Source organism: Morus notabilis, unplaced genomic scaffold (assembly GCF_000414095.1).
Source record: "Morus notabilis unplaced genomic scaffold, ASM41409v2 Scaffold165, whole genome shotgun sequence".
Lineage (NCBI taxonomy): Eukaryota > Viridiplantae > Streptophyta > Magnoliopsida > Rosales > Moraceae > Morus > Morus notabilis.
Genome location: NW_010363979.1, coordinates 639,510 through 700,833, shown reverse-complemented (window position 1 = coordinate 700,833; position 61,324 = coordinate 639,510). Strand labels below are relative to the sequence as shown.

Sequence of the window (61,324 nt, the reverse complement as noted above, 5' to 3'; positions counted from 1 at the left end):
ATAAAATAATTTGACAATTATGAACATTAAAAGTGTAAATTCGTGCACTTATCAGTGTTTTAGGTATTATTCCCGGCATATTTCATTAGAAAACACTAATCGGTTCTCATTTTCCCAACTCCAGAGTACACTCCACATACGTGTAAAGCAATTAAAGAAGCAATTTTACTTTTTTCCAATTAAATAAGTATGGGTCCACTTGAAACTTAAGCCACTTTTTATCTTTTGTACACATGCATTGCAGAGTTGTGCGGAGCCAGTAAAATCCGGTGCCTAATAGCAGAACTCTATTTCATTAGTTTATGGACTAAGTTTTGCACAAATTTAAATATTAACATTTTCTATTCATTTATTTAATAGATGGACTAAAAATAACTTTCAAAAACAAAAACATTTAAGTAATGTTGGCATTTTTTTTTTAATTTAAGGACAACTTAATCTAGTACTACTTTCAACACAATGACTATTTCAAAAAGAAAAAAAAATAGGGATCTTTAAGAATTTAAATTATTTTCTAATAATTTTTATTTATTTATTTATTTTGCTAAAGTTATTTATTAATTAATAGGGATCTTTTTTGGTATGCCAACATATCAGTAAGTAGGGTTGTCAATGGGGCAGGGCGGGGCGGGGTAGGATTTTAGCTGACCCACATCGCATTGCGCTTAGACCCGCCTTGCAATGACCCACATTGCTTAGCAGGGCAGTGCGGTGTGGGTCAATAACCAGCGGGGCTACAGGCAGGGTGGTGCCCACGACCCGCTTTTTTTTGTGGGGAATAAGGAAGGATAACTTGACATTTTGTTGTTGGGACCAAGACTAGTAAATTTCATTTCTATAAGGAAAAAAATAAAAAAAGAAATTAAAGACTAGATTTCAAAGAGCATCGGTAGAAATTAAAAAAAAAAAAGCCTAGAAACAAAACTTGCAAATTAACTAATGCCCATAAACGAACTGATAATAACTGAAAAAAAAAGTGTCGGCCAAAGAAATAAAACCACTAGATTGACATAAAAAGAAGAAAAAATAGGGCTCACATTTCAGGACCCTCTTTGCCATTCTTTGTAATCCTCAAACAAACAGTAAGGTAATGTTTGGTAGCTTATATTGTATTACATTGTGTTGTTTTATCATGGTACAATACGGTATTTGGTGTCATAACATATTGTATAATGGGTCAAAATGTAAAATTTTAATGATTTTGAGGTCAAAATGTAATTTTTTAAAAATTTTGAGGTCAAAATATAATTTTTTTAAAGTTTTGGGCTCAAAATAAAAGTTTTAAAGAATTTAAGTCAAAATGTAATTTTTTAAAAAGTTTTGGAGTCAAAATATAATTTTGTCAAAAATTTGAGGTCAAAATATAATTTTCTTAAAAATATAATGAGGCGAGTTTGGTTCGACCCGTCCCGAACCGTACCCACACCGCAACTTTATGGATCTTGACCCGCACTGTCCCGCAAACCAATATATGTTTGTCAGAACCGCCCTATTAGGGGCGGAGCGTGGCATCCATTGATATTCTTACCGGTAGGCTTAGTTTTTGTCCGTCGAATTTATAACATACTTGTACACTAGATATAATAGAAAATCTTCTTAATTAATAATTAAGGGTCCTTTAGATGTGACTTTATGTGAGAATTTTTTATTATAGTAAAAAAGTTAAATGTGATTATTTTTAAAAAAATTTTACCGTAATAAATTTTAAATTTTAAATTTAAATCAGTAAAATAAACAATACCTAAATAAAGAAATAATACTTCTCGTGGCATCAACTGGTATCCCAACCAACCAACAAGTGTTGAGTAACATAACAGCAAAAGGGTCCATAATCATAACAATGGCCTTATCTTCTTCCTCTCCGCTAGCTTTCACCACCGTCCATTCCTCTTCATTTTCCTCTCCAAAATCTCACCCCCACCCTGTAATTCCATTTCATTTCCCAACAAAACCCACCACTCCCCTGATCCTCCAAACGTCAATAACCACTCGTACTACTGAGAAGCAATGGAGACTCTGCGTCTCCTTCTTCTCTTCCTTTTTGAGCAAAAAAGGCAAAGACGCCACCGCTCTCAAGGAGGAGCTTCTCGACGCCATTGCTCCGCTTGATCGCGGCGCTGACGCCACCCCCGAAGACCAGCAGACGGTTGATCAGGTTGGTTGGTTGGTTTTTTTCAGTTGATCTGGTTGATGAAATGTACTGTAGTGTCTGTTTGTTGGTATGCTTTATAAGATTAGTACTGTAATGGGAAGTTGATCAGGTTGAGCTTTTTATTTGTTCCACTTTTCCTACTTGCACTGCCCGTTTCTTTTCAATTTTGATTTCTGGGTTCTTTTTTTCCTCTACCTGAATCTGAATTTGAGTCTTGAATTGACAAAATTTTGGAATGTACGGTGTGTCTGAGGACTAAGAAGTGATTAGGTGCGGGGGAGGAGCCAACGCCTTGTTAAGAATTAGCCGCCCTAATTCTACCTAACCGACAGTAATAAAACGTGGAAAAATAAATCAAGTGAAAATCGACACACAGAATTTATATAGGTTCGATTTTTCACTATGATAAAGAAGAAGTTACTAGAGAAAATTGCACGCCTCTCAACTCTCTATGATTTTCTCTACATCTCTAATAAACTCCCAAAAACGGAGCTCCTTTTATAATAAACACTAGGACAATTGAATTTTACAAGTGTGAAATTTCTAAACCATTCTTGATAAAATTTTAGGGGATGTTTGTTTCCTGTATTCGTCTTTGATTTTGAATTATGATTCATGGTTCTCTACAGTATTTCTCTCTCAAAAAAAAAAGTTCTGAATCATGATTTTGAATCTATAAACCAAACGTCCACTTAGATCGAGAGCTCTGCTCTTGTACCCTTGGGAGGGGGTGGGAAGCGGAGAGGGGTGGGAGAAGGGAGCATCCTGCCCTCCTCCCAACCCTCACGGGTGGCCTTACCACGAAATGCAATTCGCGGAATCCTTTGCGTAAGACAAGAAATCGTCGCGATTATTAATTAGGCTCCGCAACTTAACACGCTTTATTGTGGGTAGGCGACCGCCCCACGTGATTTTAATTCCTCTTAATTTTATATGTATATTTTGTTGAAATTTTTAATTTTCCCACCTAAAAAAATATGAAATTATATAGTCTGCTCTCTCTTAAACTCTGAAATTTTATATCTGCCCTTGTCACTTATTTTTCTAGCTCCATCCCATTTAGGTGAATTGACTTGGAAATGGGAGTCCTTGGTTACATTGTGTTCTAACACCATTGGACAGAGCATTGAGCAATCTATTGTCATTGTACTTGGAAATAAAGTGATAAGATTTATACCATTCTAGTGGTACAATTTGATGGGCGTGCAATTAGTTTCACAAGCTTGACTTTGATTGTATAGGGCAAAGAAGTCAGGTTTATGCGTCTTGCACAAACTTGGTGAACTCTGAGATTCTTATGTTCCTTCATATCAAGTGTTAGTAAGGGCCAGTTTGGCATTTTGAAAATTTTTATTGTTGTTGTGCTTTTAGTCAAAAGTTGTTATGATCATAAGCATATAAGTGTTTGGTAAATTTTTTTTTTTTAAAATTTGTTGTGAATACCAAAAGTAGAAATGTAGGTGTTTGATAAACTATGTACAAAATTATGTAAAGATGTATAATAACTGAAATAGGCATACTTTAAGAACGTACTTATAATTAGTTTTATTTCTATTTTTCTACTCAATATTGATTGTGGTATCCTTAATCCTCTCAAAATAGTGATCACATCTAGCATGTCTTCTTAATAATATATTATTTTTATTAATTATAATATATCATTTAAGCATTTTGATAATTATAATATATTATTTTTTATTATTAAAAATTAGCATAGGATATTTGTTAAAGATTTTTAATTTTCAACTAAACATTTAAAATAAAATACATTCTTCAATTTGATATGGAATATCAAGAAATAATGAGTAGATTGGAAATTAATTTTATTATTAGGGTTATTTTAGTAAATTTAGACAATGACAGCAGAAGCTGCTGTGTAAAAGCAACTCGTGACCTGCTTCTCAAATTCTATTGTATTAGAAGCTGCTGATCAAAAGTATGTTTTATTAAATACCCTGACATGCTGTAACTTCTTAAAAAAACAGTTAAAAACAACCTCTAAAAATAATGTCAAATGGCCCAAAATACCTCCATAGTTGTTTCAGAGGTCAGAAATCTTATGCCATTTTAATGCCTCATAATTATCTTCTGTTTTTAGATATCTTGGAAGATGTGAGCTAATATTGGTATCGATTATGTTCTGTCTATATGCATATTTTGTAGTTGATTCTTGGACTTATTTCTAAATAGATTGCACGCAAACTTGAAGCAGTTAATCCAATAAAGGAACCACTTAAATCCGATTTACTGAACGGGAAATGGGAGCTCATATACACCACTTCAAGATCAATTTTGCAAATTGAGGTAAATCAAAATCCTAACTTTATGTTCTTTTTCACTTAACCGGTTAGTTCCTTTAGAGGTCATCTAGTTTTATACTTTGGTTGAAAACTTATTAGCAGTACGAATTATTTCCTACCCTTTCCTGTAAATAGTTGGCTACTTGTCATAATTATATAAGTTAAGGCCTCGTTCATTTCACTGATTCGAGTTTTCAGTTTTAAATTTTTACAGTAAAAAAACTCTCAGAAAATATCACATCTAACTTTTTCTGCTACAGTGAAAAGCTTTCAGAAAATGTCACATTTCAGTTCGAATTGAAAACTCAAATCCGCGAAGTAAATGAGGCCTTAAATATAGGTGACTTATATGTGTTATTATAATACGGATGTCCTCTTAATCAAAACGGTATTAGGGGACGGCCAATGAGATAGGAAAATAGAATAACAGATCTCAACTTGACTTGACGGTAAGACCCATTTGATTCTTGGCACTAGAACAAAATGCTGAATATTTAAAAACGGTAAGACCCATTTGATTCTTGGCACTAGAACAAAATGCTGAATATTTTTTTAAAAAAAAAATCTTTACATTTATGTCATATTATCGTGGCAGAGACCCAAATTTTTGAGATCCAGAACTAACTTCCAAGCTATCAATGTGGACACACTTAGGGCCCAAAATATGGAATCTTTTCCGTTCTTCAATCAGGTAAGACTGAAATTGTTCTTTTACTTCTCATTTTTGGACCTTCCTTTTTAGGAGTAGGTTTTTTTTTTTTTTTTTATGCGTATTTGTCTTGTTTATTTTTTTATGAGTTCTCTAATGGGCTCAATGTGGGCAAGATAAACAGACAGACAATAGTTTATTTCATCATTCGCGTTTAAAATTTAAATTTTATTACAGTAAAAAGCTCTCAGAAATAGTCACATCTAATTTTTTTTGTTACAATAAAAAACTCTTATATAAAATCACATCTCAACTCGAATTAAAAATTCGAATTAGCGAACTAAACGGGTCATTAATTTATAGTCTCATGACAAAATTTTACTGTTCATCTAACACAAATATTGTTCATCAACAACACCTGCCTTAGCACTATGATGAATTCACTTAAAATTGGCTCTATAACACCTGTGCTTCATCCGTCATAACTGATGGATTCAATATATATTTAGGGTCGAATTCTCTTGTAAATCGTGGTCATTTATGACTATTATTATCAATTTGTTAATTCCGGAATGAAATTTTCCCTTAAAAGAAAAAAGGTGGTAGAACACATGCAACTTCTAAAAACTGAAGACAAAACGTCTCTGCCCTCTCTTTATTTCTCATCCTAAAATCAGAGCCAACCATGGGCAAATTTTCAATATCACTGTTCTAATTTGTTCTCAAACTTGACTTCAAAAGATAGTGAAATTCACTGTAAAACCTTAGATCACTCTCATAAGGCTAATATGGTATCAGACTAGTACCAACTACCAACCATAATTTGTTCTCTGCTTAATATTCCACGCTTAATAGTTTTAGAGCTTGTTTAGTTCGCTGATTCGAGTTTTTAATTCGAGTTGAGATGTGACTTTATGTGAGAGCTTTTTATTGTAGCAAAAAAATAAAATGTGACTGTTTCTGAAAATTTTTTACTGTAAAAAAACTCGAATCGGTAAAATGAACAAAGCCTTAACTACTGGCCTGACCTCTTCTTTATTCGACATTTGTGTCAATGTTTTATAGGTTACAGCTAATTTAACACCCTTGAATGCAAGAAAAGTGGCTGTGAAGTTTGATGTTTTCAAAATTGGTGGTCTGGTAAGTATTCTCATTCTTCTTGTTGTGTCTGAACATATTTTCACACATCTGTTTTTCCCTCAGCTAAAAAATGTCAAACATTAAAAGAAGTATGATTTGTTTTTTACTTACTAATACTAAATTGGTGCCATTTAGTTCAATACTAAACTAATCCTCATAAATTAAGTCTAGAAGGGGAATTATTAGCTTATTTTACTTTGAAAACTTAAATAATGTGTCCCATTAATCAAATGCTTATGATTTACAAAATCATTGTATTCAGATAACTATTAAGGCGCCTGGAAGAGCTCGGGGAGAATTAGAAATTACATATTTGGATGAAGAATTACGGTAAGTTGATTTCTTGAAACTTTATATTTAAATAATTAAGTACTTATTTATTTCACCGATTCAAATTTTGCTGTAATAAAAAATTCTCAGAAATAATAACATTTATTTTTTTACTATAATAAAAAGCTTTTATATAAAGTTAAATTTTTTCTCATCTAACAAGGAACAGATGTACTTTTTTTCACGTTGTAGGGGTTAGTTATTTTTTTTTTAATATAATTTATTTCGTTTTTCTACTTTTTAGTGAACTTCAAAAGAGCTAATGAGAAGTGTGATATTTCTTGTTTTGTTTGCAGCGTGTCAAGAGGTGACAAAGGAAACGTGTTCGTCTTGAAAATGATTGATCCATCTTACCGAGTTCCTGTCTGACTGGTTCAAATAGCTGCATTTTAAGATTTCCCTCCCATCAAATGTTTTAGGGGGTATTTGATATACGGTAATCAGTAAAAATTATATTATTAGAAAAATGATCGAGAATAATATTAATTTTTAAGAATCATGCATGATCATGCTTAGTTATACATAGAAATTTTTCTATTGATTCTCAGAATTCACTTTCTTATATTTAGTTGTGTACAATAATGTAATCGTTTTTATAAAAGTAATAGTTTTTAAATTTTTTGAAAGGAATAATTTTAAAATTTTTGAAACATAAATCGTAACTATCATTTTAATAACACTAGATTAATACTCTTATTAAATATTTTCCTTGATATAGATATTACAAGAAAAATTATTATTAAATCTTATCGGATCTTTTTATAATTATTATAAAAATATAAAAAAATAAACTTTTAAAAAATTAATTACGAGTAAAAATAATAACAAAAGAAAAAAATGAAAAAAACAAAAACCCAAAACAAAATATTCTTTCTTTCTCAGTTTCTCGTGTGTAGATCTCTCGTCCCTCTCAATCTCTCCCATATTCTTCTCGATCTCTCTCTCTCTCCTTCCAGATCGGTGCTAGGCTTGGAGTTTGCAAGGCGTGGATAGTGCGGCGGTCACGGGAGGCGGATGGAGGTGATGGCTTCACAGGGGAAGGAGTAACGACGCGGCTACAGGGACGTTGAGGGAAGTGGCTGCGCAGCTTTCCGATGAGGAGACTTGGCGGCCGCTGATGGAGATGAGATTGGCGGTGATGCAAGGCTGCGGTCACCGTGGAGTAGCGACGGAGAACGGTGGTTGAGCTTTGACGGTGGGGTGGGGTGCGACAATGGGCCTGTGACTGCGGTGGCGACGACGGCGACAGCGGGCTGTGACAGTGGGTTGCGACAGGGGTAAGTAATGGTCGAGATTTGGGGTGGTGGGTTGGAATATTGGGGTGATTTGCTTATTGGTCTCTAAAATTCTTGGGAATTTGAATAACGTGGTGTTGAGATTATCCCATATTAAGGGAAAGTGAATCCTATAAGATTCACATTTTTCTTGTATTAAATGTGAAAATGTAAAAAGATTTTTATTTTTATTTAAAGATTACCCCTAACGCATTGAATTTTGATAAATGTACTACAATTTTGGCCCAAAAAAGGAAAAAAAAAAGTGCGACTACAAGTTTTACCAAGAAGAAGGTCCAATCAAATTGTTTTATCAACTCATAATAGAATGCTAGTGGTACTTGGAAGTTAGGAATTTTCACATTAGTGGCCTAGCTACCAATATATATTAATGACCTTTTACTTGTATTATTTACATACATGTCATCAAATAAGTTAATAATATTGGATTATTTTTTTTGGTGGGATACTTGTATTGTGATGTTGTAACTTGTAACGAGTATTATGATATTATCACAATGGTGTCCTTTTACGTTTTTGTCTTTCTTCCTCTAGAATGTACTTGGCTTAATATGGGAATTGGGAAGGGTCAGATTTGGATTCACGTATAAAGCAGTTTTGTCGGTGAAATGATGAACGGGTAGACTTTGCAAGTGATTTATCTTGGTGGATTCGTACCCTGATTTGAATAATGATTTATAATTTATTAGAGTATTTTCTCTCACAAAAAACACACGTAAATTGAGAATAATTATGAATCCATAAATCAAACGTTTCAACAGTATCAAAGATTTATTTGGGTAGGTTATCCTTATCCCTATAATCTTTTCTCTTAAAAATAATAAAAGTCGAGGACATTTGGTTCATGGATTTAGAACTATGATTCAGAATTATTCTCATTTTACGTGTATTTTTTGTGAGAAAAAATACTGTAGCGAGCCACAAACCATGATTCGAATCATGGCACGAATTTCCTTTTTAAACGTCCAGAAAAAGATTGAAGTAGAGAGTTGTGTTCCAACTATGACAATAATGAAAACTAGCATAAAAAACTATGACACAAATGATGTATCTTGCTCTTGGTGTAAGAGTAATTGAAAAAAAATACAAAAATACCCTTTTATATTAGTTTCATTATTGTTATTATTAACTTCTTACTTATTATGACTCTTTTATTAGAACAAATCAACTTAAATAAATTAAAAACACACTTGAGCAATATTGATTTTACATTAATTTTAAACTTTTTTTACAGACATTCTATCAACTTTACCAGTTTGACAAATTAGTTCCTCAACTTTTACTTTTGGCAATTTGTCTATTAAAATTTAAAATTCATTACAATGTTAGTCAAATTAAAAATAAAGTTAAAATTTTAAACAATTTTTTTTACGTAAACGTTTAGTGGGACTAATTATAGTCTTTTGGCATCATATTGACCACGATATGCACATCATGAACACAAAAATTTTTAAAATTAAGGAACTCTCAAGTTTTCTCCCAAAACCATTAGAGAACCAATTCAATGTAAAAGGATCAAAATTAGTCTGACTATATGTTTATGTGGAAGAAACTGTCTAACATTTTAACTTCATTTTCAATTTGACTAACATTATAACTAATTTCAAAATCTAAGGGTAAACAGACAATATTTTAAAAGTTGAGATCAATTTACTAAACACGTAAATTAAAAGTTCCGTAACAAAACTCTAATTTTAAGGGTCAATTATCAAAAAATTTCATAAATTTTAGAGTTAAAAAATAATTCTTAAAAAGTGCTTAAATTTCAAGCTATCCACCTCAATCGGAGCTAAGAGTATCTTTCATGCAATGTTATAATTAATGTATCAATTGTAAATTTAACATTTGAGAGTAAAAAAATACTCTGCAATGCAATGTTATTTGTTGTGCCAAATTTTCTATATGTTATACTTTGTGTCAAATTTCTCACTAAGTATAGCATATGAGAAATTTGACATTTAATTTCTATTAGTTGAAATATTTACTTTTTCATGTAATCATTGCAACTTTTATTTTTTCTAATTATTTTAATAATAAAAATTTACTTCTATAATTTTTAAAGCTTAATAATAATAATAATAGGAAAATGTAGATTTAACATTTCGAATACCATTGTTCAGAGCAAAAAAAAAAAAAAAAAGCATTGTGTATTTGAGTAAAGATGAAAATAATATATCATATCATACATTTTAATATTAAATATACAATTAACATTAACATTTACATTGAAGATGGTCTAACTTTTTTCTTCACTTTTAAAATTTTTTTTTTTTTCACTTTCTTCCTTATAATGGACATGTACTTTTAACTTTAACAAAATTTTAGGGTTAATAGCAATCGAAGAGAATTACTAACAAACATCATCAAATTGACAGTTTAAATGGTAATTACTTTTCAAACCATGTCACTTATAAATCTCGTGTCTCGAATAGTAAATTTGATAACGTAATTAGCTATTGGATTCAATTGTTATTTATTTTAAAATTTAAGGCATATTTTACAATATTGAAAGCTCAATGTCTATTATACATAACGCCGTTTGATAGACAGATTCAAAATGTGGCGGTTTAAAATTTGTTGGTTGGAATATATAAAGTTTGAAAAAAATGGTTCAAACCATTTGAAAATAAGGGGATTAAGCTCAAATGTCTTTGATTTTTATAGTTTAAAATATTAAATCAATAATTTAAACTAATAGCCCGTTTAATACACACATTTAACTCAATAATTTTAATTTTAAATTTAAATTTGTAAACAGATTATATAAATTTTGAAAAAATGGTTCAAACCACTTGAAAATAAGGGGATTAAGCTCAAATGTCTTTGATTATTATAGTTTAAAATATCAAATTAATAGTTTAAACTGATGACCCATTTAGTACATGCATTTAAGTTAATGATTTTAATTTTAAATTTATATTTATGAGAAAACTTATTGATGAAATTTTTTTTAAATTTAAATTTTTTAAGAGAAAAAAAATACTCTATTTTAAACTCGTAAATAACTGGTCTTAAGAATCAAAAAGATTTATCAAACATTAATTTAAAAAATATATTTTTGTTCAAACCACTTGAAATTGTTTAGCAAAGGGACCGATAAAAAAGGGAATAATTTAGGGTACAACAGTTTTTTTTTTTTTAAATCACAACTCTGAACATACAAACAAACAAAAAGTTGTTTGGTTGGGAACGAGGGAAACGTTGGTTAAAAATGTTGTTCAACATGAAACCAAACAGAGCCTCAGCTTCTGCATTAATGGCTCCTCCCTCTCTCTCCTCTCTCCTTCACCCTCACCCTCACCATCCTTTCTCTTCCCCAAACCCTAACCTCGCCCGCAGGTATACCCTTCCTTCCCGAACACCGCCAAGCACCGTAACCCCCCTCTCCTCCAGCCCCAGCCCCGGCGCCGACCAGCCCTCACCCTCTCCGGCGCCGCCCAAGAAGTCATTCGCCATCGCGACCGGCGAGCTCTTCCTGGGCCTGGCGTCGCGGCTCGTCAAGAGGCCCAGCCGTGGCCCGAACGGCGAGAAGGCGGCGGCGGACGCGGTCGCCATGTTCGAAAACTATGGTGGCGACGGCGGTGGGAATTATAGAGAGAGAATTGGGAAGGTAATGGAGGACGAGATTGAGCCGGAGGTGGTGTGGGAGCAGCGCGTGAAAGACGTCGAGGCCGAGCGGCAGCGGCGCGTCGTCACCAGCCCCGGCTTCAGCTTCTCCGCCGCCGGTCTTCTCTTCCCTTACCATCTCGGCGTCGCTCGGTTTCTTATCCAAAACGGCTATATCAAGGTTATTATTTGTTTTCTGTATCTTGCGTTTAACGAAATTAGTTCATGTAGTTTAGCATTACTGATTATTCAATGGTGTTGAATATTATTAGGGATTCCTAGTTGCTTACGGGATTTTGGTATGATGTACCAATTGATTTGTGATATTATGAGTAAAGGAATATCTTGAATTTACCGATAGAACGAGACAATTGCCTCATTAGTTGATGGTCTAAACAAGTTAAGTTTGTAGCATTGTTTGTTTGTTTGTTTATTTATTTATTTATTGATAAAGAGGGGATCATTTTGCCATCCCAATACACATTCTCTTTGTCTATAGCGAAAATCTTGGGGACCCACCAATAGAGCAAAAGTGATAATTTTGCGGAAGTGGCTTGCATTTTATGTTCCACTTGAGGTTTTCTATGCCTACTGAGTATGCGAAATCTTGTTCGCTGCTTTCAGCAGCTTTCCTGATAATATTAATATCTGATTTTCATTCCTGTTTGTGTTATCTGTGGTTCTAGTCAATGCATGTCTAGTGCAAAGTTGGAAATGGCTGAACCATATTTGACTGCGTTTTGGCATTTTAAGTCGTAGAATGTACCGGTGATTTCTTGATGCTTGTGAGTGATCTTTGTAGAATATTTGACTGCATTTTGTTCTTCGGACTAATTGAATCCGGGGAAATGTTATGGTATTTAGTTAGTGATTACCTTAATCGTCAACCTATTTTCTGATAACAAATGAGACCCGCACACTGTTCTCTCACGGTAATGTGTGATCGACTAATAAGCAGTGGTGATGAGTAGTTGAATTAGCGGTTTGGCGGATTAGGAACAAGAATCGACTATGGGGAAAATATATTATTTAGTTTCATTTCCTAATTCCAAGGTTATTAGAGTTTGAAAAATTATCCCAAACCTTGTTCAGTAAGTTTGCTTAACTGATAGTTCGGTACTTTTCACTATTGGTTCAGTTACTTTCCTGTTTGTATTAGTTTCCTTTTCTTGTTATTTACTTCTCTATAAATGAGTCTGAAGATTGTGATTGCAATTTGCAGTTCAGACAAAGGGCTTGACTAATGATATTGATTTATTGAATATTCATACTGCCTCTCTATTGTTCATATTCTTCTCTCTAATGTTTACACTCTCTTTTTCGCTATTCTTCTATTTCTCTATCCTTCATTGGTGATACTTAGAACTGATTCATAACCATAGCCGTAATTTGTCCTAATTTCCTCATCCCCCAATCAGTTTATAAAGAATAGAGGACCAAAAGGACTGCTCATTATTCAGAGGTGAATCATAGAACTCCAAAAGCTGTGATTCTTGGATATGACTAATACAAGTCTAAGTTATAAAAGAGTTTATAATATATTGTTGTGTACACATCTTTCTGTAACTCTGTACTTTCATTTTTGCTAATTTTAGTGATCTTGTTAATCAAATGGATGAATATAGCATTTTGGTTATCTTTGTTTTCAAACTGTAATATCTATTTGGATGCAGGACACAACTCCATTAGCTGGTTCATCAGCAGGTGCCATAGTCTGCGCTGCGATTGCTTCTGGAGCCAGCATGGAAGACGCCTTGAAAGCTACTAAAGTACTGGCTGAAGATTGCCGGACCAAAGGGACCGCATTTCGGCTTGGGGTATTTCTCTACTATAGTGAACCAAACTAGCTTCCCATATTGATAATAATAACTAAGTGACCTTGTCTTTGTTAGATGAATGTGGGGCCCTGGCCTTGATATCATTGCCAGTGAGTGATACAAAATATTTAGCTATTGAATTATATTTTCTGATATTTGAATAGGTGTCTTTCTTGCACCGACTGGTTTTCCTGGTAATTTTGAACCGTGCCATATAATGGTGCATGTTATAGGTGCCTGTACTTTGTATGCATTGACTAGTTGAAGATACTCTGGATAAATATTAGCTGACACTTGTAGAAGCTTGTCATCTGAAATAAACGGGTTATCAGAAATACCCCATTGTAGAAGCTTGTCATATAATGGTGCATTGTAGAATCTAACACTTGTAGCTAACATATATGTACCATTGTGTTCTCCTCTTCCTCCTCTCTCTCTATGTTGAAATGCTGCTTCTTCGTGTATTTGAATATGTCTATAATATGCATATGCATAATGTTAAATTGACCAGTAACGTGAATATGCCAAGTGATAATTTTTTTAAATTGAGCACGTATATGTTTCTATGCATGTGTGTATATGTAGGTGTTGTAAATTATTATACACCAATGCGTGCGGTGAATTATTATATACAACATACGAATGCGTGTATCTGAGTAAATTATTATAGATGAGTGCGCGCGCGCGTATTCAATTTCTTATGCTAATAGTAAAATCAGGGTACCTTAAAGCTCTTCTTCTTCATCTTCTTTTAGAATTAGAATTTTCCCCCTTACCTGTGGAATGTGGAAACTACAGTTTAGAAACACATTGCCAGTGACATCAATTCAGATGGGAGGCTAATTTAGAGCCATCAAAATTCTGGTATTGTAATTTTCTTAGCAGGGCTTATTGAAATGTGTAAGTCCACATTTGGACGTCATTTTGTATCTGCTTACGCAATATAATTATAATGGATTTAAGCTTGTGATTGATTGACATGGTGGATAGTCTGGTATAGTTCTTTTAATATCTTCATCATGCAAGAAATAGAGACAACTTTCATAAAATGATATAGTTAGTGAAATTTCAAATTGGGTTATGAAATTAAATGACTGTCTCTGAGTTAAATGTTTGAGTTATTGTTCTGCGTTTTGTTTTGTTTAGATTGTTGTACTCTTTCTCTGATGGATCCCTCATCCATCCTTCAGTAAATTCACTTCAGTAATAAAATTTTTAGTTTCTTATCCAAAAAAAAAAAAAAAAGACTTGCGCCAGCTTTGCTTGTTTTGTTTTGTGTCTGTGAAAAGTAACCTTCATTTAAGGAAACAAGTATTTTCTTAAAAAATATTCATTCTCAAGTTGTCCAATCTTCACCTGTACAGGCTGTTCTTCGAGATATCCTAGACAAGTTTTTGCCAGATGATGTACATAGTAGATCAAATGGTCGCGTTCGTGGTAAGTGGGTCTTCTACTCTATTCTGTGGCTCTGTTTTAAACAGTGCAGTCGGAACATTATGCTAATTCAATGTTGGAATAACCAAGGTTTTAAATTGCAATTGTGGCGTTCTTTCTTTATGAGGTGAGGCATAAGCCTCAGATTAAAACTATAAAATAATTGCAAAAAATATTAAAATTCAGGCATTTAATTTAAAAGGAAAATTCATAAATCATAACTTGACGTCATAAATGTCATATTACTCAATAAAAAGTCTCAAGTCGATAATTATTCTTTATTTTTTTCTCCCGCTTATTTTCCATAACTTCAGATTTTAGGGTTTCCTTTCTTATTGCACTGCCACTTTGATCACAAGCAACATTATTCTCCTATTCACAATTTAGGCCTATCTAGCTTTTGTTTTTGTTTTTGTTTTGTTTTTTTTAGCAGCATTTTATTTATTTATTTATTATTATTATTATTAATATTTTGAGTTTTATGGGCTGTTTTTGGATAAATAATGAGTCTGGGCTGGGGCTTTTTATTAATTTCAGACCAAAGTAACATAACAGTTAAAAAGTGAGGTCAATGCCTCATAAATTGAGGCCTCAAAGCCCACCTTAGAATTGAGAGGTGTACACCTCTTTCTTACTATATGAGGCTTGAGCCTCGAATCCATCTTCCAGCACCTCATGGTGAAACACACCTCCTATTGCGCAATTGTTGGACAACACTGAGAATAACAAATTCTGGTACACGTCTATTTTATAATAGGAATAAGTTTATTTTCAATAATTCATTATCGAAAACACACTTATGTAGATTTAATTAATACACAGATTTAAAAAATGTGAATGTCATACTTTTATCATTGGATGCGCAGAAGTATATATTCGAGTGTATTATTCTCAACATTTGAACGTGTATACTCTTGTGCATTTGTTGGTAACCTGCCAAAATTCAGAGTATTATGTTGAATTCATAAGTAATGATTAAAGTTGTCACGGCTATGTCAATGGCTGATAACCAATTTGAACAAGAAATTCAAGCCGTCCTAATTAAATTTTACATAAGAAATTAATCGACCAAATCTCCTCCATGTGGGGGAAAAAAAAAACATTGTTATAAAAAAAAGACAAGTATCCAGTTGTTTTTAGTTTCGTTTATGCTGAAATGTTATATCATTTTTATTTCTATCCAAGCCACATAACTCTGGTTGGCTGTTGTTAGTCAAGATCAACCAACTTTTCTTTTCATATGTCGATGAATTTCTTAATAATTTCCCTTTATTTGTAGAACAATTAGGCAGATGTTCTTCATGGAAAGAAATCTTTAATTTGTGCCTTATGGTCATATTTCTTACGGCGATGGAACTTGGCATACTCTTCCCCCATCTATTCTGAGATGTGGATGTTAAAATGCCTTTAATGCTGCTCTGGCTTATGGCTGTTTCTTCTTTTTGCAGTTGCTGTTACTCAGATTCTGTGGAGGCCTAGGGGACTATTGGTAGACAATTTTGACTCCAAAGAAGATCTAATTAATGCAGTTTTCACTTCTTCCTTCATTCCGGGGTATTGTTTATTATACCGTTCCATTTTTTAGTACTTGCGGTTGTGTTGTTTTATATGTTGCAATACTGAGAGTGTACTTCATTGCAGCTATCTTGCACCAAGACCAGCAACGTTTTTCCGGAATCAGCTTTGCATTGATGGGGGTTTAACGTTGTTTATGCCACCAACATCTGCTCCACAGACGGTATTTTCCTGATATGCTTTTAGTACGATAACTTGTGATGTAATATATTCCTATTCTATTTTGACGTTGTGAAACGTGAAGTTGATGATTCGCTTGTATGTTGTTTTCCTTGCTTATATGCATTCGTTAGTGAAGTTCACGTGGACATTTTAGTTTATTTATTTATTTTAATTTTAATTTTTTTACTTTTGCTCTATTTATTTTCATTTTTTTTAGTAGACGTAATTTAAGATGCAAAATTTTATGTTCCTGTTGAAAGAACGTGAATAATCTTTAATTTGGATTTCTTGATAAAAAAGTGCCTCTCTGCAAAAGGATAAATTAATAGAGCTATATGAATAGAGGCTAAGGTGTATTATAAGAAAATAGTACAAGAGCCATAGCTTTATTATACTTCTTATTTAAGTTGTGCTCTTTTGCATGCAATTGTTTGAATCTATTTTTGCTACCACTATCTTGTCGTGTGAGTAATTTTCATGATTTCTGTTCAAGAATGAATATAGCAGTAACTCTGATTGTTGCACATTTTAACTAGTCTCTTTGCAGGTTCGTGTTTGTGCTTTTCCAGCTAGTCGATTGGGATTGGATGGGATTGGGATCAGTCCCGACTGCAACCCGGAGAATAGGGCCAGTCCTCGTGAGGTAATCTTCTTGCTCTGTCCGAGTGATACTGACACTTTTCGAAGATAAGCTGACAAACCTATCACTCTTCAAAGACAAGCTGACAAACCTGCTTTTTCCTGACAATTCAGCTTTTTAATTGGGCCCTTGAGCCAGCAGAAGATTATATTCTTGACCGGCTTTTTGAGCTTGGATATCAAGATGCAGCTGTATGGGCTAAGGAGAACCCAGTTAGCGAATTAGTTGAAGATGGCGGCCCCTTAGTTGGGAATGGCTTAGCACAGTAGTTCAACTTCATACTTGTATAGTGAAGGAAATTCATCCCAATTTGACCTTGAAGATGCAAGAAATTACAGAATAGTCGGCAAACCACTGATTGCTGCAATGGTCTTCAAAATCAGGTCAGACAAGCAAATTTTCATATTGTCCTATATTGATTGTAAATGGCAGAAACCAAGTTGACTTGCTAAAGTACTGTATATTGTATTTAAGGTTCGGTAATTCTTTGTAAGATATATTACGTGATAGAAAAAGAAAAGGAAAAACAAAATGATAAGACTCTTTACCTAATCTTTCTTTATCGAGAAATGGCATCTCACTCTACAGAGTCCCACTAGCCACTAGGGGCAGAAATATAACAGTATTTTTTTTGTAAAAGGTGGATTCAAGTTCATCCATGCCTATTTCATATGGACTGAAGTTTTGATCCTTTCAAAATGGTACGCTAAAATTAGGTTAAGATCTAGTGCGCTGCACAACAGGTCCAATGTATCAGCTTGTCTTTGTTTGTTGTGAGGCTTAGTCTTCATATTTTTGGTGTTTTCAGCGTTAACAGATTTGTGTGCGTGCGCGCACGCGCGCTTTTATTCCCCTCCACCTCCCCCAAAATAACTAGTCCTCTGGTTAGAAGCATGAGAATTTATCTACTACAGTTCAAATGAAATTAATAAATTTATGGCTCCAATGAATAATTAAATTTGAAGTTTGAGTTAGCTTTGTCGTAGCTTTGGATGGTCTTGCGAGAGGCTCCTTCTCTTTAGAATTCTAAACGTAGTCTTACAAAATGAGTTCATCAAAGATTAATCGTTTAATCAAGAATTTAGGTTTGGTTCCGAATTTTTTAGAATTTCTTTGGGATCAGATGGGGGTTTAATCAAGTTCGAGGAGAGCAGGTTTAGTCGGAAATTTCTTCGCACTTGTTCAATTGATGCAGCGTTCTGGTTAAGTGATTATGTTGGAGATGTCTGTTTATGATATGAGACAGGGTTTCAAACACAAGTTCTGCAACAACTCGACACTCTTAACGTAAGTTCTAAGGAATAAGGGGGGTGAGTTTTTGAAGATAATGAGAGTGCAAGGAGTGATAAGAAATTTGTTTATACCGGGAGACCAAGTGAAAGTTGGTTGGAAGATTTTGAAGAACAGATTGGCTATAGTATTTGGAAGGGGTGGCAGTATTCCCTTAAAACATCAAACAAGGTGGAGACAAGGGAGATTATAAACGAGTTTAAAGGAAAGGAGATGACATGGACGGGTTCATGGAACATCAAAGATTGTTTTAACCAAGGCAAGAAGACGAAGCATTGACGAAAACGAAGAGAACAATGACGCGAGGAGGGAATTCATGGATAAATGGTAGGGATACAGGAGGTGGAGGTCAAAAGGAAGAGAACAATGACGTGAGGAGACCTGGAATTGCCGGCGGCGGCGGCGTTTCGACACTGTTTCGAAAAGAGTTGGTTGGACGTAAACAACGGTTTGAGCACAATCCTTAAATGACAAACCAAAGCTCGATATTGGCAAATTGAATAGAGCAATCTTATGGTGTAGCAGTCAGGATGAAAAAACAAGGGGTCCTTTTTGTCAAGGTAGTTGAAGTTGCCATGAAGTTTCTTGATCACAGTGGAAGAGTGGAGCCCATATATCCACCGGAAAGATTCGGTGATAGGAGTTCGTTCTGGTTGGACAGGTCTGGAAGGAATACCACTAAATATGCGCAACAGACATGTCTACAAGGTAATTGGAGATCATCTCGTGATCAACATTCCTAGGGACTGCTGTAGTGGGTGTTTTGGTCAGGGCATAAATTTTAAATTATTTGATTGTGGTAAAAATTGTAAGAGTTTTTGTCCTCAATCACAAGTCAATCCACAACAAATATCCGTGGCATCCTCCCTAATTATTTAAAAAAAAAAAAAATAGATACAAATTGGCTAGCTGGCCAAGTCTGTTGTGTTTGAAGGCATGCTTCATTAAGTAGAGGTGTGGGATGTGCAATTACCCCAAAAAAAGGGAAAAAAGGGGCCCGTTTAGAATTTGTTTTAAAATGATTTTATATTTTGTATGAAAATAAAAATGTAAATATTTTTAATCTAAGATAAATTATTTTTAAAAATGCGTTTAGTAATTTTATTAAGAGATTATTTTTAGTGTAAAAAAACTTATTAATGTCTCTCTTTCTCTCTCTGCTTGAGAGAGGAGAAAACGAAAACAAAAAATGAAAAACGATTAAAGTCGTTTTTTTTTCATTTCTCTCTCATTTTACACTAAACAAAAAAATTGTTTTCATTTACATTTTTTGTCTTTATTACACCAAACGTCGTTTTGAAAACGTTTTTATATATATATATTTTTAAAAATATAAAAAATAAAAACGGAATTAATTCCAAACATGTTTTGTATGGACGTGCATTCTATCACCAAGTACTTCATTTTTATTAGGCATGCATATCATTAGAGTGTGAGTTTGACTAAAAACCAAAATGTGAAAAAAGATAGGATCTAATCACTATGATGGCCTATTGAGGTCAATCATCGGTTGGTTGGTAACTGCTGAATGGTCAACTGTTTAAAAGAAGACTCTAATAATGTCCTATTTGGATCTGTTGAGAACTTGCAAAGCCGAATCCCACGAAATCAGGGATAGCTGTGTCCCTTTGTAAGAAAGGATGATATTGTTGAAGTTGACCATAATGAACTTTTAGTTTAGTTTTAACAAAATGACCAACCCGACCAAATGCTAAAGTAAAACTTAACTGACCTACAAAGGGTAGAATGGTAATTTTATGAACATGGATAAAATTGAAAACACAATGTTCAACACTGTTGTATGAACAGTAAAACCAGTCTCCTCCTATAGTATATGTATAATGTAGACACGATATATATTGTCAACCCAAACAATGGCGGCTGACATTCCATTCTTTGTGGTCAATTACATAAACTTTAGGGTAAAAATCTCAAAGTATTTACACGCATGCATACTTTTTTTCCTGTTTTTTTTTTTTTGGATGAAACAGGAGATAACCATCATTGAGTATTTTTCAAGTCATCCCAATAAGATAGATTCTTTAAAAAAAAAAAAAAAAAAAAAAAAAAAAAAAACCTATCCTATAGCGAACCACCGACTAAATTAGAAAAAGAAAAATAAAGACAAAGTTGATGAAAAAAATCAAGCCGAAGCCAAATGAAGCGCGCAACAAAAAGAAAAACCAAGAAGAGTAACAAATGGAGCAACAGCAACAGTATTGCAATGAAAATCAAGCCTAAATCAAGAGTATGGAAGAACCACAAAAAAGTCTTACGATTGGAAAAAGGCCTTATTTAACCCTTGTAATGATAAAACCCCATCAAAAAAAAAAAAAAAAGCGTGCATAATTGGAGCCTGAGCAGAGCTTCCCCTAATACCCGCATTATCAGATAACATATATATGCATACGAATTTACATGTAGTGGACACTTGTCAAGATTATGAAAGAAGAAAAGTTCAAATTTTCTTCTAAGTAGACACTTGTCAGGATTAAAAAAGAAGAAAAGTTCAAAATTTTTTTTTAAGTGGACACTTGTTAAGATTATGAAAGAAAAAAAGTTCAAATTGTCTTTTGTTAGACACTTGTCAAGTAGATGGACACTTGAAATTTCGTCAATGACCAAGATTTAGCCAAAACACTTATGATTCAATTGTAGATATTATATATGAAATTAATGGCTAGGATCTATCCACATATGCTTTGATCCAAGGGCTAGAATATAAGATGGCAAGCTATAAATAGGTGATGGATTCATTTCATCCTTCATATGGAGGAAGCTAGAGAGAGAAAGTTAGAGAGAGAGAGAGAGAAAAGAGACAAAAGAGAAAATAGAGGAAGAGAGAAAGAAAAAGAAAGAGAAAACGGAAAGACAGAAAGAGAGAAAACAGAGAGAAAGATTTTTCTCTTGACTAGAGAATTTGTAAGTATACTTTCCACTACATCACTTGAACAATAGTATGCTTTTAATGAATGTTTCCAATTTATATATGTTATTGTTAGAATACTTTCGAGAGATTGAGATTTAAAAAATATTTTCAGAGTATGATATTAATCTTGTGTTTATTATGAACTGATTAAAGTATGATAAAGTAAAGGGCTAAATACTTGAGGAACAAAATATTCCAAGATAGGGGCCATAGGAAAAGGGGTTCTAATAACACAAGATGAAAATTATACAAAAAGGGCCCTAAATGTTGAAGAGAAGTATTTTCAAAGTGGAAATTATTATATAGTTTACTTACTGAGTTTGAGCTCATATAGTTCTCGTGATGCAAGTAAATGCTAAAGTAGAAGTTCTAGTTGACTGAGCAAGCACGGTTCAAAGTCCATGACGAGTTAAGAGATCTTAAGATATGAAATTTGTAATCTTAAGGTTTTATTCGAGGATTGTAATTGTGATATATGTACTATTAAGAATTCTGCTCAAGGATTATATTTCCATCTTAAGCAGTAAGTTAACGTTTCTCTCGAGTTGACGCAGTTTTTAACTGCTGACTCGGGAGGAGCGTTACATAAATAGCTCAGAGGTAGCAGTCCAGTGCCAAGAGAAAACCACAAACCCATAAAAAACCAAGCAGTAACTATTCAAAATCTATATGCAGGAAAATCTAACATGACTCGATCCACTTCGCACCTGCAAAACCTGGGAGAAGAATGCCACCAACAAATAAAATTGAGCCTTTTTCCTTCCCAAAAAAAATGTAAAATGTATAATAAGTGAATTCAGAGAGAAAGAATTAAAGCCTTTTTCCTTCTAGCATTGAGTTCTCATGGCATAATAAGAGACTTAGTCACCAAGAGATCTACAACATAAGTAGAATCAACTTCAAATCGAACCAAAAAAATCCAAGTTTTGTATGTTTGTCGTAACTAAAGTCACCTAATACCAAGTGTAAGAGCAAAAAAAAAAAAACCGTTGGGAAAACCCTATTGGTTATAAAAATGCCACGATATCTTTTGCAATGTACCACTTCACTTAAGAGGGAGATTGGTCTTAAGTTAGAGTTTATAATAAGGAGGAAGGCATTACATATATAGGCACATTCTGAAAAAAATAAAAAAATAAAAAAAATAAAAAGACTGAAAACAATGCAGCCAAAGTAGATAGAACCACAAGAATTATCATTTTTAGTTACGAACTTTTAGCGACAAGACTAATTGTCACTCTTTAAAGATAAATTGTTATCACTGAAAAAATGTGTATCAGCTTATGGGATTTGGCTGTTAGGAAAGAGTTTTAGCAACAACAAAAAGCTAAATAATCCATGAATCCTTTAGCAATGACGTCACGGCAAAATAGGTAGAAAATAATGGGCGCGTTTGGTACTCGTTTTAAAATGATTTTATTTTTTATATGAAAATAAAAATAAAAACGTTTTCTATCTCAGACAGAAATCATCTTTGAAAATGCGTTTGGTAGTTTTATCAAGAGATTATTTTTAGTGTTAAAAAACCCATTAATGTCTCTCTTTCTCTCTCTTTATGCTTGAGAGAAAAAGAGAAAACAAAAACAAAAAATGAAAAACGACTAAAAGTCATTTTTTATTTTTCTCTCATTTTACACTAAATTAAAAAATTGTTTTCATTTCTATTTTTTTGTTTTTATTGCGTTAAATGTCGTTTTGAAAACGTTTTTATTTTCTCTTTCTCGAAAGATGTGAAAAATAAAAACGGGATCAATTCTAAACACAGCCAATAAATTCCAAAAACATCTCGCCCATTTGAGCGTCAAATTTTTCAGCAACAACGATTGTTGTCGCTAAAAAATATAGTTAGGATATCAAAGTATCCCATTAATTTTACAATCAGACTATTGTCACATTCTTTAGCACCGACGTATGTTGTCGTTAAAATATTGGAAATTGTTTCCGTGGTTTCTACTTGTGTCATCAGTTAAAGAGTTTGTGGTGTCCAGCTCATTGTAGCCTTTGCAATGGCGCAAACCTATTTAGGAACAACAAAAGACATTTAGCGACCACAATGTTGACGTTTGGTTGGAGGATTCAAACTGTAATTTGAATTATAGTTCATAGTTCATTACAGCATTTTCTCTCACAAAAAATACACGTAAATTAAAAATGGTTCCAATCACATGTTTCTAATCCATGAACCAAACGTCTCTAAGTTTTAATTTGCCATGATAATTGGCAAAAGTATCATGATCCCCTCAATAGGTACATGAGTCAATGAGGCTGTGAAATCCAGATATACAGGCCGTGTTTAGAATTGATTTCATATTTTTACGTTTTTTGAGAAAGAAAAAATGAAAACGTTTTTAAAATGACGTTTGGCGCAATAAAGACAAAAAACAGAAATAAAATGATTTTTTAGTTTAGTATAAAATGAGAGAGAAATGAAAAATGACTTTTAGTCATTTTTCATTTTTTGTTTTCATTTTCTCCTTCCTCAAGCAAAGAGAAAGAAATAAAGACATTAATGAGTTTTTTTTATACTGAAAATAATTTCTTAATAAAACTATTAAACATATTTTTAAAAATGATTTCTGTCTGAGATTGAAAACGTTTTTATTTTTATTTTCATATAAAAAATAAAATTATTTTAAAACGAGTTTTAAACGCGCCCGTAAGTACAAACGTTAACATACCATCTTCTTAAATAGTTGAAAGTCGAGCTCAAGAGACACAAGCTTCTGATCCTGTTTCAGGCTCATCCCAGACGCTGCAACCCATGAAAGTGAAGAGGAAATTGTGAAGTGTGTTTGGATCCTATCAAAGCTAATGAAATAAGTGGGGCCGAGGCTAGAAAAAAGAAGTCCTCAACTATGCTAAGACCGGACCGTTATATATGTAAGATTTTGTTTATTAATTTGTTGTATCGCATGTGGTATATGATTTTGTTTATTTGTTGTATTTAAATTTTATTTATTCTTAAGAAATATTAAATATGGTAACTAAAACTCAAAAACCAGTTTGCAAGAAACGGTCTAACCGGGGTTAAACCAGACTATATCATTGTTAGAGAAGGAAGATAAATACTTTCTACTTTTTAGAGTGCATGTCCCTTATTCTTAATTAATATCATTTTTTTAAATAATTATATTACTTAAAAGGGTATTAATTAAGAGTAAAAAATAAAAATTTAAATTCATACCCTCTAAGAGTAAGTCAACAATTTTCTCATGATTTATAATATATATATATATATAATGAAACGGACTAATTTAGTCCAATCACATTGCTAGAGAAACGATCAGGTTGGGTCCAGTTTATAATTTTTAGGATTAATTACAAAATTTCCCCTTGAATTATATTATTTATAACACTTTACTTCTCAATTTTTGAAATGTAACATTTCTTCTTCCAAAACAATGAGATATTAACAGAAAAGTCCAATCCGTTTGGTTTTTTTAACTTTTAGTAGCTCTAAAATTTTAAACTAATTTAAATTTAAACTGTTAATTATGGTACATTCATTATTGATTAAATGTAAGTTAAAAATTTTATGAATCTTAACAAAATTTATGAGGTTTTTTTTAATATTTAAATTAGTTTAAATACAAATTAAATTTTAAACCATAAACTTTCTAAAATATTCTTAAAATAACAAATTAAATGTCAATTTCAGTAAAGGATGAGGCTTTTTTTGTTAATATTTCATTATGCAGGAATACCGACTTTTTAAAGATTAAAGGTAAAATGTTACAAGGGATATAATTTAAGAAAAAATTTTTGTAATTAATTCTAATTTTTAGAAAGTGTCAAAATGGTCTGGTTTAAAAAACCTGACAATTTGAGACAGAACCTGACCGTGCACAACCTATATGTTACCACCTAGTTTGCCCAAACTGCCTATTGATTAGTTTGTTTCTGTTTCAATGTTATTTATTTTATAAGTCCTATTTTGCTAATATGATACTTATATTGTCTTGTTTAATCACAAAATTTGCTCCGTTACTGAATTGGTGCTTTATTTTATTATATATCAGTAACATTATTAGATTTAGTTAGTATAAATATTACATAAATAGAATTAAATTATATAAAATATTTAATTAAATAATTAATACTTTTAATTTAATTTGTTATTATTTATAATTATTTCAATTGTTTTTGTCAATTTAACGAAATTGAGCTGAATCTTAATATTAAAGTTTTTATTAAATACAAAAAAAAGTAATATAAATTTTAAAAAATGAAAAAAAAATCATCAGTAAAACTCGTTGCATGGCGTTACTTATACCAAGTAGTCAGTGACCATACAACAGCTGTTGTATTGATTAACGTGGTTTTATTTAGTGATGACATTTAGCGACGATAAAAAGCCGTCTGTTAGAAGAGAGAATCTCAAGAAAGTGACAGAAAAGGGAAGAAAACGACTGAGAATAATTTGGAAATTCTCGTATTCTGAAGAAATGATACAGTAACAAGCTTATATACTAGTATGCAAGTTGTGAAGATAAGTTATAACTAACTAACAACTTGTACAGCTAATCTCAACTAATTAGAACTAAAACTAACTAATTACAAGCTGACTCAGCTATTTACAAGCTATTCTAATACTCCCCCTCAAGATGGACTGTAAACATTCTTGACAGCCTGCATCTTAGAAAGAAGAGGAAAAAGAGTGGAAGTAGGCAGTGGTTTGGTGAAGACATCAGCCAGCTGAAGATGTGTTCTGATGGGCAGTAGCTTGATAGAACCATCAACAACTCGGTCACGAACAAAGTGACAATCTATTTCAATGTGTTTGGTGCGTTCATGGAATGTGGGGTTGTTAGTAATATGAACAACAGCTTGATTATCACAGAATAAGAGAACATGACTAGAGGAAATAACACCGAAATCCTGGAGCAATTGTTGTAACCAAACAAGTTCACTGGTGGTAGCTGCTAATGCTCGATACTCTGCCTCAGCTGATGAACGCGACACAGTGGATTGCTTCTTGGACTTCCAGGAGATCAACGAATCCCCCAAGAAAATACAAAATCCAGTAGTAGACTTCTATGTATCAAGGCATGAACCCCAGTCAGCATCTGCAAACGCTTTAAGCTGAATAGAAGAGGATGCTGAGAAAAACAAGCCCTGACCAGGACATGACTTCAGGTAACTGAGAAGATGATGAGTAGCCTGTAGATGGGGTTCGCGTGGTTGAGCTAAAAACTAACTCAACCTGTGTACGGCGAACGTGATGCCAGGCCGAGTGAGTGTCAAATACAATAACCTGCCAATTAAACGTCTATACTGGGTTATATCAGTTAAGAGAGCACCATCAGAAGCAGAAAGTTTGGCAGTGGGATCAATGGGAACAATGACTGGTTTGGCAGCCAAAAGACCAGAGTCCTCGAGTAATTGTAGAGTATAGTGCCTCTGTGTGAGAAGAATTCCCTTGGAAGAATGAGCAATCTCTAAGCCAAGGAAATACTTAGCAGACCAAGATCCTTAAGTTTGAATTGGCTACTCAAGTACTGTTTGGTAGAAGCAATAACATCAGAGATGGACCAGTGATCATTATATCATCAACATAGAGTAAGAGAGCAACAAATGAGGCACCCGAGCCCTTGGTAGACAAAGAATAATCATACTTGGATTGTTTAAAACCAAAGGTGATAAGGGACTGAGAAAACTTTGAATGCCATTGTCTTGAAGCTTGTTTAATACCATATAAGGATTTATGGAGATTACAAGCTAGTTTAGTGGACGAGCTGGAAGGCTCCCCCTTACTGTGATATCCTAACGGCAGGTCTATATAGACTTCCTCAAACAAATCTCCATTGATGAAAGCATTATTCACGTCCAACTGAACCATTGTCCAGTTTTTACATGCAGCTAAAGACAAAAGCACTTTAACAGTGACCAACTTTGCTGCAGGAGAGAAAGTATCCATGTAGTCCACCCCTTCTTGTTATGTGTATCCTTTGGCCACAAGCCGAGCTTTGTAACGCTCAATGGACCCATCAGCCTTATACTTGATCTTATAAATCCATTTACATCCAATAGTGTGTTTTCCCGCAGGCAGAGAGACAACAGACCATGTGTTGTTGAGTTCCAATGCAGCAAGTTCATCTTTCATGGCATCTTGTCAGTGAGAATACTTGACTGCTTGATGGTAGAATTGAGGTTCAAAATGAGTAGAAACAATGAGGACAAAGTGTTTATAAGAGGATGATAAGGAATCATAGGTCAAGTAATTATAAATGGGATATTTGCTAGATGTGGAAGAAGGACTGCCATTAAGAAGATTACAATGATAATCAGAAAGGTAGGAGGGTGGTTTTATGGTTCTGGTAGACCTTCGAGGAGCGGAGATATCTGCAGAAGCATGGGAGGGAGCAAAATAAGATAATGTGTCAGGGTGAAGGTTATAAACAAGAGTGGTGGGAATGGTAGTGGGCTCAACTTGAGGTGTGGGCAGGACAAGATCATGGAATAGATTTGGAAGGGTGTCTGCTGAAGTGATGGAATGAAAAGGGAATTTTGTCTCATGGAAAACCATATTACGAGAAACAAACACTTGTTTACTATGAACATCAAGTAGTTTATGGCCTTTCATACCAACAGGATAACCGAGGAAAACGCACATACAAGCCCGGGGCTGAAATTTAAGACAATGAGACTCTAATGTGGATGCAAAAGCCAAGCAACCAAAAACACGCAGGCAAGAGTAATCAAAGGAGGAATGATGAAGAGTCTCATATGGTGTCTTATTGAAAAGAAGACGTGAAGGAGTCCTGTTAATCAAAAATGTTGTAGCAAGGATACAATCAGTCCAATACACCAATGGTACTCTAGACTGGAAATATAGAGCACGAGCCACATTCAACAAATGCTGGTGCTTCCTCTCAACAATAGAGTTTTGTTGAGGTGTCTCAATACAAGAAAATTGATGTAGAACTCCCTTATCAACAAGAAAATCAGTAAAGTGCAATTCTCTAGCATTGTCAGAACGAAAAAGTTTTATTCGAGTATTGAATTGAGTCTCTACAAGATTGAAAAATCTAGGAATAACAGTAGCAACATTTGATTTATTCTTGAGGAGAAAAACCCAAGTAAATCGACTACAATCATCAACAAGAGTAACAAAGAATCTATGTCCAGTATGAGAGGTAATATGATAGGGCCCCAAATGTCATAGTGGATGAGATCAAAAGGTGAAGAGGACCTATTATTGTGAGGAACAAAAGATAATCTTATCTGCTTTGCCAAAGGACAAATAGAGCAAACATCTGAACATTTAATCTGACCAAGTTGTAAACAATCTTTTAAGGACTCCAACTTCTGCCGAGAGGGGTACTAAGTCTGTCGTGCCACAACTGAGCAGTTTTTGTAGTAGACACAGAATTGACCAAACACTGATTGGAGGAAAGAACATTGCTGGAATCAAGAACATATAAACCAGCCACTTTATTACCCTTGCCAATCATCATCTGTTTGTGGGTGTCCTGAATGAGAAAATGATGGGTAAAGAAACTCATTGTAATCTCAGTATTACAAATGAGGGCACTGACAGAGAGCAGATTGAACTTGAACTTTGGTAAATATAACACATCTTTAAGAACCAAAGTGGATGATAACCGCACATCACCAGAAAATTTCACATGGACATTGGTATTATTAGGCAAGGTAACTGTAGAGTGAGAAATAGGTTTTAAAGAGACAAAACTATCAACACAGCAACATATGTGTCTAGACGCGCCTGAGTCAACAATCCAGTATCGAGAAGAAGATAAAGAAGGATCAAACGATATGGAAAAACATGTACCTGTTGAACAAGAACCCGTGAGTGGAGGTTGTTGATCAGTGCTGACAAAGTCAGTCTTGTGGTTGGACAACATGGTCATTAATTGCTGATATTGGCTGGCATTAAGATTTTGAACAAAATTCCCAACAGGTTCAGGTGCTTTGCCATCAGAATTATCAGCAACCTGATTAACAGAACCAGTCTGAGGGGCATGTTGATGCGGCTTCTGTTTATATCCAGGAGGATATCCATGAAGTTTATAACATATGTCAATGGTGTGCCCATGGAAATTACAATGTGTACAAAATGACCTGTCCTTCTTATGAATTTTGTTGTTGCCAGCATTGGGATTTTGACGAGCAGAATCAATTTTGGTAGCAAACGCCATTGTGGAGTTGGAATTTTCACCAGAAAGATGGAGATTAATCTTTCTCTGTTGCCCCTCCTGAGCAATGAGAGAGAAGACCTTATTGATTGGATGAAGAGGATCAAGAAGCAGAATTGACTGTGAACTTGAAAGAACTGATCATTCAGGCCCATCAAAAACGCCATAACATACTCCATTTGGTAAAAATCCTGTAAGGCTTTCACGCCTCCACAAGAGCATTTTCCACATGAACAGCCGGGGCAAAAATTGCTCAATTCTTCCTATAAGGTTTTCAGCTTGGTGAAATAAGCACCAACAGAATGCTGATCCTGTTTGTGATTAACCAATTCCCGACGCAGCTGAAAAATGCGAGGGTCGTTACTTTGCTGGAAATGATCTCGGAGATCAATCCAGATCTCATGAGCAGAGTCAGAGAAGATAACACTCAGAAATTTCTTTTGAAACAGAATTGAGAATCCAAGAGATAACAACATTGTTGTTACGAATCCAGGAGTGAAGAAGAAGAGAATCAGTACCATCAGGTTTCGCAACTGAACCATTAACAAATCCAAGCTTGTTCTTCACATATAGCGCAATCGTCATGGCACAGCTCCAAGAGGCATGATTGTCACTCGTCAATTGCTGCGAAAAAAGCACCAAGCTTGGATTATCCGAGTGATGAAGAAAACAGACACTTGAAGGATCATTAATGGCGAACCGTCCAGAGGAAAAATCAGAAGCATATGAATTCATCGTGAAACAGACGAGATTCACCAAGATCAGAAACCAAATGGATTGAAATCGCGAAATAGAGGATCGGAAGCGAAGAAGAAGAATTAGATCACTGATACCATGTTAGAAGAGAGAATCTCAAGAAAGCGACAGAAAAGGGAAGAAAACGACTGAGAATAATCTGGAAATTCTCGTATTCTGAAGAAATGATACAGTAACAAGCTTATATACTACTATGCAAGTTGTGAAGATAAGTTATAACTAACTAACAACTTGTACAACTAATCTCAACTAATTGGAACTAAAACTAACTAATTACAAGCTGACTCAGCTATTTACAAGCTATTCTAATACCGTCCGTTGAAAAATTTTAGCGATAACTGATCTATCGTAAACAAATAATTCGTATACATCAACTTAAGACCACTAGCAATCTTCTATTAAATTCCCAACTCGATTATATTAATAAGAAAAAATAATTACCATAATTTAACAATACATGAAAGAGCTAAAGCACTTGCGTGGTAGCCCCTCCACTCACCTTTTTTTTTCTTTTTATTTTTTTGTGAATTTTTTTACATTTTAATTTTTTGTGTGTTTTTTGAAAATATATTGTTTCTCACTTTATTCCTATGAGAGTAACTTTTTTGCATGTGTTCCTATTTATTTTTGGTTGGTTAAAATAATTTTCTTCAAATGTGTCCCTACTTTATTTTTTATTTTAATCAATTGCTAGTTTTACATATATTTCTTTTTAAAATAAGTACAAAAATCCTTAAATGGTTGTATAAATGAGTTTATCATTATTCAGTATATAATAAACTATTCAGGTGTTTTCAACGAGACAATATGTGTGGATCACGTTATAAAACTAGTATCAAAGAAAAGACGGAAAAGAAAACATGAAGACAAACAACCATGACCAAAGGAAACCAAAATACTATAAACAATACTACAATAGGATTGTGGAAAGAGTCGTATAAGTATAATTATCTCCTTTTTTTTTCTTTTTTTGCTTACTATATATTTTGATGAAATAATTTTGTTGGAATTTTCAGATTGGCATTATTTTACAAATTGAAGTATCGGGTCATGGGTTTTATTTTGAGATTGATTTGCTAGTTGGAATTGATTTGTTGCAGGAAACCTTGTTTGGAAAGATACAGATTTGATGGTTTTGTTCTTATTTGGTTTCCTATTTTTATGAGTCTAATTGTGATTATTTTGGGTTTGATATGTTGATTGATTCGATTGAAGTTTGATTGGCAGCACGAAAGTTGTTTTGGAAAGTATCTACTAATTTGGAAATCGTTTAAAGTCACTTATCCTGATATGATTTGGTGAAGTCAACTTTTACTCTTTTTTGGTAAGTTGGAAATTGATGGAATAATTAATTTGTGGATGAGATTTTCTAGGGGTGGACGAATTACTCATGTTTTAGAGGAATACGTCCAAGTTCATGTGCTTTTACATGGAAAGATTTTAAGAATTAGAAATGTTGACTTTCAGATTAAGATTTACAGCTATGTTGCAGATTATGTATTGCAACAAAGTCTGCAACAAACTGTGTGCAGTAGATTATTTTGAAGATTTTGACAGCTGGATTATTTGACTATATATTTGGAGTCTCACAATGATCTCGATAGGCCTTTAGAGTCTCAGAATTACAGATAGTCAATTCATTTTGTGAGTCTTTATTTTTCATGTTCTTCGAGAGAAGAATTTGTAATCTTAAGGAGAAGACGATTTGAAGTATTGAAAGAATTTAACCAACATTCTTCGAGAGAAGAATTTGAAACTTTTAGGAGAGAGTGTACTATCAGCCGAAGGGAATTTTCCGTATTGTTTTTTAAGTCGAGTGATACTTGTTGAACAAATCTATTAGGTAATTATAAGTTTATAGGCGTCATACTTAAAGAAAAAATCTCGAGTGATTAAATCCATTTGAGTTGTAACATTGTTCATTACTTAAAGACGATACCAATTTTCTTGTGTTCCTTTTATTATTTCACGTGTTTCTTATATTTATTATAATAAATTTAACAACAAACATGGTAAAGAGACTGAACTGGTACTTCTAAACTTTATTATATATTACAACCGTATGATTTCAATCATGACGAGATTAAGGAGACGTTTGGTTCATGGATTAAAATTATTTTTGATTTACGTGTATTTTTTGTGAGAGAAAATACTGTAGCGAATCATGAATCATGATTCGAATCAGGATACGGATCCCCTTACCAAACACACAGTAAGTGGTTTATAAGTTAAAAAATTACCATACCAAGATTACGGACAAAACGTGGCAAAACAATGGTGCCTTAAGGTATACTTCCTTTTGTTTTTTTGTTTTTTAAAAGTGAAAAAGAAAACCTAAAGCATCCGTGACATTATTACGTACGAAGTTGAATTAAAGTTTGAACACAAAAAAAGGGTTGAGAATTTGACAAAAGTAAATTACAATCTTAGTGGGAGACACTGACAGCCCATTCTGCATACCCCTTTTTCAGCAAGTCAAAAGGGATAATGAGAGCACAAGACAGATTCACATGACTTCCATAGTCAAACAAATATCTTATGCAAATGTTAAAAAAAAAAAAAAAAAAAATCTTAATCAATTGAAGCTTCCCACAGTTGTACTCAAACGACTCTAGATTTTTCTTGGTGATGTCAAATGGTAATTTTGGGAAAAAGGTACTACCATTGAAGCAACAACTCTTCTTCTTTGCATGTTATCATGTTCAGCAGAAGAAAAGAATTAAACGCCCCACGCTCATGCACCCTCTTTTCACTAAAAGCCAATTTCATTGCAAAAGCCATTTTCTTATTTTCCATTACTGTGCTCTCTCTCTCTCTCTCTCTCTCTTTCTGTTGGAAAAAAGAAAAAAGAAAAAAAAAACCTATACCTATAGTACAACTTAATACGTTACATATATCTTTAAACGACATGAGATCTATACCGGTATTCTCTCTCTGCTTTCCTTTTATCTCTAGGGTTTCTCAGGGGCATTGTTGCAGAGCCAATTTGGCATTCTGTCCACCTCCCTAACCGAGATTTCCTCGATCGTTATGCCTTCTGAATCAGTCTTTTGGAGGCGGCCAGCATGTCAAACTGGCTCTGTAAATTTCTCTCTGAGAAGACTTGTAGAAGCTATGTATACTACTCTTATATTTTCATTCTTGCGTGGTGATATTTCGTTTTGCATTGTTGTATGTTATTTTCTATTCATCTTTTGTCCAAGGTTTTCTAATATTCCTTAGGGCCTGTTTGTTAAACAGGATTAGAAAGGATATAAGGGATTGGATTAGGATGAGAATTTAATCCTATGTTTGGAGAAACTTTTAAATGACTGGACTGAGTATTTTTAATCCAGAACTGGGGGAGTTCGTGATCTATCCCAGAGCTTACTGGAGGCTCGTGATTGAGTAAATGCATTGATAAATGTAGTTTTACAAGTTCTCATGTTTCCTCCTGGGCTTGGTTGTGCAGTAATTTCAACCATGGTTTTGAAATTTCTTTTAATTGTCGTTTATGAACAGGTGAGAAAGATGATTATGTGTGAGTTGTTGATGCAGTTTGTATGGCTGCAAACGAAGATCCCTTCGGCGAAGTTGACTTCATGGATGATGTTTTTGCTCCTCTTCAAGCAGAAGAAAGACCAGTTTTTGATATTGGAGAAGACAATTTAGAAGTCGAATTTGGTTTGATTTTTTGATGAGATTGACGGGGAAGAGGAATATAAAATATAATTTTTGATCCCGTCTTTGACGAGACGTACGGAAAACATGATGACCAAGAAATAAAATTTTCTCCAATATTTAACTACAAAGGAAGATCACGAAGGAGAAGAGATCTCAACTCAGACTTCAGCGCAACCAATATTGGAAGAAAATTTTATGAGGCAATTCCTTAAGCACTCATGTTTAAATGTGTCATGATTGACTTTATTTTACTTTTTTTTTTTTTTTTTTTTTTTTTTTTTTTTTTTTAAAGAATCGTTTCAGCAAGTTCTTTAAGTTATTAACAACATTAATATTGGGTCCTTTAGAATTTGTGAAGAAGGTTGATCTCTACCCATATCAATTGAGCAAATTCAGATTTGAGATCGAGTCTTTTCATCAATGTTTGCGGTCAACAACGAAGACTATTCAGATTCGAGGATGGATCTCGTCCTACCTGAAGGGATTTGACGCAACGTGTATGGCTGCAGATGAAGATCAACCGGTTAACTGGTTGGACACGTCTGGTTAACCATAACTACGGAACCCAGCCACCTCAGAGTTGTTATTTTTTATCTTTTCAATTCAAGTCTTATGATGATTTGTTATTTGTTATTTCTTTTTTCAGATTAGATTTGATTTCAAATTTGGAATAGAATTGTTTCCTACAATTTGAATTCCAATTTTAGATAGAGCAAGTAATTTCCTTTTATTTCAATTTTGAATCCTCTATTAAAGGGGGGAATGAGTTGTACTTTTATTTTCAGTTGATTAATTATTAAAAAAAAAGAGAATTCTTCTCTAAATTTCTTGTTTTTCGTTTTCTCTAAAACTCGTATTACTTGCATTTGTTTTTACGGTGTTCCGCTCCATTAGGTGTGAATGTAATTTGGAATGGGTAGAGAGGAGACAGATAGATACGGGTGTGTCTTGTTTTTTGTTTTTTTTTTTGGTTTTTTTTTTTGTTTTTAAGTTAACTTGTTTAATAAATTTAAAAGTTAAACTAGTCATATGTCTTTTTTTTCTGCTTTATTTAATTAAAATGTAAAGTCTAAGGTTATCCAATAAGTAACACTAAACATAAGATAGGATTAACTAAAATCTAATCCTATCCAATGCTATACACTCCAATACAATTCTCTAATATTATCCGATTCAATGTTATACTATCATGCGTTCCAAACAGACTCCAGAAGTAATTACTACTACAGCAATAGTGATAGGCAACTATAGAGTGTGATTATACAGAGTATTATATAATTTAATTATTGTTGTTTTTATGAAGTATTAGCTAGATTGATATGTTTAATTAACATTTTATAGTAGTGCATTGTTCATCTAATCATATGTGTGCTATATATATCATGGCAATACAGTTCTTTAATATTGATGTTTGGTGCATGTGTGCGTATACATCTCTTCAATATGTTAATTAGCATCCATTAATTTAGTTTACTGCTTTGTTATTTGGGAAAGAAATAAGTTTATATTGTTACGGATGAAAATAATTATGTTTTGAAGTTACTTTTTAAGAGTTAATTAGCATGCGAAGGTAATCTGTTAAGCTCCTGTACATGGTCATCATAAGTCCTATTCACCGTGTTTGAAATTGATCTTGTTTTTATTTTTCACGTTTTTTGAGAAAAAAAAATAAAAACGTTTACAAAACGGCGTTTAGCATAATAAAGATAAAAAACGGAAATGAAAACGATTTTTTAATTTAGTGTAAAATGAGGGAGAAATGAAAAACGACTTTTAGTCATTTTTTATTTTTTGTTTTTATTTTCTCCTCTCTCGAGCAGAGAGAGAGACATTAATGTGTTTTTTTTATACTGAAAATAATCTCTTGATAAAATTACCAAATACATTTTTAAAAATAATTTCTATCTGAGATTGAAAACGTCTTCATTTTTATTTTCATATAAAAAAATAAAATCATTTTAAAACGAGTTCTATACACGTCCGTCATTATGTTGATTTTTCCCCCTCTATATATATTATTTTTAGGTACACGTATATGTAAACCAAATCCAGTTCATTATGTAATATTTTGTCGTATTCTAATTAGTGCAGGTCAAACCAAGATCTAAACGGAACTGAGAGCAGCATAAATACACGTAATGCATTTAGATCAGGACCCTTTTTTTTTTTTTTTTTTGGGGTCCCGCCGCTTAACTTCTTTTAGCTTTTCTCACTATGCCAGGATGATGAGATGTTGACCCATTACAAGTATAAAGCACCGTCAATGATTACAACTTTCAGTGCTTTGACGCCATTGGCTGGAATTACTGTTTGGTCATTGGATTCCGAGAAGCATTAGTATGCTCGGAAATGGTGGTGTATGATGGATAAACGTTGGTGTTAGTGTATCAATACATTGAAAAGAAGTTGAGTCCAAATCAATCAAGATTTTTGTCCGACGACATTTCACAAAAACGACATTGAAAGTTGGGTGTCGATTATAATAGATCTAAATTTTCTGTTTAATTTTTGGTGTCTTAATTAGTGTTTAATTAATCAAATCATACCGCATCATTTTATGATAAACACAATAGAGTTAGTTAAAAAGTATTTTTAATTTTTTTACACGACGTGACATGGTATAATTGATTAGACAACAATTGAGATACTTGAACAAGATATTTGAGTCCGAATCTAATAAGGACACAATATCGATTCAAATTTTGGGTAGGAACAAACTTAAGCATAGCGCTAAGTGCGACGTTCAAATAAGTACAAATTACAAACCTCACATGCAATACCACTCAGCTTTCCTATATATGATTGTTGTGCAGCGTGATTCGACTATTAACATGCTTTTAATGCCTCTGTTTTATGAAATGCAATTCTTGCTATTTGAATATCATCGTAAATGCATGTTCATCTAAGTAAACATGAGGCTAATTAAATGCAATTAATCCGTGTAGTACCAAACTTCACATGGGTAATAAGAATAATATGAACGACTTGACTCCCCACTGGTCGCGCATATCCGATACAAACACAAGGCCTTAAAGATAATAAACATAAAAAGTAAATTCATAATATGTCGTGCATAATTATTGAATATGCATTGTGAGAATAAAGTTTGTACTTCTCTAACGTTAGCTCACCATGTTTGGTCATGTTGTAGGTAGCTTAGATAAGAATTCTACTACTAAATTTTTATATAATAGATTGACTGAAGCTCAAATTCCGCAGAGTTTTTTAAGTTTATTAAAAATGTTATTCTGCACTAAAAAAAAAAAAAAACATTTATTTCTAATTTCATGTCTTTAGAATTTTCAAGTTAAGTGTTAGTATATGATAAGTTTTCTTTTTTTTTTTTTCCTAAACAAAAAATTCACTTAAATATTAGTAACTAGGGAATTAATTAAGTTAAGAAAAGCAAATTTAATTACAGCTCAGAAAGTAGGGTTATCACCAAATATACAAACCGTCATTGAACTTGGTGCGTGCCGATTGGAAGTTTATGGCTTGAAAATGGAAGAGCTTGGTGCAATGAATGACGTCGACGTTGCAATTGCAGTGGAAGATTTTGGTGTGATGGACGATATCAGCGTCAAGATTAGAGAAAGCAAGAGAGAAAAGGGATTAGGGTTTGAGGGAAACCGATCGAATAATACAAACTAACTGATTTTTTCGCCATTATAAAATATTAGCCCACACCCTTTTTACTCTCCACACTATCTTCTAAACACACACCTCACATAATTTTAAAATGGTTAAATTTACTTCTTACACACCCCTATTATTCTAAAATCACCCCAAACTATTTTCGTAGGATTATTAATCCTTCATTATTTGATTTTTCTTTTCACGTTGATTGTCTTATTTTAATTTTTTATTTTAATATTATCATTTCTATATTTGTCTATTTTTTTTAGTTGAACATTTAGGCATGGCACCCTTTTTTAAGGAAGAAAATTTATTAAAATATTTTTTTAGAAAACACACTTAAAAATATAAAATAGAAAGCAATATAATTTAAGAAATAAAAAACAAGTAAAACATACGGCAACAAAATTAGTATATTATTGAGGTATGATTAAAAATACAAAATGAAAAAAGAACGAAAAATAAATAAACGAGCATAATAAGCATTAAAAAGAACAAAATAGAAAAAAAATCAATTCTACTTTATAAAAAATGAAAAAGAAAATAAATTAAAATAATTTGCCCTTTCAAAAATGAAATTATTAGAAAAATAAAAAATGAAAAAGGCAAAAAGAACAATCACTATAGAATAAATTGCAAAGAAAATTTTGCATATCTTTATGTAATTTTTTAGAATAGCTATTGAATGGTAAAAATTAAAGTTCAATCATAAATTTCAAAATAACAATTGTTTGTAATTCGAGAATATGACATGTGGGGTGTGTGAAAGAAAAAAAAGTATCATTATTTTTATACTAAAATTTAATAATCTAATTAAGTTTATTATAATCGTCATATTTTGTCATTTTACATGAGAGTCTTTTCTAATAAGAAATTATATTTAAAAATGCGGTGTGGAAAGTAAAGTGGGGTGTGTGAATTGAACTATCCTTAGACAATTTATCGTTGTTTTATCACCTTCTCTCTCTTGAGGCTAATAAAGTATACATATATAACTATTGAAAATTCCTCTATATATATGTAGGTTATTTCATTATTTATCCATTGGTGGTTATTATTGTTTTAACCGTAAAATATTGCTCTAACAGTTGTAATAAATTAGACAGTTGACAAAAAAAAAAATTGTGATAATTAATGAGCATTGAATTTGAAAATCTCATTAAATGTGACTTTGGATGAGTAACCTGTTATTGACCAGCTGATGTGACATTTTAGATTTTTTAAAAAATAAATTTTAAATTAAAATTCCTTCTTAACTCTGGAATCCTGTGTGTGATTGTTTCCTATCTGTTGGGAATTGCTTCACCCGAAATAACACATACAAACTATTAGAAAATTTGAAATCCAAAACAAGTTCCACTCTTAATTTGCGTTCTCCAAAATCACTCATATCCCTTATCACAAGCTCCATTGCGGTTTTGGCCATGACATTTTACAGTTTCAGGAAAATGTTTGCTCCTCCTCCATTCGTCCTTTAGGCTATAATCTTGTTTAAGTTCCCTTGGCTTAGAGACTTCCCTAAATGGAAAATATGTATGCATAAAAATATGGTTATATTTTTATCAACTTAAATGGAAAATATGTATGCATAAAAAAATGGTTATATTTTTATCAACTTAAATGGAAAATATGTATGCATAAAGGTTATATATGATGTCAATGGCGATTGTTGCCCAAAAGATGATATGCTACCGGATTCAAATTTTTTTTTTTCAATTTATAATTTCTTGTTAAAAACACTTCATAATTATGTCTATTTGAAAAAAAAAAAAAATCTTAGTTATGATATCAAATCAAATATCATATTTTCGTAGAGAAACATATAAACCGTGGAAATACTAGCCAATAAACAAACCAGCCACTAATAGATTATTACCTCAACAGGTTGAATCATGGGAATAAGAAACGTTGAATTTGTAGTTCATACTTGAAGACATTGGTTTACTTCATAAATTCGTATATTTTATATGTATAGAGATTTGTTAGTCTATATTTAAGAGGTGCAAAAGGGATAAAAGGTAAGGACAAGGATCTCTTGTCTAAATTAGTGTCTTAATTGATGTCTAACCTATCATATCATGTCACGTCGTGTTAAAAGTTTGAATTTATTTAAAATTTTTTTTTTTACTTATTATGGGATGATGTGCTGTCATTAATTAGTTAGACACCAATTAAGACATTAAAAATTGAATAGAAAATCTAGATCCAAAAGGAAATAAGTTAATCTTTAAAAATATAATGTAATAGAAAAGAAAAAAGAAAGTCTTTTTCTTATAACTGAAAAAAAGCCTTCTTACTGATTTAGTATCCTTTGGTTTAAAATGTAATTACATTTTTTCATCGAGGGTAAATTTGTAGATACTCCATTTTTTTTTTTGGTTTTAATACGTAATTGCCATTTTTTCATGGAGAAGAAATTTGGTAAATCTTGCTCAAGTTTTGGTAAATGGCATGTGCTTCCTTATATTCCGTGCGGTACTTTCTTTCTTCTTCTTTTCTTCTTTTCTTCTTTTTCTTTTTTCTTTTTTCAATGTAATTAAAGCCTAGCAGTACTTTCCTAGTTCGCCATATTTTACAGTTAAATTCATGAATACTTCTTGAATTTTTTTTCTCTTTTTATAATTAATGAATATTTCTTATATTTTTCTCTTTTTTATAATTAGTCTTTATAGTCAATTTATCCCGTGAATAATATTTGAACTCAAAAAGTTTCTCATATATTATCCATCTGCTAAATTTTAGATAAAAACCATTAATTTTACCTCATAAAAATCTCTAAACTATTTTCTTTCTACTAAATTTAATCCCTAAACTTAAAAAAAATATATATGTCAAAATTATTTCATTTTTAAATAAATAGATGTAAAAAAAACATTAAATATGAAAGTTGTACCAAACTTAGTCTCTAAACTAACGCATAGTGATTCTATTCACCGCATTGAATTTCTAAATGACCCAATATAAACAATAAAATATTTTTTTAAAACTTTTTTTGTTATAGTAGATAAAACAATGTTATGAAATAATCGTGTAATGCACTTTGTTATATTGTGAATTGTCGTTTGCAGTTAATTGCTTTTACTTTTTTTTTTTAAGAAACCTTTTCCTCTTAATTTGGTGTGAAAGATTATAATGAATGGTTAAGATATATATGGATTTTGTCTTCTTAGTTGACTTTTGTATGTGTTTAGGTTCATCTTTTTGCTTTGTTTTGAATTAAATTAGTTTGTAATTGTATTTTTTATGTAAATTTTCTTTAACAAAAAAATAAGAAAAATTAAAGTGAGAGATTGAGAGATAAAAAGGTTAAAATGGATATAATACAAAGATATTTATGAAAATATTCATCTTTAAAGTTATATTATCAGATAATAATTAAATGAGAACATCTATTAATATGGTAGGGTAAATATAATCACTCAAAAAATATCAAAATTACACATGTAAATAACTAGATAAAAAATACAAATATGTGTAGAAAAAAACTAATTTTGGTTTTTTTTTTTAAATTTTAGAAACTAAATTTCTTATAACTTCTTGTATTTAATGTTTTTTTATCTTATTATTTAAAAAATGAACTAGTTTTGGTATTTTTTTAAGTTTAGAGATTAAATTTAGTACAACTTTTAACATAAAGACTATTTTTAAAGAGAAAAAATAGTTTAAGAGTTTCTTATGAGACAAAATTAAATATTTCTAAGATTTAACAGATGGACTATTTATGAAACTCTTTTTGAATTCAGTGACTATTAATAAAATAAATTGACTATAAAGATTAATTGTAAATAGAAAAAAAAATTCAGGGACTACTCATAAATTTAACTCTTACTGTTTTGATTCCTTATTTAATTCGCAGATTTATTTAGAACTTAAATGGTAAAATACCTAGTAACGTGTCATATATATTGACTTATATAACGTTCCATTACATATATACATATATAACGTCATTGATTGCCCATTTTCCCTTACTAACTAATTTAAAGAACTTCTCCAATTCGGCATTTACGTGGTCATTTATAGGAGAATATTTCCATCACATTTCTGTCACCATTTATTCCTCTTTGTTTCCCACTCTAATTGTTCTACAAATATAGACATTTTTGCATATATTGTGATCAAAAAACAAACAAAGATGTCTAAATTCAGAGCAAAAACTTGGTTTTTTGCCTTCTTGTTTGCTTCTTCCCTACATGGCGCTAGAACAAGCCAAGATGCGAAAACTGAGGAATATCATGAGAACGGCTGGTTTCGGAATCCAACGACGACGGTCTCCATTGCTAATAGCTTACCGGATCATCAAAACGTGACGAGTCATTGCGCGTCTAAGGACGATGATTTAGGAATCCATGTTTTACCAACTAATGGCACATTTCAGTGGTCATTCCGGCCAAATTTCTTCATGACGTCTTTCTTGCTCTGCAGTTTCTCTTGGCGAGATGCGCAAGGCGGGTTTAAGATATATGAAGCCAAGAGGGATTTTCCCAGGTGTCGCCATTGCTCATGGGTTGTTCGTCAAGATGGTGTTTATGGCTACACGGACACCAAACAAGATTATATATTTTTTGACTGGCCAAAGCCACCAAGTTTTTAGAGGGTTATAGAATGTTGAATTGCGAATAAATGTACGTAGTACTTTTCTAGCTAGTTACTAATTTTTTATATATTAATTTCCTGCTTTTTAATTAACCAGTTGTACGAATGTTCTCACGTATTGTCGTGTGAAAGACATTTAAAAAATTTAATTTTTTATTTGATAATAAAAAATTTATTTGTATAATTATTTAAAAGTTTTTGTATTTATTTATTAATAAGTTTTCTTAAAAAAATCGTTAAAACAATACTCGCATTTAAATTTATACCATCTAAAAAATTTAATTTTTTATTTGATAATGAGAATATTATTTATACAATTATTTAAAAGTTTTTGTATTTATTTTAAAAATAAGTTTTCTTAAAAAAATCATTAAAATAATACTCAGCTTTTAAATTTATACACTTAGTAACAAAAATAATATGTATAATTGTAAATTAAACGAACACAGTTTAGTATAAAAAAATAGTGTAAAGATAACTTTTAGAGGAATATTAAATACAGACTCTTTTACAGATTAGTTTAATCTTTCGATACATGTCATCTCTATTTTCTTAAACAAACTAACTTAATAATAAGTCACTTTCTTTACACTTAATTACAAGAGTCCAATTCCTCTCTTTTTGGCTCCCAAATCAACCAGTTTATACAATCCCGAAGAAGAAAAAATAAAAATGTGAGAGAGGCTTGCGTAATAGGGGGAGATCTTTTTTCAATGGAATATTGGTGTGCAATTCACTTAAAAAGAAGACGAAAACAACTCTAAAGTACATATATTTTACTCCAGCTTTGTTTTCATTTTTATTGTTGATAGTTTTTTTCGTTTATTTTTTATTTTTTTTTCCTTTGAAGCCGTTGATATGTTTTAGTCCTAATGTATAAAATTTACTCCAGATTTTTTTTAAAAATTCTTTGTTATTTATGGTTTTTTCTTTTCTGTTCTTTTTTTTTTTTTTCGTTTTGAAGCCGTCAATTGTTCTTTTGGTTTTTCTTTCGTTTTTCTTAATGTGTATATATTTTATGCTTCACTCTCAATGTGTATAATTTGCTCCAACTTTTTTTAAAATTTTTTGTTGTTTATGGTTTTTTTTTTTTTTTTTTCCCGTTTTGAAGCCTTTGATTGTTTTTTCCGTTTTTCTTTTCTTTTTTCTAATCTATACATGTTATGCGTCGTTCCTAACTTATCTTCTTATAACTTATATATTCTCAGGTAAAAAATTATCTAACTTGTATTCATAATTACTTTGTAATGTATAATCGGTATCTTCTTTTTTTTTTTTTTTTTTGAGGTAAAATGTGACTTTATTCAAGAACATTTTCTTCTTTTTTTTTTCTTTTTTTTTTGCTTTTGAGGTAAAATATGACTTTATTCAAGAACATTACATCTCAAGTTGGTCCTTCAAATATTAAGATATATAAGTTGAAGAGAAGGATATGTCCTCGGAAGATTGGAAGAAAGAAAACCTGTTTTTGTCATTAAGTTTTTAGAATAGTTATTTTGCAAGTTTCATGACCATAAGAAGACTTGATTTGACGGAGTGTTGTTTTTATTTAGATTATACTATTTTGCAATTCAACTATATTGAAGTTTTTCATGATTCACAGTTTTAAGATTTCCATCCCTTGTTCTTTGATAAATTATGCAAGGCTCTGTCAAAAGACTCAAAACAAAGGAAAATGAATATGCAACGTTTTTTTTTTTTTTTTTTTTTTTTAATAATTAAGGAATATGCAACCTTATCTCTGCAAAGGTGTCCCTTGTTTTTTTTTTTTCCTTCTATTACAATGTGTAAATGATTATATTTTTGGGTTTCTTTTCTTTTCTCTTATTAAAAAAAAAAAAAAAAAACTTATTAAAAAAGAGACTATTTTATAGTAATGGGTAGCATGTAACCTTTAAAGCAATATGAGATTCGTAATTAACGCATTACAACAACCAGTAGTGTAGAGGCTTCGTAATTAACGCATTACAACAACCAGTAGTAAAATCGCTATATTTAAATGTTGAAGTCGTTATATTTGGGAGCCAAAAAGTAAAAATGACATACTTATAAATAAGTATAAAGAGAGTGAATTGTAATTAAGTTAGTTTGTTTGAAGAAATAGAGATGATACGTGTTAAAAAATTAAACTAATATCTGTAAAAGACTCTGTATTTAGTATTTCTCATCGAAAAGAGTATTAACTCTGTTAAGTGTCAAGCATTGCCTCTTTTAAGCATAGAGAGATTTCCTCTTCTTTCCTTCCTTTCATTCATTCCTTTGTTTTTGTTTGTTTGTTTTGTGTTTTTAAGAAGAAATTTTATCCATATTTATAACTACCGTTCTGTAACTTCATTAAAAAAAAAAAAAAAAAAAAAATTAACTACTAAAAACTGATACAGCCACGTTCTATTTAAAACAAAATATGAGCCACATTAAAATTTTCATTGAAGTGTAAAAAAAAAAAAAAGAAAAACAAATGATTTTTGAAGAAAAGAGGTTATGTCTGTATTTTTGTTTTTTTATATATAATTTTTCTTTTATTTTTGGAAGGAATTTATTTCTTAATTTTTTAATTTTTTAGGAAACCTCTCATATTCATTATTACTTGTGAAAATTTTACATACATTTTATAGACTTAACTCAATTTATTATCTATTTACTTATTAATCAATCGAGAACTACTTGGTTCTAAAATAGTGTCAATTATTAAGTAGCGTTATCAAATTTTTTTTGATAAAATCATTTTAATATTCTCTATTATAGAAAAATATCTCGCTGAAATGATGTGTTTTTAATAATATTAAAATGATATTTTTTCTTTAAAAAAACGTTCTATACTTTAAGATTGATTTTAACCTACAATGTTCAAATTCGCCTTTTTATAATTAACTAGAAACTAATAACTTCTACAGTTTAGCTTATTTTGACTGGCCAAAGCCACCGAATTTGTACACCAACGAATATATACTGCAGTGTGTCATCGAATATTGAATTGCGAATAAATGTACTTAGTAACTTTTCTAGCTAGTTATTAATTTCCCTTTTTTTTTAATTCATTCCTTCTTCTTTCCTTTCTTTTCTTCACACACTCACTCTCTCTCTCTCTCTCTCTCTCTCTTTAAAAACAATAAAATATATTCATTAAAAAGCCACTAAAAAATTAGGATATAAGAAAAAAAAGAAAAAAATTAACTACTAAAAACTGATATGGGCCACGTCCTATTCAAAACAAAATACGTGCCACGTTAAGACTTTATTTATTTCACCGATTTGAATTTAGAATTCAAGTTTTATTACAGTAAAAAACTCTCAGAAACAGTCACATCTAATTTTTTTTATTGCAGTAAAAAGCTCTCACATAAAATTACATTTCAACTCGAATCAGCGCACTAATCGGACCTTAAATTTCATGTAAATATTTTTTTAAAAAAGTGTTCGAAGAAAACAGTGTAGAAAAGAGGATATGTATACACTCTGTTTATATATATATATATATATATATAACTTTTCTTTTATTTCTGGAAGGAATTTATTTCTTATATATATATTTTTTAGGAAACCTCTCATATTCATCATTAAAACTTTTACAGACATTTTATAGACTTAACTCAATCTATTATATATTTACTTATTGTTAGAAAAATAGTTTGGAAATCTTTTTTTGAGGTATCATTTTGAGGCTCAATTTTAAGCGGGACTTACTTTGTATTAGTGATGGCTCAATTTAGATTTGTATTTTCCATCACGAAGAGACCAAAATAATATATTCATATGTTCAAAATAGTAAAATAGTGAATAAGAAATTAACTCTTAAAATGTTCCTATAAAACTGGATAAAACTAAAGGAAAAACTTCAAAGAAGTTGAGAGTTTCTTGTCCTATATCGAAAAGTGATGGGGCCATTGTCCCATCGAAACCCTATAAAATAAAGAACCCACACTCCTCTGTTGAGACACATCTCCTCTCAGAAACCATCTCTCCCTGTTGTCTATTAAAAGTTAGCAAAAGTTAGTGTAAAATTAGCAAAAGTTTTGTTTATATGACCTGTTCATTAAAGAATTCCTTAGTACGATGATCCGTTTACAGTATCAACAAAATAAAGACTCTTTATTTACTTAGAAGTCTACTTTTAAGACAAATGAAGTATCAACAAAATAAAGACTCTTTCGTTACGAAGATTTATATTTTTAAGACAAATGGGGAACACTATAAGCTTGGCTCGGTTACTTTCTCTCCACAGTTTTTATCTGCAATTTTTGGTTTCCTGTTTTGATTGGTTGCTTGCTTTGCATACCTTAACCTGGTTAATTGTTTATTTAATAATTACTCTTACTAATCAAGTTCGATTAAGAAAGAAGAAATAACATTTAGAATCAACTTATTGAAGCTTGTAGCCTGTATATAAAGGATTATAATTAATTACTGATCTGACATCATTACTAGAGGGGATATAACTTTGATTAGAATGGCATCATTTGATCTAAACCTAAAGAGTAGGAAAAGAAAATTGTGAAGATTTTTATGTCCTTTGCTTTTTCTTTTTTTTTTTAATCCTCTTACTTTTGTTAATAGGTTAACAATCACCTGATCTGCACATGCACGCATGATGAATAACAAAGTAATAATTCGCGCCATGAAAACCCATGATGAGAAGTAAAAAGGTCACAAACACCAAACTCTTGTCTTTTTTTTTTTTTTTTTTTTTTTTTTTTTTCAATTTACTCAAAGTGTTATTATGTGATACAAATATAAAGTATATTATATGACATAAAGAAACTATTTTATTCCATTCCAAACAACACTTCAAAACATGGTTTTTTAATACATGATAATGCTCTACTATAGAGTGACAATCACGTCTAATAAATACATAGTTTCCCCTTTAATTAGGCTGCAGTTACGGCAATTTTCATTCCAGATTCGCAGTGCCCGGGAAAATTGCATATGAAAAAGTTCTGGCCCTTCACTAGCTTGATCTGGTCCTTTCCACTTGTATAGACTTTGGCTCCCTTTGGTACTGTCCTGCACGTCTGGTAACCGGCCTTGTTAACAGCCACCACATTGTGAGCACCTCGGCCGTAGTTGAACACTGCACGAAAAGTTCATGAGCCTCCATAGTTGGGTATTAAAACAAATTAAAAACGTACAATCCTTTGCACAAAAGCATGTTGAAAAGAAGGATTAATTTCATGAATACCCGTAAACTATATGTCGGTTACGCTTTCTAAATTTTAAAAATGGTTCATTTATTTTATTATACGTGAATTACTCGAAATGATCACGTGACACTATTTATAACTTTATAAAAATATTATCCAAAAACTAATGATTAAATTTGAGATAAGTTGACCAAAAAAAAAGTTTATTCCATAAGAAAAAAAATAGTTTAGTGAGTATTTTTAAAATTACATGACTTCAAGGGGTGTTTTGAAGGATATTATATAGTTTAGTGAGTAAAATGAATAGTTTTTCAAAATTTAAACTATATATAAAATTAGAATGCAAAGTTCAGTTCAGGAGGCATATTTAATAAAAATTAATTTTAACAAAAAAATATAGTGCTCGCAGCTAGAACGTTAAACACCAAATTCCGCTGTTAATTTTGGAGCCTTTTGATCCTAAAATCTTGATATAACCGTTGTGTTTTCAGCGGAAAAATAAAACAGAGAGAGAGATCCTCATGGATTCCCCTAACTTGAAAGAATATTGGACCGACAATTTCATCCAAACTAGTTTTTTTTTTCTTTTTTTTAAATAAAAGAAAAAATAATAATAGAGTAGTGCTAGTGTTAATCCATAATTTTGGAGCCTTTTGATCCTAAAATCTTGATATAACCGTTGTGTTTTCAGCGGAAAAATAAAACAGAGAGAGAGATCCTCATGGATTCCCCTAACTTGAAAGAATATTGGACCGACAATTTCATCCAAACTAGTTTTTTTTTTCTTTTTTTTAAATAAAAGAAAAAATAATAATAGAGTAGTGCTAGTGTTAATCCAAACTAGTTTTTTTTTTTTTTTTTTTTTTTTTTTAAAAGAAAAAAACAAGAGAGTAGTGACTACTAAAATGTGAGTATCGCAAAATGAGCTCCTTCAATTAATAGTGGTGCTTAACATCCGTAATATTTTCTTTTTATTAACCCCTTAAAAGAGGCTTCAAAGATAACCCTTAAAAAATTTTATTTAAACACGAGCAAAAAAATATATACTTACCAAGTGTGTCACCAGCACGGAAGCGCTTTCCTTTAGGCCAACCGGCAACGTTAAAGGTCCAGCCGCCGGCGCCGCCGACCGTGTAGGTTGCCGCACGAGCCAACTCAGTTTGGCTAAGCACCAACAACAACAGCAAAGCCGCCGCGACCATTGCACTGACTCTTCCCTGGCCCATTTTTCTTGTGTGCTTTCAAAGGAGCTAAACAAAACAAAGAGAAAACAATGCACAAACGATGACACTACTACGAGATGTGGATGATATCAGTTTAATTAGCTGAGGAAGTGAGCCCCTTTAAATAATGGCGGATTACTTCCATTTGTACAGAGCCTGTAGGGCCCACCAGTCGAGTAAAAAGTCGTCTTATGGCCCGCCAGCACTTGATCGGCCTTAACTGCTTTCAGACGGGTCAGAACTCAGTTTCGACTCTCGAGTTTCAAAACCTTCTAGCGGGTCATCTTGCGGTCATCAAATCCCAAATACGGTGTCAGAATTCAGATCTATGAGGAATTAAATACCATACAGGCTTTTTGCCACTTGTGTCTAATTTGTGGCTAAAATGTATCGTACAAAGTTGACCATTTTTATAATTTTACAATTACAATAGGAGAAATATTCAGGTGACGTTTGGTTCATAAATTTAAATTATGTGATTAAAATTATTTTTAATTTATGTATATTTTTTATGAGAAAAAATACTGTAGTGAATTATGAATCATGATTCAAATCAGAGAACGAATCTAGGTACCAAACAGACTCTTAAAGTCTTATTCATTTCACCGATTTAAGTCTCGTTCTTTTCGTTGATTCGAGTTTAGAATTCGAGTTTTGCTACAGTAAAAAGCTCTTAAAAATAATCACATCTAACTTTTTTGCTACAGTAAAAAATTCTCACACAACATCACATCTCAATTCAAATTAAAAACTCGAATTAGCGAACTGAACAGCCCAAAAGGAAGTTCTTTGCAAGGTATTGTTGAATAGGTTCGAGATGGCAGCACTGTTCGGGTCTATTTGCTTCCAGTCTTTCAGTTTGTTGTTCGTAGCGGGAATTCAAGTATGTACTTTTTCCAGCTGTATGTGATTGTTATATCACACTTTCTCTGTGGTATATGTTTGCACATTTAGACTGTTTAGTTTGTTAATTTAAGTTTTTAATTTGAATTAAAATGTGATTTTATGTAATAATTTTTTACTGTAATAAAAAAATTAAATGTGATTATTTTTAAGAATTTTTTACTGTAATAAAATTTAAACTTTAAATTCGAATCAATAAAATCAATGAGAACTTATTTTATTAATGTCTTCTGACACCTCTGTATGTGATTTCTACATCCATATGCATATAATTTAAAACTTTTTCTGTTTGATTTAGTGGCTCTTCTTCAGTGGGAAGAAGAGCCACAGTGGACGCTGTTGTTGAAGCAGAGAGGAACTCTGAAGCAAATGGAGATGCTTTTTCTGAACCTCGAGCTCCTCTAATTAACTTCTGCACAAAGAGTTGCAGCTTCAACAGCGGCATCGAATGATGTTGGTGATCCGTTTTCAGCAGAAGGCAAACATTTTACAGAGATTCGTACTTTGAACAGATATGTAAATAACGGTAAATTACTTATTTACTCTTGAAATGAGAGTCACGTACTATTAATGTGACACTTAACGTTTAAAATTTTACTGATGAACGGAAAAGAATGATGCGTGCTAACGGCTAATTATTCAGAAAAAAAATTTATTATTTTTAAAATTTTAGAGATATTTTGTTACAAAATCAATCGTTTAAAGGAAAAAGTGTAATTTATCCTATGATTTTTATAGACATTTTAAATAAGAAAAATACTTAAAATACCTAAATATATTTTTTCTGAATATCATTGTTGTCCTTTTATGTTTTCAAATGCCAAGACACCCTCTTCTGTGTTTATAAACAACTAGGCTCAAAATGCCCCCTCAAACAATCAAATCTTTAAAATATCAAGGTTACTCTTCTCAATCTATATTAACTGTTATTTTATATGATTTAACTAGAAAGTAAACAAAAATTAATCCAAAATCATTTTTAAACAAAACACTTAATCCTTGTTATAGCGTGATATATTCCCCTATTTCCAGAAGTCATGTTCTTTATTAGTTAGTATTCTTAACAAATTTACATATCATAACCATACGTACAGAAAACTTACTACAACCAGCTGTGTTCATGTGAGCAAAAAAAATAAGGGAGTTTCTTTGAGAGGTCACTCCTATAGGTAATGTCAGTTTTTGATTGTTTAAATAAGTTAAAATCGCATCAGATTAAAAAAATATGCAGAATAAACAACTTTTTAAAAAAAAAAAAAAAGATATTGCAGAACAAAGGTGGATTTAATTGTAATTTTATAAATATATATAGACAATCTCAGCCTTTTGAAAACACAAGATATTGCATTTTTTTTATATAACTAGTTTTGTAACGTGCTTCGCACATATTATTGTGTTAGAGACTTATGGATAGTTTATTGTTTACCGAATAATGAGAAATTTAATATAAAACTATTTAAGGAATTTTGAATTTATTATAAAAGAAATATGTGTAAAGATAACAATTGACGAAAAAGATTAAGTAGAGACACATTTTAAAAAAATTATTTCAACGAACTAAAAATAAAATTAGAAAACATGTGAAAAAATTACTCTTATAAAAGTAGAGTGAGGATCATATTTAAAAAAAAAAACACAAAAAATTAAAATGTAAAAAAAATCACAAAAAATAAAGATAAAAAATAAAAAAGAAACTAATTGGAGAGGCTGTCGGAAAAGAGCTTTGATTCTTTTATGTATTGTTAGATGACAACGGTGAACGACTTAGTAACTTCCATGTATCTCTCAATTTTGCATTTTTTTCCCCTTGAAAATATAAGCAGGAAATGGAAAACCGGTAAATAATGACTATCTTGTTGAGTTGAATAATTATTATCTCTATCTAACCAATGAAGTAATAAAGAGAAAGCAATCCTCTCTATAACTTCAATTTCAGCTTATCTACTTTGTTTCTGATGAACACCATCAAACACAATGTAAATACGCGTGCTATTATGGACAAACTTATATATTAGATAATTTCAACCATCTTTTTGTTTTCCTCTTTCTCTTTTGTAGTTTTCTTTTTACGTCTTTTTGAAATGTGTCCTCCATGATAAAAACTAAATCATAACAGGAAACCGTGCACCCTCCCACTATGAAATTCTCATTGCTTTATTACCTAATTCAACTCATTCCTTGGAAAGTCTTTGGTCTTCTTGGGCGCATATAAACTTCCAACAACCCACCACGACCAAGTTGTAAACTACTTTTGCGCATTAATTCCTGGTTTGGTCCTCCTAGTCGGCCAGGAATTCTGGAGATTAGGCAACACGCATGTAAAATTAGCAATTCTCCACGTTTACTTAAATTAGATAATTGTAAAGAATTAAGAATCAAAATATTATAATTGTAGTTTATAATATATTTTTTGAAATTCAGTTTATGGTCAAGTCAAAACTCTCAACTCAAAAGGTTTCATTTGCATATCCAATTAGTGTAATTTGAATATCAATATCAATATTTGTATGTGAATGACCTATGTTAGCTTTACTTTCTCAGGCATCACAACTTAGAGCCTTTCATAAAATCAACTATTAATAAGCTAAGAATGTCTCCAATGTAATGTCAAAGTTCTATGTTAATGCCATAATTTTTTAGTTGGATCAGAATACCATTTTCTCACTATTCTCTAATAAAAGTTTTTTTTTTTTTTTTGCCAAATATAGTGTGTGTATATATATATATATGCTATGTTTCTTGCGAAATTCAGTATCAAATATAGAGAAATTATTCAATAAACTAGGTATGTCACATTATCATGCTTACGCGATACACTTAATGAGTATAGAAGTTATACATCTGAGTAGTTTGTTTATATTAGCTTTATGGATTATATTTCTTTTCCACAATGTGTTTTAAATTAATTACTTAATCAAAACACATAAATACTCGTTTTCAAAAAAAAAAAAAAAAAGAAAAAAAAAAGAAGAAAAACACAAATAAGAACTCCGCCAAAATCTTGTGCAGTGATTAACTTCGAATATTATTATATTATATTTAAAAAAGGTTATTTTTAAATTAAATTATATGACCTACAAATGTTGCTAAATACTACAATATCCCTTAAAGAACATTTCCAGAAGCATAAATAAAATCCAAGAATGAAGCAACATCTTCGCGTAAGTTTTATTTTCTTCTTGTTTCTTTTTCTTGTACTTTCACTTTCTTAGAACAAATGTTATGCAAACAGGAAAATAAAAAAAAAAGGATTAAAAATAACCCAACAACGTATCTTCCTGTCAATTTAATTCCCGAAGTACAACAACGTATCTATATTATCAATGGCACATAAGATTTTAGTTCCGGAAACAAACCTTCTAGAATAAGGTCAATGTCTTTAAATTTCTAGAATAATTAATTATTTTAAATATTAAAATAAAATTGCTTAAGATTAATTAATATAGCGGTTTTAATAGAAAACATATGGAAAATGAGAAAAATTATTACATAAACCTGATACCATTAAATGTGAACTTTTAATAATATACACTTTTATTAAAATTTAATTTACAATTCTATTGAATACACTTATATATATTTTAAATAGAGAAAATAATGAATTAATATTTAAACTGTAATTTATTTTATCATATGGCGTGATAATTTTATGCATAAAAGATTTAAAATAAATATTCTATATTAATTAGATTGATATGTGAAGAGAGGATTTTACAAGAGAAACCAATTTCATAAAAGAAATAAAACAAAAAAAATCCTGATGAAAGAAAGAAGAAAAAAATGATAAAACAATTTATGATAACCTTATTGAGTCTTATTCACTAAATTAATATTTTTAAAATTTTAAGTGATATAAAAAAAATAAAAAAAGGAAGTACATGAGGACAAAATAGAAAGACTATGTTTTTGAATAGTAAAAAAAGGGGATTGTTATTTATATATATAGTTAAAAGAAATTAATTACTGTATACTATTACTATATATATAAAAAAAAGAAGTTTTTTTTGGGAGTTATATAAAAATGAAGTTTCTAAGTATATCAAATGGTTTGATATATATGAAAGTGAAGAAAAAGAAGAAGACAAAAAATACAAGAAGACAAAATAGATGGACCAAAATTTTGAATAGTTGATATGTGAAGAGAGGATTTTAAAAAATAAACCAATTTCAGAAAAGAAATAAAAAAAAAATCCTAATGAAATAAAGAAAAAAAAAGATAAAATAATTTAGGACAACTTTATTGAGTCTTATTCACCAAATTAATATTTTAAAAATTTTAAGTGATATAAAAAGAAAAAGGAAGCACACGAGGACAAAATAGAAAGACCATGTTTTTGAATAATTAAAAAGGGAACTCTTATTTATATTTAGTTAAAAAAATTAATTACTGTATACAATTATTATATATAAAAAAAGTTTTTTTTTTTGGGAATTATATAAGAAAGAAGTTGCTAATTATAACAAATGGTTTAATTTATATAAGAAATGGTTTGATATATATATATATATATATATATATTGATTCCTTGTCAATGAGAATTGATGCTAAATTTATTTATCTATTTTTAATGAATTATTATATAGTCAATGACTATTTAATTGTGTAAAAAGACATTTTAGTAATTATATTCATAACATTACTATTTTTAACTTTAGTAAACATAAGAAATGAAATTGGGTTGTTTCTGTTTATACTATATAATAGTCAAATAAACACTTAAAAAAGAAATTAATGACTCTTAATCTTATTATTTTACCTTTCTTTCCGATCCCATTACCTTTCCCATTACGCTCATTTACAATTTGTTAAACGTGCTCTTAATGCAAAAGATTTTAGTATATATCTAATTAGTGGTGTTTGAATATAGATGTCAACATGAAAAGCACCAAATTTACACATAGGCGATGGTGCATGAGCACACGCACCCACAAAACATATAAATTTTGTCTACAATAATCTTCTGGGAGAACCATACTTCCAAATAGTGTGTAGAAGTATTAAATGTAACATTACAAAGCTATTGTTACACTTTTATTTCCTATTTTTACCTGTTACATAAGAGTACGGTCCTCTACAAGAACTGTACCCGTGTAATATATACAAGTGGAAAACTTAACATGTTTGTCTAAAACTAGAACAACCAAAAAAATGAGAAGCTCAGAGATTCCATTTAATAAAATGTGAGATTTGGATCCATTTTAAGGTAGGAAAAGACAAAAGAAGAAAAGGGCAAACTTGGTATTCTTCTAAAGTTGTATAGTGACTTTGGTAAATAACCATTCACCTGACCGGCTTTTTTGACGGATTGGTTTGCAAGTGGAAATGGAAAGATGCCATAGCCTACTTTTAACTTCTGATGCTCTATGGACCAAATTGTCAAACAATCTTACCAAACACTCTTTTCAGATAAAAAAAATTGTGTAATTAATAGAGGTTTGGACCATAAATTTAAAATTATTCTCAATTTATATATATTTTTAAAAAAAATATTATAACGAATTATAAATTACAATTTAAATTATGATACGAATACACTAAATAAACGCATCGTTAGTGATTCTAAGGGAAGCTGCAGCAACCCCAAATGTGTCCTTCATCTGAGGTTGATTGTACTTGTAGCACGTGGGCTTAAACATTCTACAAACCAAGGCTCGACTAGGGTAAGGACGGGTATTTTGCACATTTAAATCCTAAATTTGTAGGATTTTTTTGGCAACTTATGAATCTAAACTTTTAAAATTTTGACAATTTACCTCATGAACTTATAAATCTATTACAATTTACTACATTTAGATAAGATTGTGTGAAATTCGTCATGAAAAGACATTCAACCAAAAATTCTAACATCCAAATTCAACTTGTAATACAAATGTCTCAATTCTTGGACTCTCAATCGCTTAAATCTGAGTAAAAATCAGAACATTATTGTTTAAGTAGACCATACTACAACAATTTAGCAAGTTGGAGGGAAAAATTACCTGAATTAAAAGTTTAGAAGGTCAGTTGCTAAAATCTAAAAAATTTATGGAGAAGAAGTGTCAAAAGGGCTAACCAAGACATGCTTTGTCCTCCTTGTTCATCATTAGCCTCTTAGGCCTCGTTCATTTCACCGATTCGAGTTTTCAGTTTTAAGTTTCTATAGTAAAAAACTCTCAGAAAATGTCACATCTAACTTTTTTTTGCTACACTAAAAAACTCTCAGAAAATGTCACATCTCAGTTCGAATTGAAAACTCGAATCCGTGAAGTGAACGGGGCCTTAGTTTTTTTTCTTTCAAATTCTCTTTAGAAGTTTTAATAAATCAACTTGATTGAGTGAAAATTTCTTCAAGAATTTTTAGGAGTTGGACATAAAAAATAAAAAAAAAAAAAAAAAAAAAAAAAAAAAAAAAAAAAAAAAAATCAACTTGCTGGAGTCTCTGAGTTCGAACAGCCTAGCTCTTTCTTTATGCACTTGACTGCCTCCAAGACTCCATCCTGAAAATTACAAGTGTAAATTTCATAAGATGTAAGGTTAAAAAATTTCGAAACGTTATTGACCTATAAGCTACGACATATAATTTTAGAGCATTAAAAACCAAACAACTTCTATATCGTTTCCATCATTTTCACAAGATTAACCAGAATTTTCCCCTAGTAACACAATAAGCCAGACAACATTCAAGTATTTAGCCTTCCAACTGCCAACAGTATAGTGCTCAACTTTATTCATAAATTTTCTGAAACTGTTTGATGAAACGTTAACGTCTAATGCAGATAGTAAATCATGGCTGTCTAAAACCTGCAATGAATTCGATTTTGACTGTCAACCAAATCTGCGGCTCTTGAATGCCACCAACAAATGCAGCATATATTTCAGAAAGAGAAATCACCTCGGTAGAAAGTTTTTCAGAAATTTCTGCTGCTCGTGCTTTGACTGCAGGAGATAACGCATCATTTATTGCCCTCGACAGCACATTTGCAGCTGCTCGGATGCTCTTCTCATCCTTAATTTCGGGAAACAAGCCGTCCCTTCTCAATGGTTCTGGTGCAACTCCAAGCCAATGCATTCTCTCGGCCCAGTAAAACTGGTCATGCATGAATGGACAAAGTACCTGCCATTCAACATTGTCATTAAGAGAGAGAGAGAGAGAGAGAGAGAGAGAGAGAGCAATAGTTTACTGAAGCAGATGAAAAAATAGATTAAAGATGAAAAGAGATGGATAGCAACACAACCCACCTGCGGAATTCCAGCCTGAAGTGCGGCAGCAGTACTTCCGCTATTTTCAATGTTCCACGCATGAAAACACGTATTAGTGCTCATCCAAGTTCCTCATTCTTAAAAAACCAGTAAGAAGCTCTAACCTGCCCCCGTGATGAATTGCAACCGCACATCTAGGAAAGAGCCAGTCATATGCTATGGTACTAAGTTGCAGATGACAAAAGACGTTAGTTGCAGAATAGGAAATGAGGTATGGACCTACTACAATGAACTTAATGATCTAGAAACCATTCCAAATTAGATGGTGTTTACTATATAAAAAAAAAAAAAAAAAAAAAATCCTGGGTAAAAAGCAGTAAACAAAGCAATTTCACACGGACAATATAAGGCAATCTTCAACCTCAATATGCTTGCTTGTGTTGTGAAAAGTCGTGAAGGTTATTAATGTAGTTGGTTCAACGTTCAGAACATTTATTTATTTTGAGATCCAGAAATCTTCCGAAATCACAAAGAGCCCAAGTTTGAAGAAAAAAGAACGACTAAGCAATGTAGTGTGAATTCCAATGTGTAAATTCAACTACACACGAGAACCAAACTCTTACGTTCTGAGTGTCATATATTCAAACATGTACATACTAAAGAGTTGCACTACATAGGATAACGACTTCAGGCATGGCCAGCTCCCATAGTGTGACGGGCGGTGTGTACAAGGCCAGGGAACGAATTCACTGCCATATGGCTGACCGGCGATTACTAAACAATATTCTTTTTTAAAGGTCCCACCAAGACACACTTCATTTATACTCATAAGTAGCACATTGAGCTAATTTAGAAGGTTCTCCAAATGCAACACCAAGAGTACTGGTGTCTAAATATAGTGAATGGAAACAATGAATAGTGCCATTTCTTTTTACAAGTAAAAGTTGATTTAATGCCACAAAAAAGAACAGGACCACTGTAAACTAGGTGTACAATATGGTACACAAGAACAGTCTGATAAACAGAAATAAGGATTTATAACACCAAGTATACCATGTGAAAGCGATAAATAAATATACGAGTGTGTGGGGAACATTTTCAGTTGTTTTTGTTCAGTAAAATTTACAAGGACGCGTAGAGAGAATGAGAACGAGAAGCTAATAAGTATATATGTAAAACATATAAACACATAAATATGCATATACAGAAACTAAAAGCGAAAGAGGTAAAACAAACCCTTTTGGTGACTACAGAAAATATGATATTAAAAATTTAATGAGAAAAAAAAAATCTTCAAAACTAATCAGCTTGCTTTATGCGTTTACAGCACACTTTGATGAAACTAATTTGAAAAAAGAATTTTTTGTTGGCATTTCATTCAAAATGTCCTAGAGACATCCTCAATATGTTTGCACGATGTACTGATTTCAAAATCTTCTAAAAACTAAAGTGAAATGCTAAATATTTGACTTTCTTCATGAAAAAGCATCCGCTGCGTCAAGCTGAATAAAAGATTCTCACCCTGAAAAGCAAAAGAGTCGGCCATTGAAGAGAGGGAGGCAATCTTCACTTAATTGCATATTGTCCATGTGTAAAGCTGTTTCAGCAGCTATTGCTTGGATTGCTGCGCCAAAAGGTTCGTATCCAGCTGTGAAAAGGATAATTCTGTAACTTGTGATCTCTAGAACAGTCCTAAGGACGTGTAGAAATGCCAGAGGGTCTTTCAAAAATCCCATGCTGTAAATACAAAACAATACTCAGTTCAAGACAAGAAAGACGATGACCATAGACAACAGCCATATAGTACTAAAAATATAGGAGACGTCAAATATTGTAATAGTCCACTAAGAAAATGGACTGTAAAAACTTCAGGGGAAAGAAAAGGGAAGGCCTGTTTGAATGACCAATGATTTGGTGAAATTACTGATTCTAACCCAACATTCTTCTAAATCAATATTCAGTAATAAATAAATAAATAAATAAATAAAGAAGTTAACAAGAATGGTTTTGAGGAACTTGCCTACCAACAGAACTCAGCCCAATAAACACAAGTGGCTCTGACACACGAGTCTTCAAAAAAGATTGTAAATGAACATGAGCAGAGCATAGTTCATCTTCCTTGTCTAAATGCCCTGCAGAAACAAGTGCTGAGATTTCACTGCACTTCTGACATGAAAACTGCCATTCCAGTGGGAGAAACCAAAAGCCACAAACGCGAGCTGTCGGTGGCCAATAATCTGCTCATATGCTTAGAAATCAGATGAAGGATATTATAGATGTACAACTTGACAAAACAGGTACATTTTGTTAGAGAAAGGCAAGAAAATCTGGTGCGAAGAGAGTGATGAGCCACATTTTATTACTTATTTTGATTAGGAACAGAGGCACTTTCACTAAAAATCATATGTTGTTCAGCGATTAAACACTGAACAATATGTGCTATCGTTCATAAGTACACTAAAAGGACCTTCACAGGACGCGAATAGAGGTATTATAGTTACTGTTGTTTTCAGTAACCTCCTAGATAGCAAGAAGAAACCATTCCAATCCCTTTCGCTGCTGGTTATTATTGTTTTATACAAGGCTTTTTTTATTATTATTATTATAAAATACACAAAACTTTATTAAAACAAATAGAGTTTACAAGGACGATGGATGAGGAATCCACTAGAATAAAAAGCAAAAACAAAAACAAATAACTACAGTCTATACAAACACACTCAACCAGAATCAATCCTCTCAAGCCAAAATATCATCCCAACTGAGCAAAATCAATGAAATTAAAAGATACATCTGTTAGCTAAAATAATATCTTGTCTAATGAGTTTGAAATTTCTTTTGTAAGGCTGCAATAATTTTGAGTATTAAACAACTTTGAGGAAGTCAAGGCACAGTAAACCAAAACCACATCTAAGCATGTGTGATATGTATAAATGGCACGAGATTACTTTTGATAAACAACACTTCTATAATATTGAAGGACAAATTTTATAAATTCCCCCTGAACTTTGTCACTTGTCCTTGAACTTTAAAATGTACATGTTGTGCCCCCTGAACTATGATATGTCTCCAACTTTCTCCCTCTATCTGATTCCGTTAACTTTTTTAACGGAAATGCTAATAAGTTTCGCTCAAAACTTTGTCACTTGTGTCAACATGCCCATGAACTTTAAAATGTACTTGTTGTGCCCCTAAATTATGATAAGTCTCCAACTTTTTCCCCTCTATCTTGCTGCTGCCAATTTTTTAAACGGAAGTGTTGATATGGCCATTAAATTGCTAATTAGATTTTTTTTTTTGGGAAAAGAAATGAAACCTTTATAAATGGAGAAAAAGGGAAGAACAGACGAAGAGGAAGAGGAAGAGTTATCCTCCACAAATCCATTCTAAAAATACAAGATAAACAAAACAAAATCAATCAGACCAAACTAAACAACTAGGACATGGCTTTAAAAAGGGGCCCAGCTCCTAACAAATTCTGAAACTATAGGCTTTCCAAATTCTTAATCCCTATAAACCCACATCGACACCCAGTACCTAATTTAATCCCAAAGAACAGACTCATCCTCCCTTTGATCCTCAAAAATTTTATTATTCCTTTCCAACCATATACCCCACAAAATAGCTTAAGAGCAACCATCCATAAAACCAATGCCCTTTCTCTAAAGCTAGAAGGAGGAGAGAAAACTAGCATCTCAGCACAACTTCAAGGCGTGACCCAAGAAAAACCAAACTCCTTAAGCAGATAGGACCATATCATACGGGAATAGAAGCAATGAAGGAAAAGGTGATCAGCTGTCTCCCCATCATTCCTGCATAAATAACACCAGCCTGGGGACATTGAAAGGAAAGGGCTTCAACGCTGCATTGAGTCATGAGTATCCAGTTTATTGGGAGCAAGAAGCCAGCAAAAAACTTGAACCTTAGTGGGGGCACGAGTTTTCCAAATATTTTCAAAAAAGACAAACTGCGGAGATGAAGAATCAACTATCAACGAGGAGAATAGTGATTTGACTGAGGAAAAACCACTATGATCAGGCACCCAATCTCTTCTATCTTGGATTACACCATGAAGCCTAACCTTCTACACAATAGAAATTAGCTCCGAAACCTCCCTAAACTCCCTATCTGATAAGTTTCTTGTGAATCTAAAATCCCACAAACCAACGCTTCTATCCCGAGACTCGGTGCCAAAGCAAACCTAGTAATTGGTTGATCATGAAGTATTCTATAAAGCGGGAAATCTTAGGCAAAAAGGACTTCCTTCACAACAAGAATCCTCTCAGAACCTGATGATTTCTCCCGAGCCAATCTTCCATTTAATCCTCTGGAAAAAACTATCAGCCACCGTCTGGACTGATTTCCAAGGGCATCGGAAAGTTACTCTCGACTGAACCCCTGAGTCCCATTTGTTTTGAGCCAATCCATTTTTCCCGACAATGATTCTATGCCATAGAGCATCTGTTTCCAGCAGAAATCTCCAAAGCCATTTTGTTAATAGAGCTTCAATTCTCTTCCTAATGTTGCCAATGCCCAAACCCCCCAGTTCCTTTGGTCTACAAACCTGGCTCACAAGCCACCAAATGAGTCGACTTATCCTCAGAGAAACACTCCCAAATGAAGTCTCTCATTAGCTTCTCAATCACCCCTGCCACAAGAATAGGAATTATGAACACCGGAAAGAAATAAATAGGCAGAGAAGCAAGAACAGACTGAATGAGTGTTTGTCTACCACTTTTTGATAAGAATGC

At 32.0% G+C, this 61,324-nt stretch overlaps 5 protein-coding genes across 6 annotated transcripts in view; 3 read left to right on the top strand and 2 right to left on the bottom strand.

Annotated features, from left to right (window-relative positions):
• The first annotated feature begins 1,791 nt into the window (after nucleotides 1-1,791).
• LOC21406937 (probable plastid-lipid-associated protein 4, chloroplastic) lies at nucleotides 1,792-7,081 on the top strand. Its single transcript, XM_024170412.1, has 6 exons — nucleotides 1,792-2,155; nucleotides 4,343-4,456; nucleotides 5,048-5,143; nucleotides 6,167-6,241; nucleotides 6,504-6,571; nucleotides 6,868-7,081. Exons 1-6 carry the CDS (start codon nucleotides 1,841-1,843, stop codon nucleotides 6,938-6,940), a joined length of 741 nt encoding a protein of 246 aa, XP_024026180.1. The 5' UTR covers nucleotides 1,792-1,840; the 3' UTR covers nucleotides 6,941-7,081.
• A 3,973-nt stretch (nucleotides 7,082-11,054) lies between these two features.
• LOC21406936 (patatin-like phospholipase domain-containing protein 4) lies at nucleotides 11,055-17,700 on the top strand. 2 transcript variants are annotated; one of them, XM_010105584.2, is made up of 7 exons: nucleotides 11,055-11,653; nucleotides 13,146-13,289; nucleotides 14,654-14,726; nucleotides 16,172-16,277; nucleotides 16,365-16,461; nucleotides 17,008-17,103; nucleotides 17,214-17,700. In XM_010105584.2, the coding sequence occupies exons 1-7, from the start codon at nucleotides 11,078-11,080 to the stop codon at nucleotides 17,367-17,369; spliced, it is 1,248 nt and encodes a 415-aa protein (XP_010103886.1). In that variant the 5' UTR covers nucleotides 11,055-11,077; the 3' UTR covers nucleotides 17,370-17,700. The 2 variants fall into 2 exon arrangements, with proteins under 2 accessions (XP_010103886.1, XP_024026172.1); XM_024170404.1 differs by having other exon boundaries at nucleotides 16,997-17,103.
• Nucleotides 17,701-41,665: 23,965 nt separating this feature from the next.
• LOC21406933 (S-protein homolog 6) lies at nucleotides 41,666-42,124 on the top strand. Its single transcript, XM_010105581.1, has one exon. The coding sequence runs from the start codon at nucleotides 41,666-41,668 to the stop codon at nucleotides 42,122-42,124; it is 459 nt and encodes a 152-aa protein (XP_010103883.1).
• Nucleotides 42,125-46,871: 4,747 nt separating this feature from the next.
• On the bottom strand, nucleotides 46,872-48,577 carry LOC21406932 (basic blue protein). Its single transcript, XM_010105580.2, has 2 exons — nucleotides 48,319-48,577; nucleotides 46,872-47,197 (listed from the first exon to the last, which is right to left on the bottom strand). Exons 1-2 carry the CDS (start codon nucleotides 48,491-48,493, stop codon nucleotides 46,995-46,997), a joined length of 378 nt encoding a protein of 125 aa, XP_010103882.1. The 5' UTR covers nucleotides 48,494-48,577; the 3' UTR covers nucleotides 46,872-46,994.
• Nucleotides 48,578-55,774: 7,197 nt separating this feature from the next.
• Nucleotides 55,775-61,324, bottom strand: part of LOC21406930 (sterol 3-beta-glucosyltransferase UGT80B1) — a 21,423-nt gene continuing 15,873 nt past the window's right edge. Inside the window, exons 10-15 of the mRNA XM_024170401.1 lie at nucleotides 58,594-58,810; nucleotides 58,095-58,310; nucleotides 56,738-56,797; nucleotides 56,613-56,652; nucleotides 56,266-56,487; nucleotides 55,775-55,870 (exon numbers count right to left, since the gene is read on the bottom strand). Of these exons, the coding sequence (XP_024026169.1) occupies nucleotides 55,796-55,870; nucleotides 56,266-56,487; nucleotides 56,613-56,652; nucleotides 56,738-56,797; nucleotides 58,095-58,310; nucleotides 58,594-58,810 (830 nt within the window). The 3' untranslated portion in view covers nucleotides 55,775-55,795. The remainder of the gene's footprint in view (nucleotides 55,871-56,265; nucleotides 56,488-56,612; nucleotides 56,653-56,737; nucleotides 56,798-58,094; nucleotides 58,311-58,593; nucleotides 58,811-61,324) is intronic.

Coding starts and splice junctions, on each gene's coding strand:
- LOC21406933 (XM_010105581.1), top strand. CDS start 41,666: ATGTCTAAATTCAGAGCAAAAACTTGGTTTTTTGCCTTCTTGTTTGCT.
- LOC21406936 (XM_010105584.2), top strand. CDS start 11,078: ATGTTGTTCAACATGAAACCAAACAGAGCCTCAGCTTCTGCATTAATG. Junction 11,654..13,145: donor TCCAAAACGGCTATATCAAG/GTTATTATTTGT, acceptor ATTTGGATGCAG/GACACAACTCCATTAGCTGG. Junction 14,727..16,171: donor ATCAAATGGTCGCGTTCGTG/GTAAGTGGGTCT, acceptor TTCTTTTTGCAG/TTGCTGTTACTCAGATTCTG.
- LOC21406932 (XM_010105580.2), bottom strand. CDS start 48,493: ATGGGCCAGGGAAGAGTCAGTGCAATGGTCGCGGCGGCTTTGCTGTTG. Junction 47,198..48,318: donor CCGTGCTGGTGACACACTTG/GTAAGTATATAT, acceptor CTTTTCGTGCAG/TGTTCAACTACGGCCGAGGT.
- LOC21406937 (XM_024170412.1), top strand. CDS start 1,841: ATGGCCTTATCTTCTTCCTCTCCGCTAGCTTTCACCACCGTCCATTCC. Junction 4,457..5,047: donor GATCAATTTTGCAAATTGAG/GTAAATCAAAAT, acceptor TTATCGTGGCAG/AGACCCAAATTTTTGAGATC. Junction 6,572..6,867: donor TATTTGGATGAAGAATTACG/GTAAGTTGATTT, acceptor TTTTGTTTGCAG/CGTGTCAAGAGGTGACAAAG.